Here is a 71,255-nt window from a genome sequence, read left to right on the forward strand (position 1 = left end):
AAGGGTAAACTAAACTAATTAATCTATATATTCTATATCACAACTTAATAACTAAAATTGCAACTAGACTAAACTGAATATCTAGGATATATATAAACTAAAGTGCAAAATATAGAGATATAGTAAAAATACATCAAAAGAAGAGTGTGCAAGTACTGAAAGATAAAGATAAAAATAAAAATAAAAAATACAGAAAAATACGCAAAATAGGATAAAAGAGTCTGAAAAGTGGTTCACCAAAATAAAGTACGCCGGAGATGGCGACCTTCCCACACTTAAATAATAGCATCGTCCTCGATGCTCACTCAAGCTGGGTGTGAGAAGTTTCGTCTCCGGAAGGATGGGCTGCTGGTGTCTCTGGGGTAGGCTGAGGATCTGCAGTCTCTGGAAGTGTAGGAGGATCGGCCTGCTGAAGCGGAGGCTCTGTCTATAGAGGAATCTCCAGATCTGTGGCCTGGATCTGGTGGGGCACCTCATGGTGTGGTGCATCCTCATCAGGTCCTCCCTGCTCTGCCTGGGCATGTGCCTCCTCCTGATGATCATCTCCCTGCTCTGCATCAGATGGCTCAGAAGCGGTGTCAGGCTCAGAGGGGATGTTGCCGCCGGATCGGATCATCAACTTGAGGTGCTCATAGCGTCGCTTGTTGCGATGCTCCATACGATCTAGGCATGTGAAGAGGCGGTGTATTAGATGGTAGATAGGCTCAGGAGCAGGTGGATGTGCAGTAGATGGGGCTGGTGCAGCAGTGGATGCAGAAGAGGCAGCTGAAGATGTGGCTGCCTTGCCTGAAGCAGTGAGAAAAGGAGGTCTGTACCCAAATGCCAGGAACTTCCTGCTGTGAGGAATGATCTTCTTACAGTCCGCAGCAGTTGGCTTCGCATCAGCCAGCTCCCAAGGCACGTCAGCTTGGCGGCCAAGCTGGGTGATCAGATAAGGGAAAGGGAGAGTGCCTCTGTTGTGGACTATGGCCATATAATACCTGATGAAACGTGGAAGATATAGGTCCTTACCCTCCATCACACACCAAATGAGGGTGATCATAACAGTGGGCAGCTCTGTCTCATGAGTGCTTGGCATCACATAGTTACTCAGAATCTGGTACCAAAGCCGAGCTTCATCATTCAAATACAACAGCTTGATTCCCTTAGACATCACTGTATTCTTTCCCATGACCCAGGGGACAGTAGGATCAAGGGCTATTCTCTGCTTGACTGCATCCCAGTCAAATCTCATGTATCTCATATCCTCTTCAGCCTTTTGGTAACCGTCAGGCTGATCTGACTTAGGCTAAAGCTGGAGGATGTCCTCAATAGCTTCCTCGGTGACCAAAATCTATTTTTCTCTGAGGTGCACTGCATCCAGGGAAGTCTTGAAATAGTTACAATAAAATTGTCTGACCCAGTTGGCATTGACCTCTGTCAAGTTCCTTTCCATGAAGAACCAGCCTCTTTGTTTTATCTGATCCGAGGTGTACTAGGTGAGTTCTTCTGAATTTTAAGAGTTCTCTCCATGTAGAGTTCCTGGCACTGGCAAACACTGGATACTTGAGCTCACAGTATCTTTTTGCAAATTTGATTGGATCTGTGGTAGTGAGGAGCTGGTCGGCCTTTTCCTGCGGGGTAAAGTTCTTTTCTCGCCAGGAATCGTCATGAAGGATATCCAGGATAGAGGTAGAAGATTCTCCTCTTTTTCATTTGCCTGTAGTAGCCTTGCCTTTTCCTTTTCTTTGGGAATCAGACATCCTAAAAAGTAGAAGTGACAGGATATAATTGAAGAATTAAAGCAGGAAAACAAGTAGGCAAGTAAGGTTTGTCAATGTAAGCATAAAGGCAATAAAAGCATGAAATGAGGTAAATAGATGTACATTTTGGATTGGATTTGAGTGAAAAGTCTTAGATTAAAAATTTACAATCCAAAATATAATGGAAGTGGAATTCAAGTTAATCAGGAAAAACAATAATGATGCCTTGAGTTAGAAAGTTAAAGTAGTTAGGTAAAAACCAAAAAGAGAAGGTAGAAAGTTAAACTGGTTAGGAGTTAAAAAGGAAGTTAAAGTGAGTGGCATGAGAAAGGTTTTTGCTAGTTACCAAGAAATTCACGAAGTTGAGGAACAATTAACTCATATTCAAGCAAGGATTGCAGTTTATTGATGATAATTCTGATAAATAAGGTAAGTTTAAAATGAGAATAAAATCATCAATAAGCAATTTAGTACTCAAGGAACAAAAAGGAATAAGAATGCTAGCCCGTACATTCATGAATTGGTTTGGTTATAGCCAAGTAAAGCAAAATAATGAGTTTTCAAACCAATACATGAATGGAGTAGATTAAACCATAAATTTGCAGAAAATTGGGTAGCATTCCGGCTAAAATTGGATGTTCCCGGGTAATAAAACAACAGAAAAAATTCAGTTCATATGAAAGTAAATAGTGCTGAAATGATTAACAAATAGTAAGAGCAGTAAAGAACAGTTCAATAGCAACAACAAATATGAAGAATAACATATGAACAGAAGCATTACAGCATATTCAGAATTGCCAATTAGGTAAAAACATGTAGCACGAACGGTGCAAATATCAGGCCTAAATCTCTAACAACATCCTAGCTACCTAACCACCTGAAATCCACTACAACATACATCTCTAACTATCCTATTTTGAACAAAAATTGAAAAACTAACTAAGGAATCGAAAAAGAGGAATCGCAGTATGGCGGAACCTGGTGTGTGTATGAACAGTGATTGGATACAGAGAGATGGGGGGAATGTGGTGGTGGTGTTGCAGACGCGGCGGCGAGGGAGGGCGGCGCGGCGGCGTTCTGCGGTGGGGGCAGGGATGGTTTGGTGGTGCTGGGTTAGGGTTTGGGTGAGAAAGGGGAAAAGGAAAAGGGGGCGAGGGTTGTGGGGGCTGGGGGTGGTCAGGGGGGTGGCGCGGAGGTGGCGGTTCTGGGCGGGGGTGACGGCAGTGGTGGTTGGGCATGGAGGGAGGAGGAGAGGGAAGAAGGGGAGAAGGAGAGAAGGGGGGTGGCATCGGCGGCGGTCCTGGCGTCGCGGCAGTCGGGTCTGGGCGGTGCGGCGGTCAGGTTTGGGCGACTGGGAGAGGTGGTGGGTGGGAGGTGGTGGGAGAAGAGAAGTTGCAGAGGGGGGTAGGGGGTTTCGCGTGAATGGGTAGGGTTCGTGTGGTTTGGGGTTAAGGATTTTTGAATCCACGCAAACGCATGGAGCATGCGATCGCGTGAAATGGGCGAAAAGGGGTTGATGACGCGATCGCGTGATTGTGGGATAATGAAAGTGACGCGTACGCGTGGGGCACGCGAATGCGTCGCTTAGAATTGTGCGAAATGTACGATTCCAGCGTCTTTTTGGCGCAACTCTCTGTTTCCATGAAGGGGTCCATACAATCCGCGCGACGCATACGCGTCGCTCACGCTTTCGCGTGCGATGTGCGTAGTGCAAGTGACGCGTTCGCGTCAAGGATGCGAACGCGTGGGCCAAATTGTGCTAAAGGCACACCAGCCACACGATTCTAGCCCAACTTTCTGGGCGTTGGATCTTTACGCCGATTTCCATTCGATGCCCACGCGTGGCCTGCGCGCTCGCGTGGGATGATTTTTTTTTATATACAATTATGCAGTATGCAATATGTAATGCTAATGCAGACGCTATAAATAATTCTAGGTTCAATGAAAATAAAATAAAATAAAAACGAACAACACGAAATAAAATTGAGAAAGGGACGATCATACCATGGTGGGTTGTCTCCCACCTAGCACTTTTAGTTATAGTCCTTAAGTTGGACCTTTGACGAGCTTCCTGCTATGGTGGCTTGTGCTTGAATTCATCCAAAAATCTCCACCGCTGTTTGGAATGCCAACAGCCTCCGGGGTCCCAAACTAGGCATGTAAAGCCCTTGAGCAGCTTCAAACAGATTCTGAGGTTCCCGGGGTGTTGAATGTCAGAACAGATTCCAGGATCCCAAACTTTGCTTTTATATCCGCCTTTGTTTTGATATATAATTCTCCAGCCGAGCGGTTTGGAAATTTTATTCTCACCAAGATAACCAAACGTCTTCCGAGACCCATTCAATTGAACTTGATACCAATCCTTGCACTTCAGATTGAAGTGTGGAACCTTATTGAATCTTGCACACCAGCTCTGAGTACGAGCCATTTCCCTCTTACTCTTAAAGTCGCAGAGAGCTCTAAGCTGGCCATCTGTTTCAAGCAAACCATATTCAAGTGGAAAAGTAAAGATAAAGGTTAAGGATTTTACCCACTTGAAGTTTGTATTGAGCGGTAATGGCCTTGGGATAGGTGTTTCCAGTGGTTCTGCAAGGTCTACTCCCTTGTGTTCTTCTGTGAATTCCTCCACTTCCTTGCAAACTTCTTCAAATTCAACCATGTCTTGATCAAAGTCCTCGATTTCTTCCTCATCATCACTCAAGTCATAAGTCGGAGGTTGAAAAAAGTCTACCTCTACATCATCTTCGTATTCACTTGGGTAAGATTCTTCAGGCTCAAGTGGTTCGGTTGCGGATGCAAGTTCATTACTAGGAGAGCTTGATTCATGGTCATCAATGCTAAGGGAATCAGCTTCTTGGTCCGTTCCGCCAAATTCTTCACAAGGTATATGCCTTGGAGGTTGTGCACTATCCTCCGTAGCATCAAATTCAAGCTTCTCGGCGGAGTCCTTTACAGTTCTTAATTCCCATGGAGGTTCAGCATCTCCTAAATCTTCAACCACTTCTTCCTCTGCAACTATTATGGCTTCCTCCACTTGTTCCAATACAAAGCCATGTTCCTCATTGTCCACCGAAGTTTCTAGTGTCTCCTTCATACTACGCTCTTCTTTTGATTCTCTACATGTAGCCATGGGGGTACCCTGAGTGCTCAGATGTTGGAAAGCTAATTTATTTACTACCTCGGTTAAGGCAGTTGTGAATTCCAGTACATCCCTTTGCATCTTCGCTTGTCCTTGAAGAAGAATGCGAAGGGTGTCATCCATTGGAGATTGGGGTGGATATGAGGGTTCATTGGTTGGGAGAGAGGGCTCATAATACGGAGGTGGTTCTTCTTGATAAGGATATGAAGATGGTGAATATTGAGGTGGTGGTTCTGGGGAGTAATTGGATTAGAGTTGGTGTGGATATGGGTTAGGGTCGTCTGGAGGTGTTTGGTTGTAGGGGACTTGTGAGTATGGTAGTTCAAAGCTATGTTGAGGAGGTGGGTCATAGGTATATGATGGGGTCCACCATATCTATCATTTTGGTATGCACCTCGGAATGGCTCTTGACTATAGCAGTTTGGTGGGTGTTGGTTGTCACAAAAGGGTCCACCATAACAATTATCTTGGCATGCATTGTAGGATGGTCTTTGTCTGTGGTATTGTGGAAGGTGTTACTGCCGAAAAGGTTGATCAAATCCTCGAGGCTCCTTTCATCTCTGATTGTTTTGACCTTGATGCATGTTCCTGTTATAATTTCTATTCCTTGTAACAACATTGGAACCAAACTCAAAGCGATAAGGGTGAGAATTCATAGTAAATAATAAAAATTAAAAATAAAAACAAATAAACAGGTAAAAGAAAATATTTACAATAACCAATAATAAGGCACACACTTGCAATTCCCCGGCAACGGCGCCATTTTGAAGAACAGAACTCTCGCGCGATCTAGAATTTTCACAAATTATATTTTCGTTGTAAGTATAGCTTCTAGACCGACAAGAATTCCTTTCTTACAAAAGTTTTGGTTGTCACAAGTAACAAACCCCTGATAAAATTGATAACCGAAGTATTTAAACCTCGGGTCATCTTCTCAAGGAATTGCAGGGAAGTATGATCTATTATTAGTTATGCAAAGGTATATTTTTGGGGTTTTGAAAAGGGTTGAACAAGTAATTTAATTGATAAGAAAAATAAATTAACAATTAATAAAACTCTTGGCAAGGTATGAGAATTAGAAGTCCTATCCTAGTTATCCTTATCAACGGTGATGAGAATTGGGTTTTAATCCCATTGAGTTAACCTTTACTAAACAAAGGAAGGTCAAGTGGACTAATCAATCTTGATTCTCAGGTCCTAGTCACTTCATAAGGAAATGCTAGAGTTATTGGAATCCAAATCAATTAGCAAAAATAACAATTATCAATCACGATGAGTTTGATAACTCAACAGTCTCCAATTAATCAATTAAAGCCAAGAATATAAAAAGCTAAATAAAAATTATAAATCTGAAATACCTCAATTGCATTAATAAAAGAAAATCAATCCAAACATAAAGAGTTCATAAGCTAAATTGGTAACATGAGTCAGATACAAATAAAAGCATTAGAATAAATATAAAAAAAAAATATAAAACGAATATTGAAACTGAGAAGAAGTTGAAATCCTAAATCCTAAATCCTAAGATAAATCATAATCCTAATCCTAAGAGAGAGGAGAGAATCTCTCTCTCTAAAAACTACATCTAATCCTAAAATTATGAATGTATGATGTGTTCTCCGTATATCTCTGATTCCTCCATTTTCTGACTTATATTATGTGTTTCTGGTTTGGATTTGGGCCGAAAAGAAGGTCCAGAAATCGCTGGGGGCGTTTTCTGCAGATTCCTGTACGTGGCGTCTGTCACGCATTCGCGTGGGTCACGCGTTCGCGTCATCTGGGAGTTTTCTTTGTCACGTGTACACGTCGGTCACGCATACGCGTCAATTGCGTTCTGCTCAAGGCGCGCGTCCACGTCAGTCACGCGTGCGCGTCGATGCCTTTTCGCGCTGGGCACGCGTTCGCGTCGTCCATGCGTTTGCGTCGTTGCCATTTTCTTCAAAACTCCATTTTTGTGCTTTCCTTCCATTTTTGTTTGTTTCTTTTTTGTCCTTTGAGCCATTTCTGCCCTGTGAGATCTGAAAATACTTAACACACAAATCACGGCATCGGATGGTAATAAAAGGGTAATTAAAATTAATATTTTTAAAGCATAGGAAACATGTTTTTCACTTATATCATAAAATAAGGAAGGAAAAGTGAAACCATGCAATTTACATGAATAAGTGGGTGAAGGATTGAATAAATCACTTAAATTGAGCACCAAATACATCATAAAATATGGGTTTATCAGCTGCCTCCATCAAAAGATGATCCTCACTCTTTCAATAGGAGAGTACAAGCCGATCCGAGATTGGATCAAGTGCTCAAAGACATATGCCTCCCCGGAGCACAATGGAAGAAGGACGCTAGGGGTCAGCCATTCCAGGTGAGAATGAATGATCTCAAGTCAGTTGCTAGAGGTTGGCTAGAGTTCAGTCAACGCTCCATCCTCCCCACTAGCAATCGCTCTGAGGTCACTTTGAGGCGAGCTGTGTTGATCCATTTCATTATGCTTTACAATGAAGTGGAAGTTCATCAGTTAATCCCTTTGGAGATATACAATAATGCAGCAAAGACCTCAACCCTCACTAGGCTGGCTTTTCCTCATCTCATCTCTCGCTTGTGTAAGACGGCCAAAGTCCAGATTGATAGAGATGTATTTATTACAGTAGATAACCCAATCACCAAGAAGAGCATGGAGCACACTCAGGAACTTGGGCAAGCACCAATTCAGAAGCCAGTTCTCCCTCCTCAGAGGAAGCAGCCTGAATGGCCTCAAGAGCAAAGTATCCCTCCGTGCAAACACTAGAATCAACTGGCAGTATCCATTGGACAGTTGATATCCACCATTGACCAACTGAAAAATGAACATATAAGCTAGTCTATCATCCTTCATAAGCTGACTAAGGAGTAGAAGAAGCAGGGGTGCGAGTTGGAAGAGTTAAAGTTCCAGAAGGGATCCTCCGGAGAGAGCAATAGCTACCATGACTGAGGTGGTTTAGTTACACTCTCATCTCCCTTATCTTATCTCTGTTTTCAGTACTTTATTCGATTTTCTATTTTCTCATTCTGAGTTACATGATCACTGTTAGGATTTCTTGATTTCTAGTTTAGTAAGTTAATTTTGAAATTTTTTTAGTTTTTTTTTTTTTTTTGAAAATTACTCATGTACCACCATTAAACTTAAATAAAGTTTTAAGAAGAAGAGTAATAATAGAGTGCTTGAGGATTCAAGTTATATATGCCTTGTGTGTTTTAGTTACTTTGACATGGTGGCCTCACCTCTATTTCTGAATCCATGAATTAACCGTGCATATTTGATGTTGGAGTTGAGTATATTGGTTCTCGAGGAACAGGAACTTAGAAAAATATTATTGATTCTTTGAAACAAGAAAAAGATTAATTCTTGGAGCAAAATAAACAGAAAAAAAAATAAAAAGAAAAATCAAAAGAAAAAGGTCCAAGACTTTGAGCATCAATGGTTAGGAGGGTCAAAAGTGATCTAAAGCTCAAAAGAGTGATTTCCCCTAATGATGCGTGAGCATCTTCTCTATCTTTTCATAGCAAATTTGCATTCAAATTGTGGAGTTTAATCAAGATTTAAATATCTTTTAGCCACTATGAATGCTACTTTGAGTTGTTTGCAATTTCTGTTTATTTCAGGTAGCATTCGGATAGATTTGATGGAGTTTTGTAGCAGAAAAGGAAGAAAGCGAATGATGCTGTCAACCCCGAGCTTCTTTCACTCAAACAGAAATAACTTGAGCTACAAAGGTCAATTTGATGTGATTCTAGCGACATTGAAAAGCTAACTTCCAGAGCTTTCCAACAATATATAATAGTATACCCTTTTCTTCCATTTCACTCTGTCTCCTCCACGTTGAACTTGAGCTTTCTCAAGTTCAGCATGGAGTCCAATGCACACAAGAAGTTCAATTTGGCCTCCTCCACGCTGAACTTAGGAATTTTCAAGTTCAACGTGGAGTCTAAATTACAAAGGGAGAGTTACGCATGCTTCCATGCAGAACTTGGGATAATCCAAGTTCAGCGTGGAATCAAAAGGAAACAAACAAGACGTACTGCACTCACTCCACGCTGAACTTGGGAAATTCCAAGTTCAGCGTGGATGTCAACATCTCAAGTGGTCCCCAGGCTGAAGTATAAAGCTACGCAAGAAGCTAAATTAATTTTGATTTAATTTGTATTTTATTTTAAAATAGAAAAAGATATTATTTTAGTTTTAGGAAATATATTTTACATTAATTAGGATTAGATATAAAAGGGAAAAGAATCAGCCCTGCAGACTCTTCTCTTCTCCTCTCTTAGACCTCATTCCACAATTTACAGTTTTTTAGAATCCTAGTTTTTCTCTTTGAACCATGAGAAACTAAACCTCCACTGTTAAGGTTAGGAGCTTTGTCTATTGTATGGATTGATACTATTATTTTTCTATTTTAATTCATGTACTGATTTATATTTCAAGAATTGTTTTTGTTCTTTATATTATAAATTTGGGTGGAACGGAAGTATGACCCTTGTTCTAATTGATTTCTTGTATAACTTGGAAAAGCTCTTTACTTGAACAACAGCTTGAAAATATATTCTTCTAAATTTTTAATTATTTGGACTTAACGGGATACGTGACATATAATCCTCTTATATTTGGGTAATTAAGATTTCTGTGGCATATAAACTAGAATTAAACTTCACTCTCTAATTGGAATTAAGTGACCAAGGAATTGACGGTTGATGAATTTTAGAGGAGACAAAAAAGGTCTAAGGAATTAGGGTTTAGTCACATATATTTTGCCATGAATTAAATCTTGCATGATTAAAATAGTTAGTAAGAAAAGTCAATCCGAAAAATAGATAACTCTGAAGCCTTAACTATTTCTCCATATATTATTTACATCAATTTACTGCTTGCTTTCTGATATTCTGAATTACTATTAATGCTTTTGAACCTTCAAACACCATTTTCTACTTGCCTAACTAAGTAAATTAATCAACCATTGTTGCTTAGTCCATCAATCCTCGTGGGATCGACCCTCACTCACCTGAGGTATTACTTGGTACGACCCGGTGCACTTGCCGGTTAGTTTGTGGGTTATAAATTTCGCACCACTTAACCATATGCTTGTGGTGTAAAAGTGTCAAGTAACCTTTGAGACTGAGCACTTAAAGTGGTGACCCAATGCTGTTACAGAATATGCCTAAGGCTCTGAGTACCACTGTCTGGGAGAAAAAGCAAAGAAAAAGTCGAGCCCAAAAGGTTCCCCTAGTTAAGTGCTTGTGGTGTTTATATTTTAAGTTAAGCTTAAAAAAAAAAACACTTAGAGTCATGGCTAGGCTCAAAGGTGAAAAGCACCAAAGAAAAGAAAAGTTGTATTCAAGAATCAACTAGAGCCTAAAGAAGAGAATCAATAATATCATCTGAGTTCTAGTTCTTAAGAACATCAATATTTCTGAGCTTCAAGGGATAGTGAGATGCCAAAGCTATTCAGAAGTAGAGTATCATTGGCTCCATTCAGTAATTAGATCTGAGCTTGATTGACAACTCGAATCTTGTGTATTTTCTCTTCCTTGGTCCTATATTATTTTTGGTTGCTTGAGAAAAAGTGATCAAAAACAATTATCAATAGTTAGGAGGGTCAAAAGTGATCTAAAGCTCAAAAGAGTGATTTTCCCTAACCATATGCTTGTGGTGTAAAAGTGTCAAGTAACCTTTGAGACTGAGCACTTAAAGTGGTGAACCAATGATACAGAATATGCCTAAGGTTCTGAGCACCACTGTCTGGGAAAAAAAGCAAAGAAAAAGTCGAAACAAAAGTCGAAGCCTTAAAAAGTGATCTAAAAAAATTTAATTTAAAATAAACAAATTTATATTTATTTTTGACAATGCAAGATATTAATTTAATTTGTAGATATCATATTAATGATCGTTCTTTAATTATCAAGAAGAGAATGTGCTAGTATTGTTTAAAAAGATAGAAGAACTCTCATTTAATAAAAAAATTTTCACATAAACAATTGAGAATATTTGTGCAAATGCTTATAAGGGTAACACTTCGAAATTTGTATGCAATGCAAACTAAATTACCTATGAAGTCAAATGTGTAAGTTTTGGTCAATATCTTAAGAGTTTAAGTATATAAACAATGACCTTTATAATGCAATGACCTTTTAAATTTAGTTGTTATTATTATGGTTTGTACATTACATTTATGTAGGTATCATAGGTTAATGATTAAATAATATTTTTATGACATTTTAGAGTTAATAAATAAAATTATCTTTTAGTATATATTTTGTTATTTTTTATATTCTTTATTTATTATATAATTTTTAATAATATTTTATTATTCTGATCAATAAAAATATTATAAGATATTGGTTTTTGAAAAAGATAAAAAATTTCAAATGAATTGTTTTGGAATGTTTAGAATTTTTTAATAACTGTTTTAAGATTTTTTTTTTTTTTTTGCACCATAGGATTGGTCTAACACATGTGGATACTTAACAGCCATGTATGCGAGTTAACACTTTACGTCAGTAATCACTATCAAACTAGCAGAGAGATTATATTGTCTAGCAGAAATAAACGTTGGAGACTGTTTTGTGTATTTTAAAATTTGAGATTCTTTCGATTTTTAAAATTCCAGAGACTGGTTTGAATAACTACTAAAAAAATTCTTATAGTATTATTTTGGTTTTAATACTTCTATTACATATACCAACTAAATCTCTAAAGTCACTCAAATTTACGATTTTTATTATTTTAGTGTCTTAAATATTTAAATGTTGTACCTAAGACTAAAATACAGAGACAGAAATACAAGGACAAAGAAACAGAGACAGTTTCTAATATTTTTATGCTTTTGTATTATTTTTGGAAGCAATTGACAAAAACTTGTCAAATATCTTTGTTTTGTATTTAGAAAGATAGATACAATTAACTAAATACATAACAAAAGACATTATATACCCTTTTGATTTTTTTAAAAATTATAATATTTTTCCGATCAAATCCCATCTTATAATAAAAGAAAACTCTTCTCTATGTCCTTTTGATCTTTTTCGATTAAATCCCAGTTGGTTCAACATTTATCTTCTTCACTTCACATTTATACTCTTCCTTGTTCCTTCATTTTCTTAATCCTTCATTTTTTTTACTCCACCCTCATATTCTTCCTTCATCTTTTTCGCCCTTTTATCTTTTTCACTCTTACTTCTGCAGTTACGATACCTGTAAGCATAGGGTGGAGGTAAATTTTAGGGACGACCAAGCCAAGGTAACACATATGAAGAAAAAAAAGAGATAGAGGAAGAGGAGGAGTCAGAAGAAATAACACTAAAAAAAGAATATGAAGTTAGGATTTTAATAAAAGAAGGACAAGTTTTAGTATTTGCAAAATATATTAAGGGTAAAAAAAATATTAAAATAACCTCTAAATTATGTGACTCCATGTCTTAACTAGAGACTGATACAAAAAATTGAATAAAAAATATGTACAAAAATATATATTTTATCTGTCTTTTAAATTAAATATATTATAAAATATGATAGGGTTAAGTTCAATTTTGGTCCCTAACGTAGGGGTCGAAAATTTATTTCGTCCCCAACTTTTTTTTGCTACAAAATGGTTCCCAAAATTTCAGTTTGTTTTAAAATCGTCCGACGGACGAAAATACCCTCCCTCCCCTCTTCTTCCTCAACGCCCATCTTCTTCCTCAACATTAACCAGAAACCAGAAGCAGATGCACAAACCCAGAAGAACAACAATGGATCTAAGCAGTATCAAAATTCCAAATTCAAGCCAAATTAGAACTCAGAACTCAGAAAAATCATCATCATCAAAACTCATAACTCAGAAAAAATCATCATCTGAACTCAAACAAACAATAATAAAAACAGCAAGAAATAGAAGAACAACAATAATAGAAGAATAACAACCCAGAACTCAAAATCATCGTCATCTTCAAAACTCAAAACCCAAAATAAAAAAAACGAAAACTCATAACTTAGAACTCAATGGATAATGGAATCAAAAGAACAACAACAACACAGAAACCAGATTGATAATCATAAGCATGCAGAAGCAGCAGAACCAGAAGAAACCACAAGAAACCAGAAACCAAAAACCGGCGAGGAGCAGCGACCCCAGCGGCCGAGCAAAGAGCGGCGGCGTCCGTGAAGACTGGTGGCGGCGGTGAAGACCCTTTCCCTTCCCCCTCTTCTTCCCGAAACCCCCCCATCTCCCCTCTTCTCCCTTCGCGTTCCCTTCCCCCTTTTCCCGAGGAGCAGAGCAGCGGCAGTAGCAAAGAGCGGCGGCAGCGAAGAGCGGCAACAGCGAAGAGCGGCGGCAGTAATGAAGACCGGTGGCGGCGGCGAGGAGAGTAGAAGAAGAAGAAGAAGAAGAAGAAGGAGGAGGAGGAGGAGGTGGTGGTGGTGGTGGTGTGGTGCGGTGCCGGAGGGGGGCAAGGCGGCAGGCGGCGGTGCGATGGTGCGGCGGTCCCCCTTCCCTCCCCCCTCCCCCCTCCCCCTTTTTCTCGCGCCCCCCTGCTTTCTTTCTCTCCCACCCCCCTTCTCGTATCCCTTTCTTTCTTCTTTTTTTATTTATTTTATATTTATTTTATATTTATTTTATTTTATAATTTTTTTAAATGAGGGGTAATTTGGTAATAAAAAATAAAATTGGTAGAAAGGACAATTTTAAAACAAACTGAAACTTTGGGGACTATTTTGTAGCAAAAAAAAAAAAAGTTAGGGACGAAACAAATTTTCGACCCCTACGTTAGGGACCAAAATTAAACTTAACCCAATATGATATTATCTTTTGTCTTTTACTCTAAAGTGCATTCGAATATTATAATATTTTTTATATTTAAATTTTGTTTTTAAAAATTTATCTAAATATAAAATAATAAAAATATTTTTTTCAAAAGTGAAGACATAATCTAGCCTACAAATAAGGGTGTGTTTGACAAACTCACAGACACATTAGAAGAAAAAAAGTACGTTACAACTTCTTAAAAGCTTCTTTTTTTATTTGGTTAATTCTTCTCTATATAAAGGCAGAAGTGATTTTATTCACAAAACCACGTATACAAGAAGCTATAATTTCTAACTTATGCGTTACATTAATTGGCTTTTAGCCATTGACATTCAATATTTATTTTTCTTTTACCAACTTTATCCTTTATACATATTATTATATTATTTATATAATTTTTATTATTTCTCTTTATATATGAGTTTTTTTATTATTATTTATTATTTATACTTTTTATTAATTTTTGTTTGATATTATATATTTTTATAATGGTACTTTTTTGTGCATTATATTTATCATTATCTTTTTATAATATAATTTATTGATCCCATTAGATAAAATAAATTAAACAAAAAAATTAACTATAAATAATAATAATAGTAAAAAATTATAGCGTACTAAAAAAGAGTATTGAGAATACTAAAAATATACTATATAAAAACATATAAGAAGAAAATATTAAAAAAATTAAACATATATAAAAAAATAACATTATAATTTAATGTCATATTATTTTTAGTAATTATCTATCTAAAAGTGATATTTTAACTAATATTATCCAAATAATATTTATTTTATTAAAATCAATTTTAACATAGAGTTGTCAAACATAAATTATATTGACACAAACTTAATTCTATTCAAAATCAAATCTATAAAATTACTTTTATTCAATTAACCAACCACAATCCAAACACACACTAATAAGTCAGATTACACGTGAGAAAGCAAATGATGGAGTGAGAAAAATGTGAAAAATAAAACAGTAATCATTAACAAGAACGCAAGGAGAGAAAATGTTGCTCCAACTAAATAAACTGGACGAATTCTGGCATGCTGCCTTTGAGAATGCCAAAGTCTACAGGGAAAGGGCAGAGATAGGAAGATAGCCTCAAGAGTTTTCGAGCCTGACCAAAAGGTTTTGCTATTCAATTCTAGGCTCTCAAGGGATGTACTTTCCTCCCCAAAACTATTGGGATCAACTTATCACCTCAATAGGGGAGCTAAGTTCAAATGTGGAGCAACTGAGGGTGGAGCATCAAGACCACGCCACTATCATCCATGAAATAAGAGAAGATCAAAGAGTTATGAGGGAAGAACAACAGAGGCAAGGAAGAGACATAGAAGAGCTTAAATGCTCCATTGGATTCACTAGAGGGAGTAGTAGCCGCCGTCACTAAGGTGGTCTCGTTCTCTTAATCACCTTGCCTAAGTTTTTTTTTCTGTTTTCCATCAGGTGTTATATCTTATTGTCTGTTTCTAGTGCATGATTATCTTTATTCATGTCTTAAGGCTATGAAATATTCCATATATTTCTCACCTTGCTTAAAAGAAAATTTTATTTGAAAAAGAAAAGTGAGATAGTTGAATTTCGAGTTATATATTAAGAATAGTTCAATTATCTTGATGTGGTGGTATTGCTTTTATTTTCTGAATGCATGAATGAACAGTGCATATTTGATGTTGGAGTTAAAGAACGTTGGATCTTGAAAGAATGATGATAAAAGTGAAGTATTATTGGTAATCTAAAAAAAATTCAAAAATTGATTCTTGAAGCAAGAAAAAGCAGCAAAAAGTAAAAAGCAATAAACGAAAAAAGAAAAAAGAAAAAAAAAGCAAAGAGAATGCAAAAAAAAAGGAAGAGAAAAAGCCAGTAGCTCTTTAAACCAAAAGGCAAGAGCAAGGATCCAAGGCTTTGAGCATCAATGGTTAGGAGGGCCTAAAAGAAACAAAATCTTGGCCTAAAAAGTTCAAATGAACTCCTCCCCCTAATTATATGCTTGTGGTGTGAAGGTGTCAAGTGAAAAGCTTGAGACTGAGCAGTTAAAGTCGCGATCCAAAGCAAAAAGAGTGTGCTTAAGAACTCTGGACACCACTGGCTGGGGATTCTAGCAAAGCTGAATCACAATCCGAAGGGGTTCATCCAATTAAGTATCTGTGGCGTTTATGTATCCGGTGGTAATATTGGAAAACAAAGTGCTTAGGGTCACGGCCAAAACTCAAAAGAAGCTGTGTTCAACAATAAAAAAGAACTAAACTAGGAGAGTAAATAATATCATCTGGATTCTAATTTTCTAAAGATGTCAATCATTCTGAGCTTCAAAGGAAATTGATATGCCACTATTCAGAAGTAAAAAGCTACTAGTCCCGCTCATCTAATTGAAACTAAGTTTCATTGAGAACTCTGAGATTTATTGTATCCTTCTCTTCTTTTTAATCCTACTTGTTTTTGGTTGCTTGAGGACAAGCAACAGTTTAAGTTTGGTGTTCTGATGAGCGGATATTTTATACGCTTTTTGACATCATTTTCATATAGTTTTCATTATGTTTTGTTTAAGTTTTATTATATTTTCAAAGGTTTTAGTGCAAAATTTATATTTTTAGATTCCACTGAGTTTGTGTATTTTATGGTGATTTCAGGTATTTTCTGGCTGAAATTAAAGAGCTTTGGCAAAAGTCTGATTCAGAGACAGAGAAAAGACTGCAGATGCTGTCGGATTCTGACCTCCATGTACTCGAAGGAGAATTTCTGGAGCTACAGAAATCCAAATGGAGCGCTCTCAACGGCATTGGAAAGCTAACATCCAGGGCTTTCTAGAAATATATAATAGTCTATACTTTTCTCTAAAAATGAAGGGCCAAAACTGGCGTTCAACGCCAGCTACCTACCCCATTCATGGCGTTGGATGCCCAAAAAGGAGCAGCTGGCGTTCAAACGCCCAAAAAGGAGTCCAAAGCCAGCGTTCAACGCCCAAGAGGGAGTACCACACGTGAAGACACCCTTAGCTCAGCCCAAACACTCACCAAGTGGGCCTCAGAAGTGGATTTTCTCACTACAAGATCATTCTATCATATTTTTGTACTTCTTAGTCATTAGATTAGTATATATAGGAGAAGATCAACCATGTTTAGGATCTCTCCAGCATATCTTCTTCACCCACTTTTACATTCGAACCTTTCATTGTAAGCTATGAGTCACTAACCTCCTAGATTAAGGTTAGGAGCTCTGGTGACTTACTGACCACAGGAAGAAGATGGAACAGAGAGCTTATTGAATTAATCTTTTCCCCTTAAATAAGAACTCGCATCCTCTCTATAGAGCTGAATAATAACAGCAAGGACTCTCTAATTTGGGCCTTGAACTCCAAGAAGCAATATGATGTGGCATCTGGATATGTGGTTGCGTACGGCTTGCGCATGAGCCGATCAATCAGCTACCTGGAATCATGCAAAATCCAAGAAGCTGGAGAAAAAAATTTGGGGCTTACAGTTACCAATAAAGATTAAAATTTTTTGTGGAGAGCTGTGCATGAAAGATTACCTGTACTGAGCCTCATCCACTAGCATTTCCAATCGACTCCACCTTTGTGTCCTAGATATAAATTAACCCAGAAAACCATCATCCACTACCTCCGATGGTGCGACCCTGCTCAGGAGGTACGGGGAGCAGTTGATTTGAAACTGGTGCAGCCATTGAAAAGTGGTTCCCTCTTTGTGGAGTGGTGGACCCAAGTACTATTAGGTGCTAGAAATGGGAGAGAAGGTAACCATGTTCCTCAACATCTTCACTGCTCTTTGTTGGGCATTGTGGAAAGCATGTAATAAAGAAGTGTTTGAAAATGAGAAAACTCCTATCCAACAGATCTCGAACTCCGCAAGAAAAATTTGCCAAGAGATGAATAGAAGACAAATTTCCTAATTTTCTAGTGTATTTTTCTTTCTTTAGTTTATTAGTTATTATTGTAGTCACTTATGACTTCAATTGGGAGAACCCACTACTATTTCTTTGGTCTCACATTGAACTTTGTATCACTTTCTTAAAATAATGCAATTACTTTCACATTGGAAAAATACCTACTATTTCTAGAAGAAAAAATGCAAGTGAAAATAAAAGTTATGTAAGATGAAATAATGAAATTGATGTTCATAGCAACGATAAAAAAGTAAAGTATAATTATTGTTCAAAATCTATCAATGGACGAATTTTTATGAAGTTTTGATTGTGCTGTAATTTAAAATAGATGCATACTTGTAGAAAATTTGAATGTATTCTAACATACTATTTTAATTTATTACGTTTTTTGTGGTTGAAATTACTACGTGTTTTAAAAAAGTATATATATATATATATATATATATATATATATATATATATATATATATACTTTTACAAAATGCATAATGGTAAACTCGTACGAATTTACGAATCAAGTCTAAATCAGCTCTATGAGTTTACTTAAACTCACGAATTTAACCACCTTACTCTTCACTCAATCAATTTAATATATGGTGTAAATGTAAAGGTTTCCTGGGGTTGAGTGCGCGCAGGAAGATAGAACAAAAAGAACAATAACAGAAAATTAGGGTTGTATGCTGCAACTCATTGGTAAAATGGAATATCGGTATGATTTTAATCGTCTCAAGACAAAAAAAACCAGAAAAATTGATGATATACTTATTATTCCTTGTTTCGACTGAGATCAAGACTTGTCCCAAAAATTACAGGATACAAACCAATTAGTGTTATTTCATCACTGCTGCGATGCTCAAAAGGAGAAATGCAAGCTCATTTGCTTCTGAACCTTAGTTCCCAGGAAACAGAAAAGCTAGCAAGGTTCAAATAAAAGCTTCTATAGTCTTGTATTCACTCAAAACAAAACCTAGCAGCTTTGATAAACCATTCATTCTTGAATGGCTGCAGGGCCATTGACCTCCTGTAGAACAGCAAAAAGTAATTAACAGAACAAAGAAACTCAAAAGTCCATAGCAGAATTAGCGGCTACCTTATTCTCAATCACCACCCCATCAGGAATTTCCAGTCTCAAGCCAGGTTTTGCAGTAATAGTCACTTGCCCCTGACAGGTGTGTCACAGAAAAAGCAATTGTTAGTCATAACACTTGCCCTTTCCAAATATATAAAATATATAAGATTTTGAGGCATTATATACACCAAAACTCCATGATTCATTTATCACTTAAACATGGAAAAAGAAAAAGTATAGTTTTTTCTTAAATTTTGAAAAAAGAAGGGGCCCCGGGGGTGGGGGGGTGATTTTATGAAACACACAGCACAACACACTGCACTGCAAAATCAAATGCAATTTTTTATGTATCCAACACGCATATCATGCCAAAGAGAAAACATAATATCTATTATACCTTGAAAGTAATATTAGCTCCAAACCACACATTGCCTCTCACGGTCAAACTATCTAAACCAACTATGCTTGGAATGGATTTGAAGCGACTTTGAAAGTCACCAATCTGGGAATGAAACAGAAGATTCATAATAAAAAGGGAATAGCTAGGCAAAGGTATGACAAGAAACCAGTATATCATCTTTACCTTTTGAAATTCAGGTCCCAGATCTATCACAGGATTTAAAGGGTTAGTCCTAGCTGGATTACGAGTTAAGACACCTTCTTTACATGTGTAAAGATCTGACTGCAAGAATACATATTTGGGGAGAGTGGAAATTAGTCAAATAGAACAAAGTATGCTTCTGAGTAACAGAATATACAAATTACATGTACATCAGGCCAGAATCACCTGTAGCAGAAGTAAATCTGACGTTGCATCCAGGGGAAGAAAACGTGGTTCAGGTACACTGACACCAATCAATTTATCGAAGAACTGGCATCCAAACAAAGAAGCCTACACTTAAAAGACCAACTAAGAACTTCATATCTAGCAGAAAACAACTTGTAATACCAGTCAGCAGCTTCTTAATCATTTTCTTTTAGGAAGACAGTTATGAGAGACTTTAAAACTCACTATGGATCAAAACAAGAATAAGTTTCCTAGATAAGACAGGTGCCACTAGAGCATAAGGCGTCTAAAATCAACCAACAATTTAGTATCCACTCTAACTAAGCTTGTTAACTCAAATATTACATTATACTTAATGGTACTGTGCATATGTGCATAGCATTAGCAGTACTAATTCCTTACAGATCAACACAATACAAATGAGATTCAATATACACGGTCACATACACATCATAAGTCAGTAAATCCTAAAAATATACAACAGAACCTGCATCATTAAAGGCATGTGTTATCAACATGCAGTCTAAAATTTATTCCTTGGTGGAGAGCCCAAAGGATTAGTGAACAGGTGTACTACAAGCCAATCAGCCTAAGGTAGTTCATATTCTAACTCCTTAGTGACCTGGTCCACCTCTCCCTACCTCCAATCAAAGGATATGTGGGTTTGCACATAGAAGGTGCCTTGCAAACATTTGTCAAAGAAGCAAAGCACGTATTCTAGGGACAAAGAAGCAGCAGCTACAAATAAACATCCAAGTTCCTACAGATCTTGCTCATACATTTTAAAGGATAGGGACAAAGAAGCAGCAGCTACAAATAAACACAACAATATTATGCATATACCTGCATTACTGATCCATCTGCTGTTTCTTACACAAGTGTTTTATCATGGTCATTTTTGTGCGAGCAGTAACCCCTTGAATTCAATTTTACAGAAGATCACAGAAGGGTAATGATAGATAGGGAATGGTACCTTCAAAACTGAGGACTTCTTTTGCTTCAGTTTATGCGAGTCAACAAGCCTCTTAATGGCACTTAAACTCACCCACCTACACGGGGATAGGACAAATTATCACAATTTGTAAATTTTGGTTAGAGATGCACAAAAAGAACCAGCATTTGACTCACGTGTTTGTTGTATCTATTAGTTTGAAATTTTCCTTCAATGTATGAACCAGCAGATATAGACCAACAAAAGGAAAAATTAGAATATAATATAATATTTCCATGAGTCTTGTCAGAATCACAATATAAAAACATCAAGGACAACCTCATAAAATAAAACAAGGTAATTTTGAGCAGTGATTATTTGGAAAACGGAATTTACAACTTACATGTTTGGTTTGGTTCTGAGCAATTTCCCCAAGCTGCAGAAATTACAACAATATTCTTACAGGTTAGCAGCTGCCAAATTACCTCAACAACCTTATCCGCATTTGACAAGAACCAGTAGGTCGTGATTCCTATAACTTAAGATCTAAATCAGAATATGTGTGTGTGTGTGTATGTTTCAACTCAACTATGATACAGAATATTACCAAACGGGTAAACTAGCATAAATTATACGCTTAATGAATCTATTAATCCCCGAACATTTTGGGAAAATTATAATAAGCCCTTAAAACTTTGAAAATTTATGAGTAAGTTCCTAAATTTACAAAATGTTTGTAAGGTCCTTGGACACATACGTTCATTGAAAAATTTGTCAATGATAATGAAAAATTCTCAGAAATAAACTTAATCGGAAAATAGCACACAAGATTAGATCTTAGAATAGCCCAAGGACTAAGAGAGTTAATTACCCAAAAATTCACAGGCTTGCTGATCTGGTATTCAATAATTAGCACAAAGCATAAATAATAAAGAGGGTGATGTATGCAGGAAAGGCTGAAGGCAAAGGATATAAACCTTGAAATTCATTGGAGTTGAAATTAAATGAAATGAATTGCTTGGTGTCACCTGGAAAGAGAGAAAAGACATGAGACAAGAAACTCCGATACCTTAAAAGGGAAGTTGTAGTCTTACACATAATAATGAGAACATAAATCTGTACCTCCATGCAACACTCAATATCATTTGTCACCAAATGATTTAGTATATCTACAAGATGCAGTCAAGGTAGACAGCAATCAAAATATTTGAATCTAAATGCTAGTCAAGAAGCAGTGACTTGCAAGAAATAATTTTAGTGACAAAAATAAAGATTATAAGGATACTTGGATCAATGACGGTAGCCACATTATCCTTGTTGATCAAAAGGATATACTCCTTACCCTGGAAAACATTATTTAAAAACCTAGTCAACAAGTAACAAACGATATAAGTGCATCACACATATATGTACACATTTTAATTATGGCCTTGTGTTGTAAGTAATTCCATCCAAGTTCCTACAGATCTTGCTCATACATTTTAAAGGATAGGGACAAAAGAAGGAAGAGTGCTCAACTGAAAAGGAAGTTCATACCTGTGACAGTAAAAAATCAAGGGTTCCACTAGTCATCAGCGAACGAAATATATCACCGTTATAAAAAGGATGTCCTCTGACATATAAAGTTAACATATTGATATAAGACATTAAAGTATTTACCATGTAATCCAACTTTCTCATTGCAGAACATAAAATTCAATAAATTGGAATATCAATGCTGCCAAATTTCACCAATTTACGCTTTTATTGATAATGATAATTGGACCATTTGATAATTTTGTATTTCTATTAATGACTACTTAATATTAACATCTGTAATATATAGCTACAGCCAAATATATGTTTGAAGTAATATCATAAAACTCAAGGTTTGTTATATACATAGCTAATTAGAAACTAGGGACCTAACACTAATTGAGTGAAAGATGGGCTACGGTGGGTTTTATAACTAACTTGCCTAGTTGAAAAGTGAATGCAGGAGAGTGGGCATTCTGTTATGAGAGCGAGGTGGGAACAGTAAAGGGCTGTGGGAAGTAGTGAGAGGGGATGGGAAAATAGAGACAAAAGATAGGATCAGATTCTAGGAGAGATTCAGGTCTCTCGAATACCTGATATCTTTGTTTTACCTTCTTTTACTGAATAATAATAACCAATAATGGGAAAATTGGGTGATATCTCACTGATATCACTGCATCTCCCCTGCCCTTCAACTACCCCTGGAGAGCCACTGATATCACTTATATCACTCTATCAACACTGACCGAGCGGTAGCCACTTTGCTATCGGCTATCAGTATTCGGTATTCACCTTAATCCAGCCTACTACCCGATGTGGGATGTTGGACACCCCATAATACCCAAGTCCCTAAGAAGGTACTATAGTGTACCATGACAATAATATTCAATCTGTCATTCCAATATTTTATAAGAAACCATACTTAACTATCTTCTATAATCCCACATCGTATGACACGTGAAGGCAGACTATATCTTGGTATCAAAAATAAAGAAACTACAAAAGCCTATGTTACAAGCACTTTTACATGGCAAACTAAATTCACAAGATGTCAGGTAGAACATAATATGTAGCTGGACGTATTTTTGTAGATTTATTAAATCACCTACATCTATTTTGCTCACAACAAAACGAATTCAAGAAAGACAAGCTTCGCATAAATTTAAGTTACTGTTATAAAAGAAAGTACTACTGAAATGGTAATGGTAATGTTAATCTGAATACTATTAGAATCTCCAAAAACAATTTCTGCTGAAAGTTTAAATCTCTTAGTCTACAGGCATGCATGTGAACATATAGAATCCAATTTCAGACATGGGTATTCTAAGGATGACATACACTTCCTCCTTGCTGTAATGTCCGGTTAATGATTCCAATTCTAGACCTTCACCTTCACCTTCACCCTATATACATGTGATGCATTGATAATCAGAAATCACATAATAACATCAATTAATAAAAAATATGAAACACATTCAAACCTGTTTAATCCTCTGTACATCAACAGTTGATCCCTGATACTTTTCCAACACCTGAACAGAAGGTTGAAGATTTTAATAATAAGTAATAACTAAGGTTGCAGAATCAAATAATGATATCGAAATCCAAATGGCAATTCACCTTTAGAGTATTGTCATGGGTGTCATCTTTGCTCAAAAGAAGCAATGGAACCTTGCATCCATACTTGGAGTATAGGGTCTTACAAACAAAGGCAACAGTAAATTAAAACCCTAAATAAAAGCAACAAATATGAAAGCTGGATATACTTCAACTCTATGAGACGTGTGCTCAATCTGCACTATTGATAAAAGGTTGAAGTGGGATGTAATGAATAATTTAAGGAGAGTATTAAGCGTGTAACATGTGTGATTACCATACTCGTATATTAAGAGTAAAAAACAAAAAAATTGAAGTCTGAAGGCTCACCTGAATCTGGTTAATTATTAAATCCAGAAATGTAAGTCCATTGCAAATACCAACTGCAGATCTACACAGGGAAGAAAAACATCATCGGTGTAAAGCGTGAAATGTGGAATTAAAAGCAGCAGCAACAGGCGGAGGAAATATACACATCAAACATGTTGGGGGAGAAACAGAGAAAGGCTAACGAAGCCCTCCTAAAAAGAAGGTCTATTCAATTCTTGATTGCCTAAATGAAGTGAGCATTATACGAACAGCAAAAGAAGACTCTTACTTGGGGCCTTCCAAACCCATATCTCTTGGTGAGGCAGCATCGAACTTCAAAACAACAAGTTTGTCCAAAAGCTTCTTAGTTTCTTCCATATCTGCTACCAACGAGAAAATCGCTGAGCTCCAATTTTCAAGAGACAATAATGAGGATCGGTAGAGAAAATAGATGGCCTACCTTGAGACAAGGGAGGTAAAGTGGCGTAGGGGAAGACAGTTACGTCGAGGTTTGGCAAATCGATCTTCGCAGCCTTACCTGCTTGAATTTGGAGAGATGCTGCTTCTTTGAGCTTGCCCTTCTCTTTCTCAAGAAGGAGGGTCTTGGTGAGGAGGTTGCAGAACAAGTAGACAAACTGGACAGAAGGATTGGCGGGAACGGGATAAGCGACACGGGAGAATGAATGGAGGGGCATGGAGGAGTCGACAATGGCGACGACGGGGATGTGAAGATTGTGAGCCTCGTTGATGACGGAGGACTTGGAGTCGGTGTCGAGGATGAAGATGCAGTCGGGGGGCTGGGTGGGGCCGAAGACGAGCTTCTTGTTGCGAGAGCGGAACTTCTTGGGGCTGTAGCTGTTGGTAAGGAAGCCGCCAGTGCGCCAGAGGGAGTTGGTGGAGGGGGAGTAGGAGCCAACGCGGGTGGTCATAAGGTGGAAGATGTCGTCGAAGAGAGGGTTGGTGTTGATGAACATGAACCGACCGTTGCGGCTTGCAAGGGACCCCATGAAGTTCAGGGCGCTCCTCATGCATATCAGGGTTTTGTCCGAATCTATGATTGCCATCTTGTTCCTCATGCCATACGTGTACTCCTTCAGGTGATGCGCCGCCACTCTCCGCCCCATTTGTGCATTCGTGCTCAGCAGCTTCTGTATCACTATCGAATGCACCGTCATCCTTTCTTCCGATTCACACTCGCTCTTAGGGTTTGGGGTTTATGCTTCTCCCTTCAGCCTCTTTTACTGCTAGTCTACTGCACTCCAAATCTCTTCTCTTCTTCCTAGTGCTATTTTACGGATTATGTTCTTCAGATGTTAATGTTAATTACAATATTTGGCCTGAACGTGTGATTATCAAGGTTTTGGAAATTGAACCCTGCTCAAATTACTGATTTAACGGAAAAAACCGTTTTAGAATAGAATAATAAATATTATAAATAAACATCCTAAAATATAATTATAGTCTAATATAAATCTTAAAATAGGATTAGTAACAATGGAATGTAAAGGGACCTGATGCTGTGGAACACTAGCAGCCACTGTTGCTACATTACCAGCTGAATTCCTGAATTGAATCGGAAAAATAAAAGTGAACATTCTAACAGGTCAACACTCAACAACACAAACTTCCCAATATAGAATAGTAATCATTAATTGGCCCAAGCGAGAAATATTGTAATTTGATTTTGTCATAGTTCCCATTTACATTCATAATTGTTCATGTTGAGAGTAAACGGCACTATTAAAATTATCAAACATTTAACACCATAAGCATCTTAGTATCGACACAAAATGATTGCAGTCAGCACATTGAAATTTTGCTTATAAAACAACCACCATAAGTTATCAAGTATGCTCAACACTCTCATACCTTCCTCCTGATAACTGTTGAGCAGTGCTGTGAGCAGATGAGTCTAAAGGTTGATAGGGGCTGCTATTATCCAAGAGTCTAGCTTGAAGACTTGAATCTGAATTTAGAGCAGAAGCTGCTTGACCTTGACCAGAATCAAGTGGTCAGGTATACTACAGTTTAAGCTTTCAACATTACAATCCAATTTGATATAGCCCCAACAAAATAACTTCTTTCTTATGAGAGAAGAAACCCAATTTAGTTATTGCTAATTAGAATTGTTCATTCAAGCAAGTATGTAACATTTCACACATTCCCAATAATGAAGTAAACTTCTGAAGATAAGAAAAGTACATAATCGTCTTATATATATATAATCAGAAGTCAACTATAAGATAAAAATAGTATTTGAAAACAAAAGAATCCATCTGAGTGTTGCCAAATGCTTTAAATCTTGGGAAAATTCTCTTCTCAAGAACTAGTTACACAACTTCATATATCAGATTCGAACTGGAAATTGACCCGGTCATGGATTACTGGTTCAACCGGTGGATCACTAATTCACCCGGTTGACCCGGTCATAATTAAATAAAAATATAAAATTATAAAAATAAAATTAAAATCAAAAGTTAAAATTTAAAATGTATGTCTTCACAGACATATTAATAACAATCAAGTATCAATTCTTAGACATAACTATCGAATTTGGATCTTCTAAATTTTGGATTTCACTCTAGATGATAAAGTGTAATCTCTCACCATTTATTTCATAAGTAGGACAAAAAAAACATGAGAGTGAGAGATTACACTTTACCTTTTCAAGTGAAAACCCAAAATTTAGAAGATCCAAATTCATAACCAAAGTTCTGAGAACCAAACCGATCATCGAATCGCTCTAGTCACTGGTTCAGTAGTTCATTGGTCCAACCGGTCTAACCGTGATTCAACCAAAAAAACCGTTTTAGAATAAAATAATACATAAACTATAAATATACATCCTAAAATATAATAATTAATTAAAGCTTTTGGCGAAGATTTTTCTACCAATCTGGCTCAGTCAACAAGCACCAAACTAATAAGATGTAAAACTGATTTCACTCCAAAATGGCTTCTGCTTCTAAAATAACATCAAGTACCAAACTAACAAGCACCAAACTAACATAAAGTGAAATGGCTTCTGCTTCGCGTTTGCCCAATCCAAAAAGTGATAAATGGATATCACAAGAAGAACATCTCACGAAACATGATTCTTGAATACTAGATGGATCGAATTAAATTACAGCTATCTTTCTGATTTTAAGAGACAAAGCGACGAATTCCAATTATTATATATGTATACTCTACTTCACATGTGAATTTGGGGGAAAAACCACAATAATTCTGGACCTAAGGAATGCAGCAGCAATAACAATTATAATATAGTTTATACAAGCAACAAACCAATACCACAGTTGCAAAATTTCAGTTGCAGAAGCAACAATACACGTATATAGCAACAACACCACTGCCAACACATTGATCAACAATAAAAATTAACAACTACGTGCGAAAAAACAAAAGATTCAGAGGGAATTCGCAGAGAAGAGAGGCGGAACACACCAGTGAAGCAGAGTATAGCGGCACAGGTAGCAGAACAGAGCAGCAAAGATGACTGGGGAGAGTTGCCACGAATGAGAATCAGAACAGCAGAGGCAAAACCACAAGAGAGGCGTCCGTGACGACGACCACAGCAAGAGAAGCGGAAGCAAAACCAGAATTAAAGAAATAAATTAGAAAAAATCATTGAATGAGTCAAAAGCATAGAATCAATCCGAAACCAGAATTAATAAAAAAAAACAGAACAACAAATTCAAAGTAAAAAAAAAAATAGAATTAACAATCCAACCAAAGAATCAAGAACAACCCAACCAAAGAACAAATCAGAATCAACAATGGGGAGGACGAAGGAAGAATAAAAATAAATCAGAATCAAACCAACAATCAGAATAAAAAAGTTCAGAATAAAAACAAATCAGAATCAGAATCAAACTGAGGCTCCATTACAGTTTCAAATGCAAGGAAGGATGATGGCGCTGGAAACCGAGAGCTGGCGACGGAGGCTGGAACAGAAATGGCGCCGGCGACGGTGGAACAGAGCTTTGTGACGGTGGAACAGAGCTTCGCGACGGAGGCAGGAGGCGAGCCCGGCGACTATGCTTCCACTACTGAGAGTCTGAGACGTTAGCTGAGTGAGGGACCGAGTGAGATTCGAAGATCCAACCGGCGACGGCGTCAGGAGCAGTCCGGCGGCTGAACGAAAGGGAGGGACTGAGCTTGCCGGCGTTGAGAGGAACGGCCAGCTCGAGGGTGATGGGAGGGACGAGGGAGGGTGTGCTGCTGCGCCGTTGGAGAGTTGGAGTGAGTGAGGGTTGGTAACTGGTAAGGGTTGGGGGGTTACTGAATGCTAAACGGGTGTGTTTTGAGCGTTTTTTGGCAAAGTAAAAAAAACCGGCCGGGTCCCGGTTTGATTCAACTGACCGGTTACCAGCCGGTTTAGCGGTTCAATAACGGTTTTATTTTTTCCGATTTTGACATATAACCGAATCATAATTTTCATCGGTTCACAGTTTAATCGGTTCAACCAGTCAATTTAAACAACATTGTTCATAACTAATGACGCAAAAAGAGATAATAAACTAGCCAATAGTACAAAATACTTTCTCAATTTAAAGAACAAAACATAACACAGTCAGTAATTCAAATCCAAGAGGTGATCTGAAAATTGGCATCTATATCTCCATAAGACAAATTTAAAGCTTGACCAATATTTCTTTCATTTTGATTTGCATCTATATCTACATTTGTGTATCTTTCACAAATCAATACCAAGAATAATTCATATTAATACAAATAGAAAATATGGGAACAATAATTTAACTGAACAATTTTATTCTGAATTGCAGAGAGCACAAACCACATTTTCAACCGCAAATTCAACTATAATAATTTTTAGCAACAAAAAATTTAGCTAAAAAGATGATTTACAACAACAACAAATTTAGCTAAGTGATTATTTCAGCAAGACAAAAATAGTTTCAATCTTCAGTGATGATAATAGGTAACAAATTCAACTCAGTAATGATTTTCAGAAAAAAAATAATTAAGTAATTATTTTGACAAGACAACAATAAATTCAAGATTTATGGGCAATCAATGGCGAATTTCAGCAACACATTCAACTTTCAGTAACAAATTACTTTCGGCAACAAAATCAAAACCCACTGATGTAGCAACAAAATTGAAATAGAAAAAACAGGAATTTGTTAGAAATCACCAAATCGGTTCCTTTTTGTTTTTAAATATCATGACCTAGTCCCGGTGATATAAGCCGGCCGCGTCATCCGTTCTTCTGAAGACCGTCCGGGTCGATCCGGATTTCAACGGATCCGATACACGATCGGTCCAACGGATGATTCGGCTCATCCGGATGAGCAGATTTCCGGTCGAGCCGGGTTAGATAAATACATAAAGTAAGTTACCCGTAATTTATACTACAATTATTTTGACGAGTTAATAGTCAATTTCGTCCTCGAAAGTGTCCTCGATCTCCATTTTCATCCCCGAAAGTCAAAATTAATCAAAAACGTCCTCGAAAGATACCCGTGTTGATCACGTTCGTCCTTCCGTCTTCTCGGTTGATGAGATGGCAAACGGCCGCTTACGTGGCACGTTAACTGCCAAGCTGGCCAACGCCAGGGTGTAGGATGTTGTTGCTGACAAGATAAGTTTCGTTTAAGCCATCAAATTAGTCCTTCGAGTTTATAAACCTTAATTTCTTTCCCTTTTTGCCCCTCCATGAGTTCCCTCACAAGCCCCTCAACCTGCTCTCTCTTAACATCACACTCAATCTCCATCCCAATCCCCCATTTCTTGCATGCATAGAAGCTGTTTGTTTGTTGTTCTGTAAAGAAAGGCCAACATGCCATTGGAACTCCCTCACATATGCTCTCCAATGTTGAGTTCCACCCACAATATGTTAGAAATCCGCCAATTGATGCATGACACAGAACTTTCTCTTGTTGGCACCACCCCAATACCAATCCCCTCTCACATCTTTCAATCACATTCACATATTCATCACTTAATTTCCCATTACCATTATTATTATTATTATGCACAAGATTAGGCCTTATGACCCACAAGAAATGGTACTTGCTATTAACCAAACCCCAAGCAAATTCACTTAGTTGCTTTGGTGTCATAATCACTAAGCTACCAAAATTCACATACACAACAGAACTTCTGTCTCTTTTATCCAACCATTCCAAGCATTTGTTGTCTTCCTTCCATAGATTCAGATCAATCGACTCCAATTGAGTATTTGAGTTTGAGAGCTGTTTGAATAGCATTGATAATGGACCAATGGAGTAGACATTGGAGTATTTGGCTCTGATGGCATCCAAAACCTCTGATTCTAAGTCTTCAAAGGTGTTAAGGATAACCCCTTTGGCATGCATAGCAGTGTTCACTTTTACTATGTTGTAATTGAACATTGCATCAGAAGGATTAGTAGTCCTAAGAAATGTGGGAAGATCTTTTAGTCTTGCTCCTTTCATTGCTGGAATCCAATCAACTTCAGTATCAAGATATCCATCAAGCAGATTCTTCTCATCTGAAAAGAATAAATTTTTATTTTATTCTATTAAAAAATTGTATGATACAAATAAAAACTTGTCAAAATATAATACAAGAGAGTACCTTTCAATGGGAAATAACCTCTTTTCCGAATCTCTTCAAAGTTAATGTATCCCAGCATGCCACAGGCACTGGGAGTGAAAAACACAAAAGTGAGGGATGTGGAACTCTTGAGCAACTTTCAAAGTGAACCATATAGCACCATCAGAAACTATGCAAGTAAGAGGAGGCACATCATCATGGTTTGGAGAAACAAGGCTTGCAATGAGTTTTCTGAAAGAACACAAGCCTTCAACATAGAATAAGAACATGAAAAACTGAAAAACTCTAACTTCAGCTTCTACAGTGCCCAACTTTCATGCCACCTTCACCCTCCATTCATCATACTCACCTTCAACCTCCATCTTTCTTTGTACCACACACACCCACTGCTTTAAATTCATCATCATCAACCCACTTAAAATAATTGCAGTGACTACCCTTCTGCAATTTCATATGGGAGTAAACAAAAAAATCAGAGAACACCCAACAGAGGATAAGAACATGAAAAAGCTTTAACTTCCTTTACCATCACTCACCCGATACCTTGGACATGCATGGAACAATCTATTCGGATTTTCCGCTGTCCCAGATTTCTTAATCACAGTCTTCAGCCCACAGAAACATGATCCATCATGAGCATTCACCCTCCTCCTTCGCATCGAAACACTGGATCCATGACTGTTGTGCGATGCATGTGACAAACCGCCACCACAACCACCATCTCCTCTCTCCATCCACGCAGCCAGCCAGGGATTACGCCTCCTAGTTACCTCTACTGCCACCGAAAGTGATCACCTCGAAGTATTTATTGTTCGTTTTGGGATTAGGGTTTATAAACTCGAAGGACTAATTTGATGGCTTAAACGAAACTTATATTGTCAGCAACAACATCCTACACCCTGGCGTTGGCCTGCTTGGCAGTTAACGTGCCACGTAAGCGGCCGTTTGCCATCTCATCAACCGAGAAGACGGAAGGACGAACGTGATCAACACGGGTATCTTTCGAGAACGTTTTTGATTAATTTTGACTTTCGTGGATGAAAATGGAGATCGAGAACACTTTCGGGGACGAAATTGACTATTAACTCTTATTTTGACTTTCCCCTACAGTGCTCCCAGCTAGTTTCTGGTATGTTCTATACAGTATAGACAAACAAAAGCTGCCTCTGTTTGCAAAGCGAAAGAAAAAGAACCAAATGAAAGCAGGAAATGGCGCTATGGATGGAAAAGGGTACAGAGCCACTCACAGAAGCCGAGAAGGCAGACCTTGAAGCCATTGCTGCCATCAAAGAATCCGCAGCCATTGAACTCAAGGTACTCCTACTACTCATTAACCATTTCAATTTTTTATTCATTTACTTGAGTGTTCAATTTGTGTTTTTTAACTTATCATTTTTGAATTAGGAAAAGGGTAACGAGTATGTGAAGAAGGGTAAGAAGCATTACTCTGAAGCAATTGATTGCTACACAAGGGCAATTAATCAGAAAGCATTGAGTGATTCTGAGAGCTCTGTTCTTTTTGCGAACAGAGCGCATGTCAATTTGCTTCTTGGAAACCATAGGCGTGCCCTCTCTGATGCTCAACAAGCACTCAACTTGTCCCCCTCCAACATAAAGGTGCTCAATTTATGTTATATATATATATGCACTGTCACAAAATAGATTTACACCTACATCCAAATACATAGCTCTAGATTAGCAAAAATAGCTACTTTTTACATTGATAGTATAAATAGTCATGCAAAAGAATGGACGTGATTGGTACTGAAACATTTTTACCTATTAGCGCATCATATATAGGTGAATTTAATTTTAATGCATACAGGTACATCTAATTATGGAATGCATATTAGCAAAAATAACTAGTTTTTGCGTTGTATTGGTTTCTTAGTTTTGTTTCGCATTTTTTGAAACAAATATGTATATATGTATTGCTTTCTTCCTTTTGTTTTGCATTTTCTTAAAATTTTTTAAAACATAGTGATTTCTTGTATGGATTTAATTTGTATGTAATGTTAGTATAGAGTATAGACTATAGACGTTCAATGATGTGTTGTTACATTGTAAAAGTGTTTGAATAAAGCATTCGTTATCTTAAAAGTCAATGTTATTGATTCATAGCATTTCAGCTCTGCTTGTGTTAGTCCTAAAAATGAGTTTTGCGCCATCAATTTAGTGGCTCTGTTATTAATTTGCATCAATTTAATCGTTTAATGTAAAGAATGTTTGAAGCACTGATTTGATGTAACTGTTTATCTTTGAGGACTAACTTGAACAGCTTCACTTTGTCTTATGAAGTTTATTATTGTGAATTTGTGGTTCCCTTGGTTTGATGTCTCAAGCAATGAAAAATCATGATTAGGCAATTTATAGGGCTGTCAAAGCATCTCTATCACTGAATTTATTGGCTGAAGCACAAGACTTTTGCCGAAAGGGTCTTCAGTTGGACCCCAATAACGAGGAACTTAAGAGGCTTGACCAACAGATTCATACGAAGATATCGGAGAAGGAGAAGCGTGAGGCTGAAGTCTCCAAAGCCATATCGGAGGCAGAAGTATGGACTGCCGGTTGTTTCTTTCGTAATTTATCTATATTTTGCTGTACGGAACCTCATGCCCTTGTTTTGACCAAAAACTATGCAGGAACTTGTGTCTGCAATAGAGAATAGAGGCTTGAAGATTGGAAAGGCAATGTATCGAGAACTCACCGGGTTAAAGAAACCGGTGTTAGACAAAAATAATATCCTTCATTGGCCTGTCCTTCTTCTGTATGCAGAGGTTATGTCCAGTGATTTCATTGAGGATTTATGTGAGACTGACATGCTTTCAGTCCACCTTGATATGATATCCTTTTCTCTTTTTTTTTTTTTTAATGATTTTTAAAATATCTACATAAATCTGCTATTTTTATGTGGGAATGTATTACACCCTTAGCTTCCAAACATGTTTTCAGCTGACCAACCACTCCCATGGGATGTTGAAAACAATTACAAACGTGATTTTGTTGAATTATACTATGAGGTAAGCTCTCTTTTTAAAATTTTTTTTCTCGTTTGAGTTTGATTTTTTATTTCTGTTTGCAGATATTGATGCTCAAAGTATACTAGTTGTTTTGTTTGCCAATCAAAATCGGATCGGATAGTAAGAACAAAAATAAGGATAATTGAAGATTTCATACAACATATCTATCTATTCATCTAGGACCTTCCAGTGTTAGAACTGATATTGAAGATGTAAAGAATCTGCTATAGAATTGGGAGTTCTTGATAGTGAGCCAAAAATCCTAATCTGCGCAAGTATATACACCATCACTGGGGTAATTGTTAAGTCCCAGTCTCTCCCAAACTATTCCAATTGACTAGACACCCTTCTCGCCATCCTATTCCCTCTATCTATACTTACAACAAACTAATCGATTGTAACTAACTAACAAATGGTATCCTAACATAGAAACAGCTAACACCACCATTCACCAGATATGCATCGAGTTGCCATTTTCTTTTTCTTGAAACATTTTACTTTTACTAAGTTTTAGTCTGTTTTTTTAAAAAAAAGGGCAGCCCAGTGTGTTAGTATCCCACGTTAACACAAGGTACGGGGAAGGGCTTGCTAAGTAAATATTTAGTATCAGATGATTGACAGTTTATGTCTTAAGAGCATTTTGTTCACCTCTTAGCCCATGTTTATCAGGCTGGCTCTGGAGTTCGTCTATCAAAGGAGAAACTTCTTCATTGTTTATTAGAGGGAACTGCAGCTTCTCATGTCAGTGATGAAGAGAAAGATGCAGTTGAGGATTTTAAACACGGTGCAGGTATGGTTTAGTACTTTTGAAGTCCTAGTGATACAAGTAGTGGAATCAACAGTGCTCTTAGCTTATAGGCAACCAAGTATGACAATAACCTCAAACTCTAGGCATAGGAAGTCCCTGTTAACATATTTATATTTGGCCACCATGTAAGTTTACATATATCGATTTGTGAGATATTTTTTGTCTTTATACTGAATATACTACTTATGTTCATCAATTGCTTGTTTCCCTTAATGTGACATCATGTAGATTTAACCATACATTTGCTCCCTTCTATATGTGGTTTCAAGTTGAAGCGAATCAATCCCTTGTCAACACAGTTTTACTAACAAATAGAATAGGGACATTACGTTGTTAGGATTCATAAGTTTAAAAATGATCTTAAAAAGTAGCTCTGGATATGATACAGCTATTTTTGGTATAGAGTTGCTGTAGCAACTTGAGCCATAGAATCAAACATAGCTGTGGATGGTATACTTGGGAACTTTAACTCACGAGTCACAACAAATCAAAGTGTATTGAACCTTAGATGTAGGAAGAATAAGGCTTGTCCGTGGTGAATTGAGCTGGTTGATGATCTCAGTGGTCTCAGGATTCCCAAGATGCTGGCTTAGTTTAACTAGATACATTATTGTTCAATTCTCACAAGAATTTTATGTATCTATCCTCCCTTTTATGTGAATTATTGTTATATGATGTGATATCTTTTTTGTTCATCAGGTTCCCGAAAATGGATCAAAGTAAATGAGAAGAAAATGCTCCAAGATATCCTCAAAGAGCCTAATTTCGTAATCCCAGAAATCCCAGGTGACATATGGTTTTAGAAAATGTCATTGCTTTTTCATCATTGATTTTGGAGTAAACTACTATTTTGATTCCTAAAAGATTTAGTTTTTGACAAAATAGCTCTGAAACAAAGAAATCATATCTTGTCTCTTCAAAGATGATCTCAGTTTGACAAAATGCACCATTGTTCATAAGTGACAATCGTTTCATGCATTGATCTAATTTTTTGTGATAACTTTTGGATAATTATTTAAAAAGTGCATACAAAAAGCCAATGAAAAATGCGATTTCTAAACCTCGTTATTCATCTTTTTTTAGAGAAAAAAAAAAAAAAAAAAGATGTTTCTAAACCTCGTTATTCATCAAAAAAATCACCAAATGTGAAGGATGAAAGTTTCTTATTTTTCTAAGAAGACTTACAAAGAATTGGGTTAAAAATTTAAGTTCTAGAGCCTTTTTAGAGAAAGTCTCCCCATATTTGGTGCATTCTAGGTAATCTTTAGGAGGCCAAGATGTCATTATTTTTTTCAGAAAACTTAATCTTTTGGTGCCAAAATGGTGGTTTATTCTTGATTCTGTTTAGAAATTCAATCAAGTGATGTACTTGCAGTCTTCTATGTTGTTTCCAAGCAATCCAGCTTTTATAGCAAGTTCAAATCTGGAAAATGGGCTCCTCCAAGCATATGAAAGCAAAGCAACAAAGGAAGGGCTTCAAGGTAGCTAATATACCTTTAGATGTTATTATAGTCACTAAATTCAAGAGTTCATTTACCAACTTGGAGTCTGAATACTGTTCATAATTCATATAGTTATCCACTGTTTCCAAAAATTTTGGATTGAAAACCTTCATTATCTGCCAGTTGTTATTTGGTGAGTCAAATTTTGAGGTTACATTAGTGTAACATTAATAATGAACAAAGGAAAAAACTTACATGAATGTGTCTTATTCTTTTCTAGGCAAGTGAACAAAGAAATATGATGTATCATTTGTTGTAATATTAGGGGTTTCTTCAGTACCCTTATAAGATCTAATAATAGTCTTTGGATACCTGACTATTAGTAATTTTGCGTTTTCAATCAGCCACATTTCTCATTGACTCGAATATTATTTTATTTATTTCTTTAAATATGCTTTAGTTATAAAAACCTATTATTAAATTATAGTGGTATACGCGAAAAGTACTGATACCTTTATTTTATTTTATTTTTAAAAAAAACTACAATAATTTAGTATTTGAAAATCCCTATAATGTTACTTGATTATACTAAGGGAAAAAGGAAATTATAATAACATCCAAAATTTATAAATTGATTAATTTAGTATATAGTCTTTTGTGTGGAAATAAATAAATAAATAGAAGTTGAGTTCCATTTAAGGTTAGCAATGAGCGATTTTTTTAATAGTAAACTTATTTGGTAGTCTTTATTATTGCGAATATTGCATACCTATTTTTTTTTTTTGGGTGACTATATTGCATACCTATTAAGATAATGATTTTTGGATTTGGATCTTTAAAGTTTGAATTTTATTTTAGAAAATAAAATGTGATTTTTTATTCTTGAATAGTTTTTATTTTATATTTATTTTTAGTTCTACCTATAAAATTAATGGTGAGAGATCACATTTTATTCTCTAAAGTGAAATTTAAACTTTAAAAAATTCAAATTTATGATTTTTATATTAAGTATGCATAACAATAAATTTATGTAATGCGTATAAATTTTAGGGTTTAGTTAAGATATTTCCTAAAGAATAAAAATACATGATAAATTTATTATTAATAAAAAATTTTAAATATTTTTTTAATAACTATAAAATAAATTAATTAAAATTTTTTATTTTTTATATTTTTAATAAAAAAATTATTTTGTAATCTTAATATGAAATTTTAGAATACATGATAAAAATCCTAAATTGTATCTAAACTAATCACAAAGTTAAAATAAAGTGTATAAAAACTAAGACTATTAAATAAATATTTTAATTTTTTTTTTATATTAAAGATAGAGAGACTTGAGTAACAATTTTTTAAATGAGTATGAAAAAATTGCCATTTGAGTTATAACTTATTGTTAAATATTTTAATTTATTGTTTATAAAAAAATTTATAATTTAATAATAATAATAAAATATATTTTTTATTCTAAATGTTTTTAAAATTTTTTAAAATTATCCTTAATTTGATTTAATTTTAAGGGCAAAAAACTCAAATAAGCCATGGTGAGAAAAATTGTACATAAATCTGTCAAACCAAAATTTGGTTCATGAATCAACCAATGCACGTTTATATGTAGTTTGACCAGCTCAATTCGAACTCCATTTACATATAATTCGAATCAACTTGATTCGAATTACACACAGTAATTCGAATCAGGGTGATTCGAACTACACCCACGCACGCGTTTCCAAGTAATTCGAATTTGACCGATTATGCTGTTAAAAAATTAATAATTTAAAAATTAAAAATATATATATATTTTATTTCATACATTAAAAAAAAGCTAACAAAATATTTAATTATGAGACTTCTTTAAAATATTAATGAGCTATCAATTCGAATTCCATACAATATTCTTTTATCCATTTTTAATAGCTCATGAATATTTTTTAATAAATTTTTTAATAAATTTATTTAAATTATACTATAAAAAATATTTTATCCTATGCAAAACAATTTTAAAAAAATTGCTTAAAAAATGTTAGGAGTACTATAAAAATTTGTAATGTTCTAATGACTTAGGTAAATACATGCATGTACTCAAATTTTAAATAAAATACTCTACATAGTTAATAATAATTTAGAAATGAAAGAAAATATTTTATTCCATACAAAACAATTAAAAAATATATTTTATTCTATACAAAATAATTTTAAAAAAATTGCTTAAAAGATGTTATGAGTACTATAAAAGTTTGTAATATTCTAGTGATTTAGGTAAATACATGATAAAAATATTTTTTCTTTAATTTCTAAATTATTATTGACTATGTAGAGTATTTCTTTAATGTCCTAAGTCATTAGGACATTACAAATTTTTATAGTACTCCTAACATCTTTTAAGCCATTTTTTAAATTATTTTGCATAGAATAAAATATTTTTTGTGGTATAATTTAAATAAATTTATTAAAAAATATTCATGATAATTCAAGAATGGGCGGAAGAGTATTGTATAGAATTCGAATTGCTCACCATATAATTTGAATCAGAGTGATTCGAACTTCCCCATGCGTAATTCGAATCATGTAATATCTCACCATATAATTTAAATAATTTTTTAATACCATTCCAAGAGTGTAGTTTCTAGTCCCTGGGTATCAAAACTCAAGAATCAATTCCGATTTCTACTTCTTCTGAATTCTGCTGCAAGATTCATTGCCTGGGTCAGAATTTCCCCAGGGTCTTTTCTGCTTCCTTCGAAAATCAAGGAGTTCTTATCCAGCCAAATACCTCACAGAAGGTAAGCTATTCCAATCATGTTGAATCTGGCCTCACTTCCATTTCTCACTGCTGCGACAACATCAATCCACCATTGCCAAGGTTGAAGAAGATTGTTCCTGGGAATTGCACTTGCCATTGGAGAGTTGTTCCATATTTCTGCAATTTGTGGGCAAAAAATAAGCGAATGCAGGGCTGATTCTGGAGCGACAGAGCAACGAGGACAACGCGGATCTGCTTGAGGTATGCGCTCTTGAAGCTTTTCTTTCACCGGTAGGCCGTTGTGAATTAATTTCCAGATAAAAATTCGAATTTTTGGCTGACAGTTAGTTTTCCAAATGGCTTTTCAGATCCCCTTTTCCCTGAATCGTGCATGGAGTATCGCTGAAGTTAGATGGAAAAAGAGATATGCGATGTTGTAGCCAGATTTCACAGAGTACTCACCGGAACTAGTATGTATCCAGATTAGTCTGTCTTTATCCTCTTCAATCTTTGTTTGGCATATTTTGGAACTGGTTTCACTGTTGAAAAGTGCGTTGATTTTGTCCAGGTCCCATTTTCCTGAGGCATCCATCAGTTGTTTCACCCAAAGTAATTGTTGGTTGCCCGGCTCATTTGGTGGAATTTTCATCTCCAAACCAAGGATCTTCCCATATCTTTACCATCCCTTGCCGAGACACTGCGCATTTCACACCCTTTTCGAGGACATTTTTTCCTTCCAAGAGACTGCCATACCCAAGATGGTCTACTCCCTTTTTTTGCTTCAAGGAAGGAGGTTAGTCTGTAGTATTTATTTTTGAAGATTTTGTAGAATAGAGAATGAGGCTTGGTTAATAATCTCCACCCCTGTTTTGCCAACATCGCTAGATTGAAAGCTTTTAGGTCTTTGAATCCCAAACCACCTTCTTGTTTATCTCTGCTTACCATATCCCAGCTAATCCAATGCATCTTCCTTTCATTATGTTTCTGTCCCCACCAAAAGTTCATCATCATCCTATGTAGGTCATCAATTAATGTCTCAGGCAGCTTAAAACAACTTAGCGAGTATATAGGAATAGTAGTGCCAATTGCTTTGATTAGGATTTCTCTTCCGCTGACAGACAATAACTTTCTTTTCCAGTAATTCAGTTTTTTAGTGACCTTGTCCTTCACGTAAGCAAAAGTTTTCTTCTTTGATCTGTGAACCATGGAGGGCAAGCCCAAATATTTATCTTGAGTACCCACATTAGGAACTCCAAGTAGAGCCGCCAACTCGCTCCTTACCTCCCATTGTGTATTCTTGCTAAAAAACACCGCTGATTTATTCAAATTGACTTCTTGGCCGCTTAGGCTATTGTACAGCTCTAGAATGGCTTGTAACTTAATACAACTTTGTTGGTTTGCCTTACAAAATAGGATAGAATCGTCTGCGAATAATAGGTGGTTGATGGATGTGCATCTCCTGTTCAACCGTAGTCCCTGAAACAGGTTATTCTGTTCTCCTTTGTGGAGCAGATAGGAAAGTCCCACTGCGCAAATTAAAAATAGGTATGGAGAGAGGGGATCTCCTTACTGGAGCCCTCTAGTTAGCTTGAAAAGGCCAAATGGTGATCCATCCACAATAACAGAATAAGAAATAGTTGACACGCACTCCTTCATCCACTCTATCCATCTATTACAGAAACCCAATTTTTCCATAACAAACCATACAAAACTCCACTCAACACGATCATAGGCCTTACTCATATCGGTTTTAGAGCTAAGTCACTATCACCATAGGTTTTATTTTTCAGGAAATGAATACATTTATGCGCCACCAGAATATTATCACTAATCAGTCTACCCGAATGAAAGCACTTTGATTATCACTAATAATTCTGCTCATAAGTGGTTGCATTCTATGAACAAGAATTTTAGAAATAATCTTGTAGAAAACTGTGCTTAGACTTATAGGTCTGATTTGAGACATCATCGTAGCATTAGGCACTTTTGGTATCAAGCAAATTTGGGTATGATTAAAACTTTTTAGGATTCTATTACCTCCAAAGAAGCTTTTAGCAGCGCGACAAACATCTCCTTTAATGATACTCCAATAGTGCTGATAAAATTTAGCAGTGAATCCGTCATCTCCTGGAGCTGCTGCAGCATTAATTGAGAACACAGCTTTCTTAATCTCCTCCTCACTGACTGGCCTTGTTAGTCTCCTGTTAGTTTCAGCTGAGATCTTTCTACTTATTCCACCTAAAGCTTCTGCTGGATCACTAAGAGAACTAGTTGAAAACAGACCCTCAAAGTATCTATGTGCTCTCTCGCCAATAGTCTCGGGGGTAGTACACCACTGTCCGTCCTCGTCTTCTAGCTTCTAGATTTTGTTCCTTCGAGTCCTTTCTTGATGTTTGGAATGAAAGAACCTAGTATTCTGGTCACCCCATTGCAGCCAATTCACCCTTGATTTTTCCTTCCAGAACCTTTCTTCCATAGTATAAACCTCTGCCAATTGATCCTCCAGCTGCAGTATTACCTCCTTCTCGTACTCGTTTGGCCGTTCTTTCATTCTTGCTAGTTTGCCTTTTATTTGTTCCATAGTTCTCCTGCTATTCCCTGCCCCTGAAGCTTGCCATTTCACCAGCTCATGCCTGCAACATTTGAGTTTCTGAAACAATTGGAACATTGCCGACCCAGTCACCCTCAATTGCCAATTTTCCTTCACAATTTTATTCACTGCCCCTAACCCACACCATCTCTCCTGGAAGCGAAACCTTCTCTTGCCCCGATGAGCCTCTGGATTAGTGTGGACTAAGAGCGGTCTATGATCTGAACCGTTGTCATCAAGGTGGTTAAAATTAGCCATAGGATACTCTTCTCGTAGTTTTGAAGAGATTAGGACCCGATCCAGTCGCTCCTTAATTGCTCTCTCCTGACCACTTCAGTTCCACCATATATATTTATTTCCAATATATCCTGCATCTATCAATCCCCCCTTGTTGATAAATTCTTGGAACTGCTGCATCGCTTGGGGTGATTTCTCTCTGCATCCCTTCTTTTCATGGGACATCACAATAGCATTAAAATCCCCAGCTACCATGCATCTTTCTCCTGCTTGCTGGATTATAAGGAGAAGGACTTCAAAATGGCCATTGCGAATCTGATCAACACTATGAAGGTGAACTCCTAGTACCTCCCAGAGGCGTTGCTGGTCTGGATCCTCCACTGTGAACTAAATGTAAAAGTCCCCACTGCCTTTCACCAACAGCTTAACTTCTTCTTTCCAAGCGACCACCAAACCTCCAGCTGTACCATTTGCATCAACACAATAGGTTTCTTTAAATCCACATGTACATAACTGACCATTAACATACGAGATTTTATGTTTAGTCTCACATAAAAACATCACCTCGGGGGAATGGGATCTTACAACCCCTTTTATGTTGTGAATTGCCAGGGATTTTTCCAAACCCCGGCAATTCCACATCATCATCTTCATTGCATTCAGGGTGCCATATTTGGGTTGGCACCCTCTCCCCCGTCAACGTTCTTTCCTTCCCTAACACTCCAATCCACCTGCTCTGCTTGCAATTCCATCGCATCTGTTTTTCGTTTTTCCCCTAATACACTGACTATTAGATCTCCCGGCCCTCCTCTTCTAGCCAGATGCTTGATCTTCTGTCTCTTGTTACTCTTCCCATCATTCTTATGAGGTGCACCAATTTAAAAGCTATACTGGTCAATCAAATTGCTTGTAGGGAGGGAAATATCAATTGATGGAACTGAGCTGCTTCTGTTTTCTTCCGGGGTATCTTGGCTCTTACTTTCCTGAACAGTTAGTTTAGCAAAGCTTTTTAATAAACTAACAGGGGTAAGTTTCGCAAACTGTGTTTTTCATTGTCAGGTTGGGTCTTTGGGTTTCTTCTGTCTTTCCAACTCTCCATCCTACCTGTTCAGCTTTCAGATCAAGTCTCCATTTCAATTTCGCCTGTGCTTCTATTTCTGGAGATGCAAGGAGTTGATTGCAATTTCGCACTTCATGCCCAAGAAATCCACAAAAACAGCAATAAACTCCCAGTTTTTCGTACTTCAATTGTATCACACATGTCCTTTTATCTGGGCTAACCACCTTCATGGCTTGTTTGAGCGGTTTCGTAACATCCACCTCCACTCTCACTTTCATAATTCTGTCACCCCTAGCCCTCATTGCAAAGAGATCGACATCTAGGACGCTTCCAATTCTCTCCCTATCCTCCTTGCCGCCTCTATTATTTTACAAATTTCAGGCATATCCCACAGCTGGATTCACATAGGTATTCTCGAGTAGTCATCTTCTGCAATTTTTAATTATGGATTCCATCGTCTTAGATGAATCACAAACTGTTTTATTAGCCATGGGGATCCCCTTTCCACCCTAATCAGATCAGTTTCATTGGCAAAGAAAAACTGATAAATATTGTCTCCATGACTTTTGATTCTGAACCCTTCTGGATAATTCCAAATAGCAGTGAATGCACCTTCGATAGTTCCCATCCCAAACCCCCGATCTGCCATAATTCTCCCCACCAGACTCCTGGAGCAACCCTCAATACCTGATCTCACATCTTCTTCCTCTAACACGACCACTTCCTCATCAGAATCGTTATCATGATCTGATTGTCTCTCCCCTTGATTCGGTAAGATTGACATTGTATTTTGAACACACACCAATTCAATTTTCAATTGACTATGTTAGAATTGTCTTTGAAATTTGTTTGAAACACACACACTATCTCTCACCAATCATCAAAGCCCTAGCACACACCACAAAAAGAAACCCTGACGGCACACAAAACCCTGACGGCACACTGGGTGTTAAAGAGGTAATGAGAAATCTGACAATATGTAAAATGGGTTTGTTATTTAATTCAATAGAAATAAATAATAAATTTAAAAATTCTCATTAAGTTATTTCACATCAAATTTCAAATTTTAAATTCTTTAATTTTAAATTTTAAATTAAAAAAATTTAGTTAGTTATTTTAAAAAAATAACCATTTGAAATCTTAATTTACTAAAGCATTTTACTCTAATATTCTCTTCTTTTTCAATCAGTGGCCACCTTATTTTCATCAATAATCATCCCATTTCATCGTTGCTACTTGGCTTGCCACACGTCACTCACCTTTAATAAAAATAACCATCCACTTAAGGATAAAAATAATCATTTGCATACCTAATGAATTGAACATCGAACATGTTTTAATTATATATAACTAAACTCAATCCAATCAAAATAATCATCTATATAAAAATTAAAATAATCATCTACATACCTACTAAAATAATAATCCTAAATTGACCATTAAAATAGAAAAAGGAAAAGATGAATAAACAGAAGAAACAACTATTGTGTGAAACATAGTTTTCAAGGACTAGGCATGACGAAAGCGACACTGTTATTGTGAAGCATAGGGCTCAAATCTAAAAGAAGCTAACCATGCTTGGATCCAAAGAAGAAGAAGAGCATGGTAGTATCATCAGTGAGAAGAGGCTTGACGGAATGGGAGAAAGCGAAGTTGATTCGGAAGAGAGGCACGCAAAAAAGCAGCAGCAACGTTAGGCTGAACGTCGGTACCATTTGATGGAATAAATTAATTTCAATAATGCATATCATCCATATTAAATCACCAAAAATATAACATAATGCGGAAGCGTACCTTTACTCATAAGAGTCCGAAATTGATGGAAGAATTTGGATCTTGTGGTTTTTTCGATCTTTCTCAACCAAAGCCTTCTGTATCCCTAGGCGATTGAATTGTGACTCTTTTGATGGGAAAAGAGTAATAAAGGCGGCTTTAGTATATTGGGGACCGAAACCCTGAAGGCCTGAATTCATAAACATGAATCATATGATCGGAAGAGTTTGGATCTTGGTTCTTTCGATCTTCCTCAACCAAAGCCGTCTTTATTGCTCTTTCCCCATCAAAAGAGTTATAGTTCAGCCGCCTACACGTTGGGCTGATCGGCGGAGGTGAAGATGGTGTCGGTGGGAGGATGTGGCGGTCGGTATGGCCGGCGAGGAATTTAGTGACGCGAGGTGAGGACCAGAAAAGATGACGATGGATTTTGAACGTGTATTAGAGATTATGGTAATATTAGAAACAACCATACATAAAAATGAGTTTAAATACTAATTCTAATTTTTTAAATTTTAAAATTTGAAATTAAATAATTAAATAATGATCTAATTTTTTTGTAATTTTATCTTTTTTTTAATCCATTGTACACAAATAATATTAGTTCTCAATACTTTTAGTTTTAAAATTTTTTAAAAATGTTTAGAAAAAAGACATAATTTACTTTAATAATAATAATAATAATAATAATAATAATAATAATAATAATAATAATAATAATAATAAATAAATAAATAAATAATTTATGTATAAAATTGGTAACTAGGAACTAATATGTTTATCATATCCTCTGCATTAAATTATACTCTGAAAATAATATTCATGCATTCTTTTTTTGGTAGCTAATATTCATCCATTATTACATTTATACTTATCTAGAAGTTTAAACCAAAAGACTGAAACAAACAAATCAAAATTTGTTTTACTATTTTTTATTAAAAAAAATATTTTTATTAAAATTTAAATATATTTAAATACATCTTTAAAAAAATATTTTTATTAAAAAATAAATATATTTTTTTAAAAGACTAACAATATCTTACTTTTAAAAATAGCAGAAAAAACAAACGTTTTTATATTTTAAAATATTTATAAAAAAATCTATTCAAATTTAAAATAGTTTTGGTTTATTAAAAAATTATTTTTAAAAAAATAAAATAAATAAATATTTTTTGAAAAACAAATACAGACTCTCTTTTAACAGATCCACCATCGTTTTCCTTATAAAGTATTAAAGGCCAAACTATTATTCTTCACCACTTAACAATAGTTAGCTAGCAATGGCTACTCTCACTTGTTCCGTTGCTGAGCTTCAATCACTTCTTATCAACAATGGAGGCAACACTTCCATAGCAACAGAAACTGCCAAATACATATGTGGAAGATTTGATGCTATCTCTAACAACTTTCTTGACACAAACCATGCAGTGGACAACACATACCTTCTCTTCTCTTCATACCTTGTCTTTGCCATGCAGCTTGGCTTCGCCATGCTGTGTGCCGGATCGGTTCGCGCCAAGAACACCATGAACATAATGCTTACTAATGTCCTTGACGCCGCCACCGGCGGCATCTTCTACTATCTTTTTGGCTTTGCCTTTGCCTTTGGCTCCTCGTCCAACGGTTTCATAGGCGAACATTTCTTTGGCCTAACGCAGTTCCCGTCCGAGTCCTTGTCCTTCGACTATGCAAACTTTCTTTTCCAATGGGCTTTCGCCATCGCCGCTGCCGGCATAACAAGTGGATCCATAGCTGAGAGGACGCAATTCGTTTCCTATTTGATATACTCTTCGTTCTTGACGGGGCTAGTTTACCCGGTCGTTTCGCATTGGTTTTGGTCGTCCGACGGTTGGGGAAGCCCTGCAAGGGCTGATCCAGGAACACTACTGTTTGGTTCGGGAGTCATTGATTTTGCTGGATCAGGTGTTGTTCACTTGGTTGGTGCTGTTGCTGGATTTTGGGGTGCCTTTATTGAAGGACCAAGGATTGGAAGGTTTAATCATGAGGGAAAAGCTGTGGCTATGAAGGGACATAGTGGTACTTTGGTTGTTTTGGGAACGTTCTTGTTGTGGTTTGGTTGGTACGGATTTAACCCTGGCTCGTTTCTCATCATCTCCAAGGCTTATGGTGAGTGTCTATGATTCACAAAAATGCTTTAATGTCATTAAAAAATACTATCTATTTATTAAAATTAATAATTTTATATTTATATATAAATACATGTATAACTTCATTCATTTTTAATGTTTTTAGTGTACATCAAATGTTTATGTTCATGTAGCTGGATTGAATTTTTTATTTTTTATTTAACCCTTTTTTTCTTGTAACTAATGTTTTGGAAATAAAATCGAAAAAATATTCAATTTGGTCCTTAAAATTACACTCGAACCTTAATTTAATCTTTGAAATTTTAATTGTCTCGATTTAGTTTCTAACCTTTTTAATTGACTCTGTGACCGAAATCACCACAAGGATTAACGTGATTAAAGTTTAAAAAATTTAGAAACTAAATTGAGGCAATTGAAACTTAAATAACTAAATTGAATCTCGAATATAACTTCAGGGACAAAGTGGGTATTTTCTCAATAAAATCTTTTGTGATTTGATTTGATTAAATTTAAATTCAAAATAAAATCAGTTTGATAATACCCTATTTTTTTATAATCAGTTGAAATTTAAATTCAATTTTTTTTCTTGCGGACACTCTTATGTTTTCATTAAATTTGGTTTTAAAAAAATGTATTATTATTTGATTAATGCTATAAATTATCGATTAATTGTTATGTTTATTGCATACATAAAAAATTAGTCATTAAATTAGACACTAGTATAAAAGGAGAGGACTAACATGATATGTAGGGAGTAATTGATGCATATTTAAAAGGCCTATAAACTTATTCTCTTAAAAGTTTTTTATCAAACACGTGGCATTCAACCGCCAGTTAATTTCTCACTGAATCCGCGTTTATCTGAGTTCAAGATTTGAACTCTTCCAACCTTTGATATCCCAAAAAAATTTCATATTCACATATAGTAAGCATTTAACACTTGGATTTGTATAATGTTGGAACATAGGTAAAAGTGGTTCTTTCTATGGACAATGGAGTGCAATTGGTAGGACTGCTGTGACAACAACACTTGCAGGTTGCTCAGCAGCATTGACAACTCTTTTTGGCAGACGTTTGCAAACTGGTCACTGGATTGTCACAGACGTTTGCAATGGCTTGCTTGGCGGATTCGCCGCCATCACTGCCGGCTGCTCTGTAGTAGACCCTTGGGCCGCAGTCATATGCGGATTCTTCGCGGCTTGGGTGTTGATTGGATGCAACATTCTAGCTGAGAAATTCAAGTATGATGATCCCTTGGAAGCCTTCCAACTCCACGGTGGATGCGGCGTCTGGGGGATCATTTTCACTGCGTTGTTCGCGAAAAAGGAGTATTTGAATGAGGTCTTTGGAGGGCCAATTGATAGGCCTTATGGTTTGTTGATGGGAGGAGGTGGAAGGCTTTTGGCTGCACATGTTGTTCAGATTTTGGTTATTGTTGGTTGGGTTAGTGTTACAATGGGAGCGTTGTTCTTTGTTTTGCACAAGTTGAAGCTTTTGAGGATATCATCTGAAGAGGAGATGGAAGGTTTGGACTTAACTAGCCATGGTGGAATGGCTTATGAGTATCATCATGGTGAACTTGAGCTTCTACAGAAACGTTCGATTGAAGGAACAAGGATAGATCCTTAGATGATGTGTTTTTGTTAGGTACATTTTCTTTTTTTGGTATTTTGTTTTCGTTAGTTACTTGTTATTGGTATCTTGGTAAACAGTTGTGTTTCCTTTTAGTTGTTAACTTGATGGATTCTAAGTTTCAGTGTTTTTGTTCCGTTATAGTGTTCATGTTTAAGAGGATTTTTTTAAATAAATAATTTGTAGCGTATTTACCAATTTTGCAACGAGATATATGTATATTTATTAATGTGACTCTTATAATGAGCAAATTACCGAATATGGATAAGAAAGATTTAGACACAAATAAAAACAATCATAAAAGATAAAAATAACCAAAAAAATTCAAAAGATAGTATTATTTTGATAAAAATGACTAAATATAGCAGATATATTTTTGAAAAAGCTGAGAATTTGTTGGCAAGCATATAAAACACACAAGCTTGAGTTGTGATGGTGAAAAAATATATGCAATGGGTTGGTGCAACGTTAAGATTCGCTAATCAAATTTATATGGACATGGTCACAAAATTAATATCAGTGTACAATTCTACTGGATGAAGCATCATGCTTCCTTCATAGGCCTTTGCTTTATGCCAAATGCAATCCGTCACGCCCTATCCCACAAAATCAGTTACTTTGAGTTTGGCCTAACATGACAAGAATTTCCAATCAATACTAAACAAGCATCTGGAATCTTCTGCAATATAGGTTTCCTTTTATGTTGTAAAGTGTTCAGAAAATGCTTTTGGCTGCTTGCATGTGCTGCAGTCCCATTTGCCTTTGGTAATATGTAACTGCCTTATTTCCTTTGTGTATCCTTTTCCCTCATTACTTTCTTCCGGCATTAACCATATTTGAACAACTTTCCCAGATTTTCCTTTGCTCTCAATTTGTCATTTTCCTTCAACATTTAGAATGAAAACATTAATATAATAATGTTTGTTATGATCAACAAAATATCAGATATATAACTGTAATTATTGCTTGACTTTGCTTACAAAATCCTAGGTACTAGGATGAAACAAAGTGGAAAAAAAGAAGCCACTGTAAACAGTGAATAAGCCACATTTGAATTCAAACTCAATAGACAAGAAAATGAAATCCTTGTTAAACTGAAATCTTAGTTGCTATATTTGATAGAAAATTCAAACAACAACAAGTCTTTCTTCATATTGACATTACTGTTTCCAAATGATATACTAGGTATATACATATAAAGCCAAGAACACAAATTTAAACCACAAATAGTGAGTGAAGAAAGATTAATTCAAACCAATCTAATAGAATTATCTTTCTTTTGCTATTGACTTTAGGTTTAACCACTTCTATGGGAGAAGTCACAGTAGATTGTACCTAATTCGGATTTATCATGGAGCTTGAACCACCTCAAGAACAAGCTGCATTTCCAATTTTGCAGTCAACATGTGTCTTAGAATCCTTAGGCATTCTTCTCCTTGTTTATCCAAATTACTCTGCCTCTTCGTTTCCTACTTCATCCAAAGAACATACCTACAATAGTCCACTTTGACGCTCCATTTGTAAGTTCAGCTATAGATCAAGCCCATGGTTGAACTGGGAAATTCAGTTTACTCTGGTTGAATATAACGACAGTTCCATGAAATCCAAGAGTAACATAACATCAACAAATAACTCATGTAATAGGTATAGTGTCACTTCATTAAGGTAACAAATAACCCCTCATTTTATCAACAAAGTCTGAGTGTCTAAACTAATCATCACAATTTAGTGACATGCACAAGCATTAAAAATTACAAATTATAGAACCAGAAAATATATTTAGATAACATGCAATAAGTTTAGGAGAGAATGAAAGACATTACCTGTTGGAAGATGTTGGACAGAAAAAGCAAGCATACTCTTCCTGAGTCATGAAATCCAATATCCATCAACATTGATGTTGCGGACGTGGGACATTTTGGACAAAATTAACGGGTCCTTCTTCTGCCACCGTCTCCGCAGCAAAGAACCTCGACTGAAGGCGAGCATTGACAGAGAGGAAGGAAAGCTTTTCCCCGCAACATCCTGGAGGTTGGGACAACGATCTATCAATAGCTTCTGGAGATTGTCAAGTCCCTTGCAGTCCAAGATTTCTAGAGTTGGAAAGCTTCGCAGATGGAGTCTCTCAAGGGAGGGCGGCAGGCAACCGTCCATGGGAAAGATATTGATGTTATCATAAGGATGTTCAATGTCAAGATGTGTAAGACAGTGATCACACAAGTCCATGGATGCTAGGTATGTCACCAGCTTCTTGCAACTCTGGATTTGAAGCTCTCTCAGGTTAGGTGGCAAACCCCCTTCGAAGAACGATTCAATTTCTGGGCAATCTCTTAGGAAGAGATATTCTAGTTGGGGTGCAACCATCTGGAAAGACTCAAAACTAGGGCAGTTGTCGATGTGTAAAGAGCAGAGACTTGAAGATGAAGCAGCAGTAGGATCTGATGTCTCAATAGACCTCATATTTTTACAGGATGAAATTGTAATTTTAGTTAAATTTGGAAAGCTTGTGAATGAGAAGGACACGAGAGAACAACAACTGCTGGATATTGATAATGACTGCAACGACTCGTGCTGCTGCTGTTGTGGCGGCATTGGGAACTCTAGATACGGACAACCATGAATGTCCAAGTTTTGCAATGCAGAGGGCAAACATGCTCCGGGAAATGATATGGACGAACGACATCTTGAGATGCTTAAAGATTGTAGACAGTTTAGTTGGTTGCGTCCAATGGCCTCAAACACCGCCTCTACTCGTTGGGTTCCTTCAACAGATAACTCTAGCATTGCATCTGCTCTTGGAAGAGTGAAAGCAAGTTGGTCACATTGACGAATGCAAAGGCTTTCCAGAGCAGGTAGTTGGATGGGCAAATCTCCCCTTAACTTAGGACAGTATCGCATTGATAGCACCCTAAGCCGAGGAAAAGCATCCAACTCAAACTCAGATGAAACTGAAAGCCACTCCTCCCAATGATACATGTTATAAAAACTGAGAGTTTCAAGCATTGGAAAGGGCGCCCCACAAGAAGAAGAAGATTCATCATCTTTGTAAAACTCGGCACCGATGCGCGTTAACTTGAAAAACTCGCTGAGAAACAAGTGCTTCAAAGAGGGTAGCTGTCCAAGTGAAGGAAGCTCAAGACAATTGCTGCAGCCATCCAAGTAGATTTCGGTCATGTTTCTGTAGGAAGAATGTCCTAGCCAATTTGGAAATGTTTGACCCTTGTAGTCATCGATTGATAGCTCTCTCAGGTTTGTGTGAGGCCTTAAATTGTTGAGTATATCTTGAGAATCAGCCATATGATTGTTTGATGACCAAGTCAAATATAGATGCCTAATCTTCTTCTTCTCGGCAATTCTTGCCTCCGAAGCTTGATCACCATCAATGACATTCTCTAGTTGGCAAATGCGAAGCGACTCCTGAATATTTGTGAGAGCTCCCAATTCTTTAATTCCATTATTCTCTGCATGCTTGCCGACGATGTAGTCACTTAAAAACTGCAAATCCTTCATTTTGCTTATTCCTTTGGGCATCTCTTTAAGACCAGCTCCTTCAATATCAAGATGACGTAAATTTACAAGATTTTGCATATTCTTGGGTAGCTCCATTAGCAAATGACAATCATTCAACTTCAATGTCTGTAGATTGTACAGATTACACAATTCCTCAGGCAATGTCTCTATAGGTGTATTCGAGAGATCCAGATAACGCAGATAAATCAATTCACCTATTGAATCGGGTAATGAATAAAGAGGAAAGGTATTAAATGACAAAACTCTTAAGCACTTCAACTCTGATACAAAGACATGAGGAGCATTTTCCATATTGAACGGATCCTTTAGACCCAAATTTATTTCAAGAAATGTCCTCACATCTTTTACTCTACCACAAGCTTCCACGAGTTGCGAGAAGGGATAGTTTCCTCTTGAGTTATGCAATAAATGACGAGTTTTATTGCTGATCCCGATGTTTTCTTCATGTTTTTCAGCTCTAAAATAGAATCCTCCAGCATAAATTGTTGCCAAATCATGCATGATATCATGAATCACATAGAAGCTGTCATCAGTGCTAGAGGACTGAAAAAAGGATCTCGCAACCAATTGATCGAAATATTCACAACCAGTTTCTTCCAGAGTCTTTTTTCCTTTTGGATGTAAAAGTTCTTCTGCCATCCATAGCAAGACCAGCTCATCTTTATCAAATTCAAAATCCTTTGGAAACAAAGAACAATAAACAAAGCATCGCTTTAGATTTGAAGGAAGGTAATGATAGCTAATTTTTAGGGCAGGAATAATCTCATCATTCTGATCTTCAAAAACTTCCCATAGTTCACTTTTCAATACACTATCCCAATCCCTTTCATCATAGTTTATTGTACGTAATAAGGAACCAAGGGCCTCTACCGCCAAAGGTAGCCCTTTGCACTTTTTGACAAGTTCTCGACCAACCGATTCTAGAGTTGAATACTCCTTCGATGCAGTAGAAAGAAATACACGTTTCACAAAAAGTGACCAACAATCTTTCTCTGACAATAAACCAAGCTTGTATGCTGAAATAGTTTTCACTACATCGGCAACATTATCATTTCGAGTTGTTACAATAACCTTGCTTCCCTTTTTCCCATATTGAAAAGGTTTTTGAAGACTTTTCCAGTTTCTGGAATTATCAATCCACACATCATCCAAAACAATTAAGAATTTCTTCCCCATTAACTTGTCCTTCAAACCAGTTTGAAGTAAACTCAAATCATCCTCGTTACAAGAACTAGCTCCTGCTGCTTTTATTAAGGTCTTTGTAACCTTGGCAATGTCAAATTGGTCAGAAACACACACCCATGCTCTAATGTCGAATTTCCTCTCCACTCTGACATCATTGTAAACCAACTGAGCCAAGGTAGTTTTTCCAACTCCGCCCATTCCCACAATGGGAATCACAGATATGTTAGCATCACAGGTATCATCTAACAACAATTCTATGATGGCTTCTTTGTCATTATCCCTTCCAAATATCTCAGAACTTTCAACTAGAGATGATTGAATTCTCCATGACATGTCCTCCAGATCTTTGGCAATCTCTTCTTTTAGACCAAGATCATCTTTCTCTTCAACAATAGACTCCAGTTTATCAACTATGTCTTGCGTGCTATTTACTACCCCCATTTCATCAACATCACAGTATTCCACGATTGAATCAACATAGTGAGACCAGGAAGAAGAGTTACCTGGATCCCTTTGAATGGGAGTGGCAGTGGCAGCTTTAGTACAGAGTTCATCAAGCAAGTCATCAGCCATATAGAGAGAATCTTGGAGATCAACAAGCCACTTCTTCACTTCTTGGTCTTTGATCTGCTTCTGCTCAGCATCATCAAGCACAGGTCGAACGGCACGGAGACATGCCTTCAACTTTTGAAGCAACTTCTGGTCAGCTAGCTTCCTTGCTATTGGGGTTGAGTTGACAGAAGATAGCTTGTTCAAAACAGCATCAACAAAGGAAGCGAGATAAGCTCTACCCTCAAATTTCGCAACCATGATTCAGGACAAGAGATTACAACAAGCAAAAAGAAAAGAAGAGTGGTTGCAGCTAGATTGCAATGTAAACAGATGTTTGATTTTTTTCTCAAGCACAAGAGAAACTGTTTGCGGTTTGCTTTGCACTAAATATGATATGTTTTTTTGCTAAGTATTATATTATTTGTGTAGATAAATAATAGAGGGTAGTTTCTTCCGAATGAAATTGACTTCATGTGCTACTTTCACGTGGCTTACTATGTGGACATGCCAACCATTAATAATTCCCTTCACATGTCCATGTATTTAGTCAATGCTTCTTGAGATTGATACTCTCTAGCAAGTGGAAATCTTTAACTTTTCTTTTTGGTGACTTAATATTTGTTTTTTGGTATTATCAATAATAAGTTTCTATATTATATACTCCACGGTACTCTCTAGTTGGTAGATGATATATTTTGTTTGAAGGATCAATAGATGCTGAGAAATATGTTAATCTATGAACACATGTGAAAAGAAATGCGGTTTGACATGATTTTTGGTTTTGCAAACCCCAATTGGCTGTGCTTATATCGAATGAGAACAGATTTACAATGTGAAAAGATGGCATTGTCACATAATTTATTTGAGTATAAAAGCATTGAAAAGACCTATTTTATAATATATTAAACAGATATTTAAAAAAATGATAGAATGATCTTTGACAATTTATAATTTTATATGGCTTGTTTTGGTGAATTTCTAAAAAAAAAATATTTTTTGAGTTATTTTTTTAAAAAATATTTTTTAAAAAAGTAAAAGTAATCTTATATTTGGATATCTCATACAAAAAGATCTTTTTATCTATCAGTTAAAATTATTTTTTGTTTATTTATTATGTGAAAACATCTTTTTTTTTTTGAAAAAAGATCATTTTAAAAAAATGTAAATTGTAGCTTCTAAAAAATGATTTTTTTAATATTTTTACTTTTACTACTAAAAATTTACTAAACACACTAAAAAAAATTTATTGAAAAAATATCTTTTTCTATCACCGCACCCAAACAAGCACATAATATGTAACATCAGCATTTTGGTCCAAATATCATTTTTTTTTTCCTTTGCTTTTTGCTGTATCTAAAGTTGGACTATTTGTTTTCATTTCTCATTTTCACATTCTTTTATTATTATTATTCCTTCTTATGTCACTATTCTGTGAAAAATATTGATGAGAATTTTATTGATCACATAATGGTTCAATCAGCAGGTTTGTTGCTTCTTAATTCACTAAACAGAAATAATATCTTGGAAATATTAGAAGTGTGAGACACGATACATTGACTAAACAGAGTTATAAAATATATGAATGGTTATGACTTGTGATTTGTTAGGACTACTAATTCGGTTGTGGTGTTACTACAATGCCAATTACAATGCGGTTCATGATTTTACTCGGCATAATAACCACGAGTAGAAACTAATTTTGTGATTATCTTAGAATCTTCACAGTGCTAAACCCAACAGACGGCAAAACAAGTTTACAATTTTTTCGCACCCTAAAATTTAGAACCTCAATTAACTTCGGAATTCAACTAATTAGCAACAAATTGAGAGCAAATAACAAGGGAAAAGTTTAGAGAAGCAATGAGAAAACTTACAGTAGGGGCAAAGAGGGTAAGCAACGCAGAAGCAGCAGCGTGGCGCTTGCAACGGCAGTAAGGGTGGCAATATGTACTCTATCTGTGGGTATTCAACCCGACCCCATTCGATCGGGTAGGGTTGTCAACTCGATCCGCAGCGGGTTGGATTCTCGTGCGGGTTAGGTAGGGTACGGGTTGAGTCACAACCCTACCCGACCAACCCGCACCCTATATATGTATATATTATATATTTATATAAAAGTATGTTTCAAGTGAATATTGAACCAAATACATCTCACTAAATGTAAAAGATCCTTAGCCACTAAAAGAAGATCATTAATTGATAATTTAATATTTTTTTTTATATAAAAGTCAGTTCTATTTTAAATTATCATGAAGTTATATAATAATTTTACATCTTTTTTGTAACTCGCGGGTAAAGTCGGGTACCCGCGGGTTGAAAATGGATAGGGTTAGGATTGGATATTCTCAACCCGCGAGTAGGGTAGGGTTGAGTTTATATAAAAATCTCAACTCCCGGATAGGGTTAGGGTTAGCTTCAAACCCTACCCTACCCTACCCATTGCCACCCCTAAACGGCAGTGGCATTTTAGTATTCTAGGTTGCTTTTGTTTTTTATTACAATAAGTTGATAACAAAACACAAAAAATTTGGTAATAAATTAAAATAAATTATATAAATTTAATTTATTTTTATTTTTTTTCATTTAAAAAATTTAAAAATAAAAATATAATAATAAAAAATATAATTATAAAAAATTAATAAGAATAATAAAAAAAGGGATAAGTACGATTTTGGTCTCTAACGTTTTGGTCCAGAATCGAAATCGTCCCTCTTGTAATTTTCGAATTAAAATCGTCATTAACGTTTTTTTTGTATTAAAATCGTCATTTTTAATAAAATTTTTAATTTAATTCCTAAACTACCCCTATTTTAATAAAAAAATAAAATTAAAAAAAAATAAAAAAACACGTTTTGGGGGAGGGGGAGAAAGGAAACGCGTTGGGGGTGGGAGGAGGGGAGAAAGGAAACGCGTTGGGGTGGGGGGAGAAAGGAAACGCCGCGCCACCATCGCCGGTCCGCCCACGAGCCGCCGCCAGAACCACGACCAGAGGAAGACGTCGCCGTTCATGCATGCTCCTGCCACCGCGTTGGGGTGGGGGAAAGGAACCACCCAGCCGCCGCCGCCATTCACCTTCTGCATCTGCTTCTTTGTGCTTGAATTTGTTGATTTGGTTTTGTGTTGAATTTGTTGATTTGTTGGCTTTATTGATTTGTTGCTTCTTTGTGCTTTCTGTTTCTGCTTCTTTCTGTTTCTGCTTGTGGGGGTGCTGGGAAGGGAAGGGAAGACGGGCAGGGGGGTGACGCGGGGTGGGGGTGCGGGTGGGGGTGCGGGGAAGGGAAAACGGGGGGGGGTGACGTGGGGTGGGAGTGGGGGTGCGGGGAAGGGAAAACGGGGAGGGGGAGGGGACGCGGGGTGGGGGTGGGGGTGGGGGAGGGGAGGCAGGGAGGGGGACGGCGGCGGCGTTGGTGGTGGTGCTGGTGGTGCTGGTGGTGGTGTTGGTGGAGGTTGTGGCGGTGGCGGTGGTGTTGGTGTTGGTGGTGGTGATGGTGGTGGTGGTGGAGGAGGTGGAGGAGGAAGTAATTATGTTGATAGTGGTGAGGGTATTTTTGTCCAAAAAAAATAAAAAGGACGATTTTAATACGAAAAAAAACGTAAAGGACGATTTTAAATCCAAAATTACAAGAGGGACGATTTCGATTCTGGCACAAAACTTTAGGGACCAAAATCGTATTTACCCCTAAAAAAATAAAGTGTATCTTTTGTTAGTATTTTGTATTTTTTTATTAAGATGGATATAAAATACATTAATTTAATATCTCTGGACATAATATTTCTATTCATGTCTTATCTATCAAATACGATTTTATATTTATGTGTTTCTGTCTCAATGTCTTGTTTTTATAAACAAACGTAGTCATAATGTCTAATCTAAAATTTATTCGAGAATTAGCTTAAATATGGACTGTATTTAAATTGAATATATGTAGTGTGACAGTTTAGTTCATGATAAATTTTAAATACCAACACTTTTATTTTGTTATTAGTTAGTATGGGAGAACTAATTTAAAAATTTTAAAAAATATTAGTTTTTATTAAAGAACGATATAAATTAATTTATCTAATTTTTTACTAAAATTTAATATAAAATTTGATATATCTATTAAAATAAAATAGTAGAAATTGGTTTAATAATTAAAATTTATTGAGAATTAAATTATCTAGTTACAATTTTTTTAGAAACTCAATTGGAATATTATTCTAATTTTAAAAATAGTAAAACACTTAAATTGGATATTTTGATTTTTAATAAACTTTTATTATTTTATAAGTCTTTAAAATAAATTAGTCATTTTTTGTGATAAAGATTAATTTGTCTTATACTAATATTTATTGGTTCATTGGTTAACTTTGATTTAGTTTTCTATACTACTGGTGTTTTCCTTTTCAAGTTGTTTACTGCTTTAATTTGAAGGAATTATAAATTTTGGTTTAAGTTGTGATTGAAATTTTTTTCATTTGGGTGTTCTTTACTTTTTCCTGTAAAGCTTAGTTTTTAATTCTTTGAACATACATGTTTAAGTTATTGTTTTCAACAATGATGATTCTTAGATATTTCTTTTTTTATTGTTTTGTTTTAAATGTTTCTATGGGTGTTGTGTTGTTGCTGTATTTTAAATGTTTCTTTGATTTGTTTTTTTGTCCGATCAGTACTTAGTGCTTGTTCTTGGTTGATCGGTTTTGTTCATTGTCTATGTTGCTGCTGCTCAATTTAAGATATATAACTTATAACATGCATTATAATATTTGTATTGATTTGTTGTTCGAGGACCTGCACACCGATTTGAATTCTTTCAATTAAGCTTTTCATGTTTAGGGTGTAAGATATGTTTAAAACTGTTTTTGCATACAAAATAAATGTGGTTTAATAATTTCTAACAGATATAACTTATTGTGAGATAAGTTAGAGATTACTTTAAAATTGTTGAGAAGAAAAGGAGATTATTCTAGAATTATCGTTCTCAAAAACAAAGCAGTTGGAGAGTTAATAATGCTTATTTAGTATTTTTTTTTTCTGTTAATTATTGTGGAAACTTGTTAAAATTAGTTTAAAAATTCTGTTAGTTTTTGTTAAAGTATGTTAATTATTGTGTAGATCTTGTTAAAATTATGTTTAAAAATTTTATTAATTTTAATTAAATAGTGTTTATTTATATTTTATTTATTATTTTATTATAAAATAGTTATTCTAACTAAATCATAATTGAACCGATTAAATTAGTAAATCAATAAACTAACCACTAAAACGATTTGATGATCGATTCAATTTTCATAATCTTAGTTCTTTATTTTGGTTTGCAGGAGTTCCATTTCCTGACTCCAAGAAAGCATTCTCCTCGTTAACAACTGGTGTTCTTTCTAATTTGAACCGTCGCACTAACATTTTGTTTGGATATTGGAAAGAAAATGAAAGAAAAGAAAATAAGAAGAAAAAAATGAAAGAAAAAGTTGAGTTATTTTTGTAAAAGAAAATAAGAAAAAAAAAATGAAAGAAAAAGTTGAGTTATTTTTGTATTGTTTGGATGAATAGAAAATAGATGGAAAGAAAATAAAGAGAATTTTTTTTTTGTTTGGAAAAAAAAAATAAAAAATCATAATAATATAAAATTATATTAATACGCTTATTATAAAATAAAGTATAAATATTTTTATTTATTCATATTTTATTATATTTTATAAATATTATAATTTTATATATTTAATTTAAATTATTTATCTAATATATATAATGTTCAAATATAAATCTCTATTATAATAATATATTAAAATTAAATTTATATTAATAATTATTAATAATAATATAACTAAAGATAGTATTAGAAATATAAAAATATAGTATTTTTTTATTTTTTTGCTTGTAATATCACACAAAAATTTTCTTTTCTTCCTATTTTTTTTTATATACAAACAAAAAAAAATATCGCTTTTCATTCATTTTTTTTCTATTCATTTTCTATCAAACCTAACATAGTGTAAAGGATCTTTTGGGCTGCGCATCATCTACTTTCTCTCCTCCGTCTCCATGCATCCAATCCTCATCTCTTGGGACAAGTGAGGTGTCTCCAGAAAAATTCACTCTCTCCTCTTTCTTTTTGCACCTTCTTTACCTTTTTGTTCATCTGATCTTGTTCTTGTATAAGCTGCCATGGTTTATGAGCACGCGAATGTCCTCCTCGGACGTGGCCGGCTAAAAAAACAGGGCAAGGGAAGGTTGAGAGAAAAAACATAAACTTTTTGGTCAAACCAAAATTTAACCAAGCCAAAGATGCTTCGAACACAATCCAATTCAAACCAAAATTGGAATATTTGTGGGATGGAGTAATTTCCAGTGCATTCTATTTTTTTTTTTTTTGCCTCAATATTGTCTATTTCTAACTGCAGATCCAAAAAACAAGTTTATTGGGCCAACTCCAAATCCAAATAAACAGCCAAGGCTTCTACATCTCTGGGCAAGAGAGACACGGGTACTCTCCAAGTGGCTGCCAGCATCACCGTGCCATCAGAATTGCGAGACCACACTATCTTTGGCCATTGTCCGCTCGTGCCTCATCGCATTTCAACTTGTAGAAAGGAGACGAAGGAGGTTGCCAAGTCGCTGCGTTGGTGCTCCAAGCAAAAATTGAGGACCCTCGGAGGAGGATTTACCTTTCAAAGGATCTTCCATGGAAAATGTTGGTGTTGAAGCTGATTGATACTTTAGGATACAGATGCTGGCTGGGACCTTATAACATGGTAAGCTCTCATGACCTCATATTCTCCAGTTCTAGAATCCTTCAAATTGAATTTATCTGGTTGTTGGTTGATATCAATTGGTAAACTAAGAATTTGGTATGCTTCAAAACTAAGAAAAACCTGTCTGATGTGTCGTTCTTGCCATTGTAAAATTCCTGATTGATGAGGGAATCAACTGCAGTTCCTCCTTCTCCAAATGCAAGTGGTTCTTCCTGAGCCAATGCGCCGTAATCCACCTTGTTAGAAACAAGAGACCAAACTAAAGAAAGTGTTTTGTGTATGTTCAGTCTGATGAAAAGTACAATATACAAGGGGTATTTATAGGTGCTAAATGAATCAAAGTAATAAAGACATAGAATTCTATAATTAATATACAGATATATTATATAAATATAAACGATACTAATTGATCTAAATTGACTCTAATGATTCTCTAACATCCCCCATCAAACTCAAGTGGGAGCTAAGGATACCAGCTTGAGTTTGGATAATAAAGTCCGGAAACGAGTCGGGTGATGAGCTTTCGTGAAGATATCAGCAGTCTGATCCAGTATTCCAACAGCAATGAGACGAACAGCATCAATAAGGATACGTTGCCGAACAAAGTGACAATCAATTTCAATGTGTTTGGTGCGTTCATGAAACACATCATTATGTGCAATCTGAATAGCACTGCGATTATCACAAAAAATATCAGTAGGAGACGATTGAGGAGCACCCAGATCTTTGAGAAGCCAAAGAATTGAGATAACCTCAGCAGTGGTATCAGCGAGGGCACGGTATTCAGCTTCTGTGCTTGAGCGAGCAGTGAACGTTTGCTTCTTAGCACGCCAAGAAATGAGAGCGTCGCCAAGAAACAAACAGTAACCAGTAGTAGAACGACGATCAGTGGGATCACCAGCCCAATCAGCATCGGAGTAAGCCTAAAGAGACAAAGAGGAATGAGCAGAAAAATAAAGGCCATGAAATAGAATGCCTTTGATGTAGCAAAGAATGCGAAGAACTGCCGCATAGTGAGTAGTATGAGGAGCTGACAAGAACTGGCTAAGTACATGAACCGGATAGGCGATGTCTGGTCGGGTGACAGTCAAGTAGACGAGACTCCCAACTAACTGTCGGTAGAGAGTCGGATTATCCAAAACAATGCCATCCATAGGGGTAAATCGAACATTAAGCTCAAGAGGAGTAGACTCAGTGCGACTATCTGTAATCCCAGCGTGAGCAAGAAGATCTGAAGCATACTTAGCCTGAGATAGATAGATGCCATCATCGGTGGCGATGACCTCGAGACCAAAAAAATAGCTGAGAGAACCAAGATCTTTCATCTCAAAGGTACGGTGAAGTGAGGCCTTGAGATCAGAGATACCATCAACATCATCTCCAGTAATGATCATGTCATCAACATACAAAAGTAGAAGAACAACTCCACGTTCGCTTTTATGAATGAAGAGGGCATTCTCATGAGGGCTAGAAGTAAAACCAAGACTGCATATGGTAGTGCTGAACTTGTCAAACCATTCACGAGGAGCTTGCTTAAGTCCATAAAGTGTATTGCGAAGGAGACAAACCTTACTAGAAGGACAAGGATATCCCGGAGGTGGTTTCATATAGACTCTCTTTTTCAAATCCCCATTAAGAAATGCATTCTTCACATCCATCTGACCGAAAGACCATTTTTTAAATGCAGCAATGGCAAGAAGAGTTCTAACAGACGTAAGACGAGCGACAGGAGCAAAAGTCTCTTCATAATCAATACCATACTCTTGCGTATAACCTTGAGCAACCAGGCGGGCCTTATAACGGTCAATAGAGCCATCAGAGTGAGTCTTGATCTTGTATACCCATCTACTGTCTACAACTTCCTGATCAGAAGGAGGATCAACCACATCCCAAGTGTGTGCCTTTTCAAGTGCCTGTATTTCTTCCTGCATTGCTTGTTGCCAATTTGGATTTGTGGAGGCTTCTCTGAATGACTTAGGTTCATGTTGATGAAGGATAGTAGAAAAACAATGATAATCAAGAAGATGAAGAGGAGGATTCCTTACCCTAGAAGAATGAGCGGGAGGAGGAGGCATGATGGTAGGAGCAGGATCATCGTCCGGTCTGGAATCATCGGGAGATGGAGAAAGTGGAAGAACAGGAGGCTGTGGAGGGTCACTCGAGATAGAATCTGTAGAATCATCATTGGGAAAATTATCAACATTGGGGTTAGTAAACAAAGGTGACTGAGTAGTAGGAATTGACTCAAAGGATGAGAACCGAGAAAACATGTGATGCTCCCAGAAGACAACATGACGAGATATACGAATACGTTTAGAGAGAGGATCCTAACAACGATAACCCTTGTGTTCAGTGCCATAACCAAGGAAACAACACATACGAGCCCGAGGTTCAAGTTTACTATGTTCATGAGGCTGAAGAAGAACAAAACATACACAACCGAAAACTCGAAGAGAACTATAATCTGGGGAGCTATGATAAAGACGCTCAAAGGGAGTAACATTACCAAGAACAGAAGAAGGGAGTCTATTGATAATATGAACAGCAGTAAGAACAGCTTCACCCCAAGTACGCTCAGGACACGAAGAAGAAAGGAGCATTGCACGGACGGAGTCAAGAATATGACGGTGTTTGCGTTCAGCTCTACCATTTTGTTAAGACATACCAGGATAAGAAAACTCAGACAAAGTACCCTATTCCGCAAGAAAGGTTAAGAGTTTGGAATCACGGTATTCCATAGCATTATCACGTCGAAAAACCTTAATGACCTTGAAAAACTGAGTTTTAATCATAGTAGCAAAGTTGATATAGATCTGAGGTAACTCATGGCGATTAGTCAACAAATAAACCCAAGTAAAACGGGAATAATCATCAATGAAAATGACAAAGTATCGAGTTCCACCCATAGAGGCAGTGGGAGCGGGGCCCCAAACATCAGAGTGAATGAGATCAAAAGGAGAACAAGCAAGAGATGAATTATTGTGAAAAGATAGAGCAGGTTGTTTGGCAGTTTGGCAAGAAATGCAATCAAAAGATTCATTTGGAACCTGACCTAAAACACCCTAAAACACAATAGGACGCAGTTTTCCTAAGGAGGTGTGGGCAAGACGTTGATGCCATAAGTAAAGGGTAGAGGGAGAAGAAGCAGCACAGAGATTTGGTACATAAGGAATATGAAGATTCTCGAGTTCAAACAACCTTCCAACCTTACGTCCAGTCCCGATGATTTGTCCCATCCGAGGATCCTGTACACGACAACCAGAAACGGAAAAAGTGACTTCAAAACCCAGATCAACAAGTTGACCAACAGAAATAAGATTAAAGTTTAATTTGGGAATATAATAAGTATCAGGAAGATTAAGAGTTGACTGGGATATAGAACCCCTGTGTGTTGCGTGCAAGAGGGAGCCATGTGCAATATTGACAGAAGGTCCATTTGTAGTGGTAGACAGGGACGAGAAAATATTACGCATCGGAGACATGTGATTAAAGCAATCCGAGTCAAAGTACCATTTAAAATTACTTGGAGGGGTCAAAAAAGCAGCAGGGGTATTACCAGAAACGGAGAGAAGACGCTGAAGAAGAGATGTAATATCAGATAGAGAGACAGGAGACGGGTTGAGTGGATCAGGACGTGGTGGGCGAGTAGGGCAGGCAGTAATTAAATGTCCCAAGAACTTGCAGTAACGGTAGAACAGTTATGAACAATGGTAGCTAATATGACATTTCTAGTGGCATGTGCGACATTCAACAGAAGGACAGTCGGAGAAGAGGTGCCCAAAACGGTTACAGTTTCGACAGAATTTACCCTTTCTGTTTGTAGCAACAAAAACATCTAACTTTTCCATAATAGTAGTCACAGCGATCAAGGAGAGGAGAGAAAAATGCAATTTTGGAGCAGAAAATAAGGAAACGGATGGCAAAATCAGAAAGAGCTCACCAAAAAACCTTAGGGAGGGTCCCACTGTCGGGCACGTCAGCAGCCACGTCAGCTGCTTCGTCAGCAGAGCAAGACACGTGGCAACACGCGACAGGAGGAAGGAGACGCGTCAGCGTTGACGCAAGCACGGAGCTGGCAGCGGGTCGGAGAATGCGGGTCGGTCCGGGTCGTGTCGGGCGTGGGCAGGGCGTATCTGTGTGGGCGCTGGCGAGGACACGTGGCGCTGTTTGGGACCGTTGATCCTGGGCGTGGATCCAACGGTTCTAGATGGAGTCTGGGGAGAGAGAACCTGAAGCGGTGACCGGACTTCTGGCGGCGCGTGAGGGCGCGTCCGGGGGCGGTAGGCGGCGAGGTCAGCGGCGTTCGAAAGCTTGCAACGAGTAGAAGACGAAGGTGGCGGCGGTGACGAACCAAGGCGTCGGGAAGAAGTCGAAAACGGAGGACAAAGTACTGCAGGTGAAACAAGACAACGGAGGTAGAAATCAATTGTTTCTGAAAAAAAAATAATCTAAGCTCTTGATACCATGTTAGAAATAAGAGACCAAACTAAAGAAAGTGTTTTGCGTATGTTTAGTCTAATGAAAAGTGCAAATATACAAGGGATATTTATAGGTGCTAAATGAATCAAAGTAATAAAGGCATAGAATCCTATAATTAATATACAGATATGTTATATAAATATAAACGATACTAATTGATCTAAATTGATTCTAATGATTCTCTAACACACCAAACTATAAAACCCATTTGGGCGACCAAATTCTCCGCCATGTTTAGTTATAATAGTGACAATGTCTTTATTTATCTGTTTCTAACATGAAAAAAAAGAGAAATTAAAGTCATTTTATAAGAAATTAATGACATCTATTTTTTTTTATAAAGAGTAATTATCTAAATAAGTCCCTAAGGATTTTAAAATGGATATTTTAGTTCTCAAAAAAATTAATACATAAAAACATCCCTAAAGTTTTTCGGCAGAATCAGATCAGTCCCCAAAAATTTTAAAAGCAGACATATTAGTCCGCAAAAGAATTAATATATAGATCAATTCCCCCAAAAATTTTAAAAGCAGATATATTAGTCCACAAAAAGAATTAATATACAGATTAATTTCCAATATTTTTTATTAGATATAACCGTTCTCTGTCAAAAAAAAGTAAATAAAATTATTATTATTATTATTATTATTATTAATAATAATAATAATAATACTGTACCATAAATTTTTGTATTTTTTGGACAAAATAATGATAAATTTATTCATTAAATTTTTATGTATGTATTTATAACATAAAAAGTATATATATATATATATATATATATATATATATATATATATATATATATATATATAATCACTCATCAATAATAATAATAATAATAATAATAATAATAATAATAATAATAATAATAATAAATTCAATAAAATTATTAGAGATTATTCTATAAAAAATTTAAAATTGAAACTATTTGATATTTTGTATTTAATATAATCAAAAGATGTTTTATTTTTAAAAATATGTTTGTATTAAAATAAAATATTTTAATTTGAATTTCAAAGTATCATTATTCACCTTACTTGTTTCTAACGAAAAGAGTGTATTAATATTATAGTATTATTATTCACATGCACAAAATTAAGTTAATAATAATTGGTAATTGATTTGTATATTAATTTTCTTTTGGGACTAAAATATTCGCTTTTAAAATTTTGGGGGATTAATTTAGATAATTATTCTATCAAAAAATAAATTAAAAACTGATTTATCTATCAAAATAAAACTTTAAAAATTAATCTATATATTAATTTTTCTTAAAAAATAAAATGTCCACTTTTAAAATTATCCGTAACTTATTTGAATAATTACTCTTTTATAAATTAATCATGTTCAAATGGGCATAAAATGGTGCTCGAGATAAGGAAAGTCTAGATGGGCATCAACACTCTAATAAATTTTTATTTCTCTTTTTCTTCCTTTAATTCAGGGAAGAGTCTAATATGGTAAAAGTATCTAATGGTCTTTAAAATTGTGTTTGTTTTCAGAGACAGGCTTAGAATATGACACTGAGACAGAGACAATAGGACGGAGACACTAAAAATTATTATTTGTGTATTGTGTTTGGATATAATGTACAAGACACTAATGTAGTGTCCAGTATTATGTTTGGATATACATGGACAAGACTAAAATATTATATAAAATTACTAAAATAACCATATGATTCCAAATTTTCTACATCAAATACAAATTAATTTAATAGAGAATGAGAGTACGTAGAAGTACAAACGAAACTTAAAAAAATGTTTGAAGAAATAAAAAATTTTAATTAAAAAATATATAATAGTATTTATATTAAAATAAAAATTATAAATATATTTATTTTATTTTTAAATTTATTATTAATACATATGAATACATATGGTTAAGATTAATAAAAAAATAGATATGAGTTTGATTAATAAAAAATTTTGTTTAGGTTAATAAGCCAAATTAATTTTAAATAAAAATCAGTTTTTAAAAAAATCCGTTTTTACATGAAAAAAAAAAGTTTTTGCACATAAAAATATATTTTTATTTAGAAAACTAATTTTTTTTATCTAAAAAATGATTTTTCTTTAAATTATATAAAATCAGTTACAACTTATAAATTATTTTTTAGCATTTTAAAAGATCAATTTTACCTTTAATAATATTTATCTTTCAAAAGTTTCAAGACTAATTATAGGAAAAATAAGAAGGGATAATAGTGGAGTAATAAAAAATATCTATAGTTAAAAAGGAAAACAAAATTTATAAAAAGTCCGTATCCACCTTTTTAAATCCCGTGTTTATCATTGTCTTTCGTAAAAGAATGGACACAAAAATATAAAAAGCTGTCTCGAAAACAATATATTCCGTGTCCATATCTTGCTTCCAAACACATTTTAAATATGTACTGTTCATGTTTCTGTGTTCTGTCTCCGAAAACATACGATCAGGATGTTTAGAGAAATTTAAAATAAATTTATAGTAAAATTGTAAATATATTAATATAAATCTTTTTATATAAAATACTTACAAATTTATCACATGTTCTCGTCATTTTTTATTTTAGATATCTTTTAAATAAATAATTTATTTATTGATATATACTTTAAAAAATATTTATATTTTTTATTATTTATATTATTATCATTTCTAATAAAATAAATAATAAAAAATAAAAAATATTATACGATCAAATTATTTTTATAACCAAATTTAATTAAATATTTTTTTATATTTCTTTTCTTTCTTCTCTATTAGACCAATTAATTTTATTCAAAATAATAAAATTTATATTACATCAATTAAATTATTTTTCCATCCATTCTAATTTAAATTATTGTAATAAATAAATAAATACATTATTGATATATAATTCTTAAAATATTTTAAATTTTAAAAAGATATATTAATAAAAGGAAAAATATAAATATTTTAAAAAATTCTAAACAAATAATTACTTTAATTAATTTATTAAAAAAATTATTATTAACAAAAATTTGTCGACCTATATTTGTCAAATTATATTAAACAATTGCAATTTTTTTAAATAAACTCTTTCTGGAATTTTAATATTTTAAAATAAACATCAAATTTTAAATTTTAATATAATTAAATAATTTTAAAAATAAAATAGTATTTTTGTTTTTTCAATACTTATACCGAAAATATTATTGTTTTTGTAATATTAAAACAAAATCTTTAATGTTTGTAAAAAAATTAATTAAAAAGACGTTAGTCATGCTAGAGCTGAGCGTCCAAAGAACGCGTACCTGAACACTGGATAGAAGGGTCTATATATATGGCGATTTCTCGGCCTCTGTTTCAGAAATCCCCAAAATTTCCATCCCAAATTGCTTTTCTTTCATCTCCTTGCATTCTTTCTACACTTATGCTCTTCTCTTTCCACACCTCAAAGCCAAACTTTTCCGAACTCTAACCCTAACCCTAATTAATCATTCTCCCCTTCTCCTTCAACCGCACGCGGAGTTGTTCGTGATTCTCTCATTCGAGAGTTTCGATCGCAGAGGCTCGTCCAAATCCGAGTTCGCAGTTTCGCCTCCTTCACGTTCTTCCCGAGTTGGGTCGGTTGTCGAAGCGCGACCGTCGGAAATTGTTGCTGTTCTTCCTGCTATCGATTCGACGATTGCATCGCTCAGCTCCTAACTGTCGCTGTGCCGGTGCTAAGGTTGTATCTGTTTCCATAGAGGGCTTCGACGGAGATTCTTCTCTTGGATCGTATATTCTGAATGCGTAACGGAATTTTGTGAAGAAGTTCAAGATTCCGCGTTGATTTTTGCTGGCAGAAGAGAATTCTAGTAGTGTTCGTGCTCTCAGCCTCAGCCTCAGCTTGTGAGTTCGATTTGATCGATCTTAACCCTAGTAATTTGCAAGTGGAGGACAAAAACAGAGAAAAGAAGAAAAAAGAAATAGAGCTTTGGATATAGTATTGTACTGTTTGTTTTGTTTTGATTTATTTAATGTCAATGGCCATTCTATTTTTGGAATTTCATAGGCCCTTTTAATTCATCGTTTATTTTTGTTATCATTGATCTTAATTTTTTTTTTTTAGATAGAAAGAATAAATATACGATGGCGGTGTATTATAAATTTAAGAGTACAAGAGATTATGATTCAATTCCCATGCACGGTCCTTTCATCTCTGTTGGAACATTGAAAGAAAAAATATTTGAATCCAAGCATTTAGGGAGGGGTACTGATTTTGATCTCGTGGTAACCAACGCCCAGACCAATGAAGGTTGGTTCTGAGACTTTTTAATTAAAACTATTGAATTCTCATTAAGATAGCTGTTGTTTGGGTGGCGATACCCTGAGTTTGGGGGGTTAATTGTAAAATTAAAATATGGAACTATTGCTTTCGTGGTTAAACTCTCGGTGTTTATCATGTTCCTCTCAAAGTAAACATTTTTGCTAGTCTTGGCTTTCAGGAGTTCATGGTGTTGAAGTTGAGTTTGATGTTTTATTTTCATGCACTGACAGTGTTGTTTTACACTGATGTCCAATAAAAATCAGGGAATTGTTGTGTTGTGATTGACAGTTAAATAGGCAATTCTCATCAATTCTATTGGTTAATAAATATATAAGATTACACTGTCAGTACACGAGAATCACTTTACTATGAAATTCTTGGTTTTTGTAGTGTTTTTTATTTGACTAACATTGGCCTCCACCTCTTCTATTGCAAAAATCAAACGAAAAGACAACGAGAAAATAGGAAATCCTCAAAGTTAAAATGCTTAGAATGTAGGCCAGGGTGTTGAGAATTTGAGTTCCAGTGAGGTTGTAAGCTAGTTGTAGGAATTACAAGCGCCCAAACCTTGAAGGATTTGCAGCATGGTAGTTAATATATATAATTGCCTTGATGAATGGCATATTCAGTGTTTTATAGCTGCTCTGTCTCTTTGGAATTTCAGAATATCTTGATGAAGCAATGCTGATTCCTAAAAATACCTCGGTGTTAATTCGTCGGGTTCCTGGTCGGCCACGTTTACCAATTGTTATTGAACTAGAGTATTATCTCTAACCTTTAATCTTATTACTGTTGTTGGTTTTTGGACTATTGTCATGCATCATGCATGTTGGTTCTTGAAATGGGTAGTCATGGGCTTGCTATTCTCATCTTGATACTTCACGTTGTAGTCAAACAGTTTTCCCAAGAAACTACCCTTTTGATTTGTGAGAAAAATTCTGCGTTGAGTTGCTACTTTCCTTGGCTTTTGCAGGCAAAAAAAGGTGGAAAATACGGCTATGGAAGTCGAACCTGAAAACAGCAGCTTACCAGCTGAAGATGCATCTGCTGTAAAATATGTAAGTCCCTTTTTGCTTTCCATGCGTTTTATTTAATAAACAATTCCACTTCATTCCTATTTTATTTACCTTCTCATAACATGACAGCCAGAAGATTCAGATTGGGATGAATTTGGAAATGATTTGTATGCGATTCCTGATGTACCACCCATTCAATCAAGCAACTTAATTCCTGAAGCTCCTCCAACCAACAAAGCTGATGAAGAAAGTAGGATAAAGGCTTTGATTGATACTCCTGCCTTGGATTGGCAACGGTGAGTATCCACTTTCCTTCAGTTGTCTTTATTCTTGGAATCAGCATAAAAAGGGATGATGACTGTAAATATGAATATGAATTACTAATAAGTAACTTTGTATTCTTTTTCACCTGCAATAATATGGTCAATAATCTCTGGTGGAAGGGATTGCTCATTCTGGAATCAGCACCTGTACTAGAGGAGCAGTTGTTTCTTATTTACCATCATTCCTGCATAAGGATTTCTGCAGAAAATTTCATTTCACATACCAAATGTGCTTTGTTTTGGTGAAATCATTGTCACTCTAGACTTCGCCATATCTAAAGTTTCCTTTTGGCATGCAGTCAAGGATCGGACTTTGGTGCTGGTAGAGGTTTTGGAAGAGGTATGGGTGGACGGATGGGGGGTGGTCGTGGTTTTGGTGAGTCTCCTTTTCCTATTCTATACAAGTTTGAGTCACTGCCTGCTTTGAATACAGATTTTGATATTACTGTTCTAATGCTTATTCACTTACTGAGCAGGGCTGGAGCGGAAAACACCTCCTCAAGGCTATGTATGTCACAGGTGCAAGGTTCCTGGTATTTCCTAGACTCTTATTATTATCAGGGAGAAAAAGGGGCGCTAAATCTGCTTAAATTGTTGGATGGCATTGTCGGTTATGCTTAGCTTACTTATTAAACTTTTTTTGTAGGCCATTTTATTCAGCACTGCCCTACAAACGGTGATCCAAATTATGACATCAAGAGAGTTAAACAACCTACTGGTATTCCGAGATCCATGCTGATGGTGAACCCACAAGGTTCCTATGCTCTACCAAATGGTTCAGTAGCTGTATTGAAGCCAAATGAGTGAGTACATGTTGGTTCTTTGTCTCCATTCTGTCATATGTAGGACTAATATTGTATTTCTCACATAATCCTGCTAAACAGGGCTGCTTTTGAGAAAGAAATAGAAGGTTTACCTTCCGCCACACGTTCTGTTGGGGATCTACCACCTGAGCTCCACTGCCCCTTGTGCAATGATGTGATGAAAGATGCTGTGCTGACAAGCAAGTGCTGTTTTAAAAGCTTTTGTGACAAATGTATGTTTCTTTGTCTTCCTGAAGAAGTCCTGGTTCTTAGAATTTGAGTAAATACTTACGCTTTTAAGCTTATAATTCTTCATTAAGCAAGTAAAGAATGCTTTAGATGATATAATCTCTCCTCAGCATTTCTTCCCAATGTACAAACATCTCAGATGAAGTTTTGTAAATATCATTCTGAAAATTCTTTTCAGGTATTAGGGACTATGTTATCTCCAAGTCCATGTGCATATGTGGTGCAACAAATATTCTTGCAGATGATCTTTTACCAAATAAGACCCTAAGAGATACTATTAATCGTATATTGGAGTCAGGCAATAGCAGTGCTGAAAACGCTGGGAGCACCTTT

At 35.8% G+C, this 71,255-nt stretch overlaps 5 protein-coding genes and 1 pseudogene across 22 annotated transcripts in view; 3 read left to right on the top strand and 3 right to left on the bottom strand.

The window, feature by feature from the left end:
- Positions 1–18,300: 18,300 nt before the first annotated feature.
- LOC112727156 (UTP--glucose-1-phosphate uridylyltransferase) lies at positions 18,301–28,139 on the bottom strand. 12 transcript variants are annotated; one of them, XR_011868414.1, is made up of 22 exons: positions 27,709–28,139; positions 27,265–27,316; positions 25,687–25,810; positions 25,329–25,380; positions 24,278–25,203; positions 24,107–24,197; positions 23,839–23,899; positions 23,533–23,610; positions 23,394–23,444; positions 23,251–23,315; positions 21,934–22,009; positions 21,683–21,740; positions 21,520–21,566; positions 21,375–21,425; positions 20,801–20,833; positions 20,595–20,626; positions 20,440–20,515; positions 19,467–20,276; positions 19,263–19,361; positions 19,077–19,181; positions 18,701–18,772; positions 18,301–18,631 (listed from the first exon to the last, which is right to left on the bottom strand). XR_011868414.1 is itself a non-coding variant. In XM_025776804.3 (22 exons), exons 5-22 carry the CDS (start codon positions 24,990–24,992, stop codon positions 18,599–18,601), a joined length of 1,827 nt encoding a protein of 608 aa, XP_025632589.1. In that variant the 5' UTR covers positions 24,993–25,203; positions 25,329–25,380; positions 25,687–25,810; positions 27,265–27,316; positions 27,709–28,139; the 3' UTR covers positions 18,301–18,598. The 12 variants fall into 12 exon arrangements, 6 of the variants coding, with proteins under 6 accessions (XP_025632589.1, XP_025632585.1, XP_072065147.1 ...); XR_011868415.1 differs by having other exon boundaries at positions 25,687–25,801; positions 27,709–28,107; XM_025776804.3 differs by having other exon boundaries at positions 19,467–19,550.
- A 1,305-nt stretch (positions 28,140–29,444) lies between these two features.
- LOC112727157 (7-deoxyloganetin glucosyltransferase-like) lies at positions 29,445–30,924 on the bottom strand (annotated as a pseudogene).
- Positions 30,925–31,433: 509 nt separating this feature from the next.
- Positions 31,434–36,037, top strand: LOC112727158 (uncharacterized). Its single transcript, XM_025776805.3, has 8 exons — positions 31,434–31,695; positions 31,786–31,998; positions 32,744–32,935; positions 33,024–33,224; positions 33,324–33,401; positions 34,071–34,191; positions 34,909–34,995; positions 35,585–36,037. Exons 1-8 carry the CDS (start codon positions 31,591–31,593, stop codon positions 35,659–35,661), a joined length of 1,074 nt encoding a protein of 357 aa, XP_025632590.1. The 5' UTR covers positions 31,434–31,590; the 3' UTR covers positions 35,662–36,037.
- A 9,290-nt stretch (positions 36,038–45,327) lies between these two features.
- On the top strand, positions 45,328–47,992 carry LOC112727160 (ammonium transporter 1 member 4). The gene is made up of 2 exons (XM_025776806.3): positions 45,328–46,181; positions 47,130–47,992. Exons 1-2 carry the CDS (start codon positions 45,335–45,337, stop codon positions 47,789–47,791), a joined length of 1,509 nt encoding a protein of 502 aa, XP_025632591.1. The 5' UTR covers positions 45,328–45,334; the 3' UTR covers positions 47,792–47,992.
- A 259-nt stretch (positions 47,993–48,251) lies between these two features.
- LOC112727161 (putative disease resistance RPP13-like protein 1) lies at positions 48,252–53,484 on the bottom strand. The gene is made up of 3 exons (XM_025776807.3): positions 49,618–53,484; positions 49,130–49,367; positions 48,252–48,677 (listed from the first exon to the last, which is right to left on the bottom strand). The coding sequence occupies exon 1, from the start codon at positions 53,318–53,320 to the stop codon at positions 49,664–49,666; it is 3,657 nt and encodes a 1,218-aa protein (XP_025632592.2). The 5' UTR covers positions 53,321–53,484; the 3' UTR covers positions 48,252–48,677; positions 49,130–49,367; positions 49,618–49,663.
- Positions 53,485–67,587: 14,103 nt separating this feature from the next.
- Positions 67,588–71,255, top strand: part of LOC112727162 (E3 ubiquitin ligase PQT3-like) — a 7,339-nt gene continuing 3,671 nt past the window's right edge. For 3 of the 7 annotated variants that reach the window (XM_072209050.1, XM_025776811.2, XM_029290683.2), the window contains exons 1-10: positions 67,588–68,212; positions 68,338–68,519; positions 69,196–69,292; positions 69,505–69,589; positions 69,677–69,843; positions 70,170–70,246; positions 70,347–70,403; positions 70,517–70,673; positions 70,755–70,906; positions 71,101–71,255. The exon at positions 71,101–71,255 is cut by the window's right edge and continues 10 nt beyond it. In XM_072209050.1, the coding sequence (XP_072065151.1) occupies positions 68,354–68,519; positions 69,196–69,292; positions 69,505–69,589; positions 69,677–69,843; positions 70,170–70,246; positions 70,347–70,403; positions 70,517–70,673; positions 70,755–70,906; positions 71,101–71,255 (1,113 nt within the window). In that variant the 5' untranslated portion in view covers positions 67,588–68,212; positions 68,338–68,353. Of the gene's footprint in view, positions 68,213–68,333; positions 68,520–69,195; positions 69,293–69,504; positions 69,590–69,676; positions 69,844–70,169; positions 70,247–70,346; positions 70,404–70,516; positions 70,674–70,754; positions 70,907–71,100 lie in introns of all 7 variants that reach the window. The other 4 variants (XM_029290678.2, XM_072209049.1, XM_072209048.1 and 1 more) reach the window with 4 other exon arrangements.

Source organism: Arachis hypogaea, chromosome 12 (genome assembly GCF_003086295.3).
Source record: "Arachis hypogaea cultivar Tifrunner chromosome 12, arahy.Tifrunner.gnm2.J5K5, whole genome shotgun sequence".
In the NCBI taxonomy this organism is placed as follows: domain Eukaryota; kingdom Viridiplantae; phylum Streptophyta; class Magnoliopsida; order Fabales; family Fabaceae; genus Arachis; species Arachis hypogaea.

What these genes read in the sequence shown, in the direction of transcription:
- LOC112727156 (XM_025776800.3), bottom strand. Translation starts at nt 24,992, where the DNA reads ATGACGGTGCATTCGATAGTGATACAGAAGCTGCTGAGCACGAATGCA. An exon ending in TTGATTTTTTACTGTCACAG is followed by an intron (nt 21,741 to 21,933) that starts GTATGAACTTCC and finishes AATGTTTTCCAG; the next exon opens with GGTAAGGAGTATATCCTTTT. An exon ending in AGAAGTCCTCAGTTTTGAAG is followed by an intron (nt 19,572 to 20,439) that starts GTACCATTCCCT and finishes TTTTAAGTGTAG; the next exon opens with GCTTCTTTGTTTGGATGCCA.
- LOC112727158 (XM_025776805.3), top strand. Translation starts at nt 31,591, where the DNA reads ATGGCGCTATGGATGGAAAAGGGTACAGAGCCACTCACAGAAGCCGAG. An exon ending in AAGCCATATCGGAGGCAGAA is followed by an intron (nt 32,936 to 33,023) that starts GTATGGACTGCC and finishes AAAACTATGCAG; the next exon opens with GAACTTGTGTCTGCAATAGA. An exon ending in CGTAATCCCAGAAATCCCAG is followed by an intron (nt 34,996 to 35,584) that starts GTGACATATGGT and finishes ATGTACTTGCAG; the next exon opens with TCTTCTATGTTGTTTCCAAG.
- LOC112727160 (XM_025776806.3), top strand. Translation starts at nt 45,335, where the DNA reads ATGGCTACTCTCACTTGTTCCGTTGCTGAGCTTCAATCACTTCTTATC. An exon ending in CATCATCTCCAAGGCTTATG is followed by an intron (nt 46,182 to 47,129) that starts GTGAGTGTCTAT and finishes GTTGGAACATAG; the next exon opens with GTAAAAGTGGTTCTTTCTAT.
- LOC112727161 (XM_025776807.3), bottom strand. Translation starts at nt 53,320, where the DNA reads ATGGTTGCGAAATTTGAGGGTAGAGCTTATCTCGCTTCCTTTGTTGAT.